Genomic DNA, 71,541 nt, shown 5'->3' on the forward strand with positions numbered 1-71,541 from the left:
TGAGCAGTGAGGCTGCCTCCAAAGTCACACCGGTGTTGAGACCTCAGTGAGGAAGCAGGGTCAGCTTGGTGAAGGGAACGCAGAACAGAGGGAGGCAGTTTTGGCCAGACTCACAGTCCGGCAGCGAGGTCCCACTGGGATGTGGATTCTCGCCCCTGCACAGGCGACCCCTGTCTCACACCCGCTCCGCCTCCAGCCTGTGCTCCGTGCTGAGGAAGTGCCCCTCTAGCCTGAAAGGGCTCCCAGCAACTTCCTTCGGGCTTCCTCAGCAGGACCACAGCCAGGGAGGGTGGGGCTAAAGGACCCCCACGCCTTCTTGACACCCCCCAACCTGTGGCCAAGGGTTGCAGTGGAATTAAGCCTGCCAGCACGCCTAAGTGCTCCTTAGCTTTTACCACGCTGGCAAAAAATGATTTTAGAGACCCAAGACTGGGTTCTTTAACACCTTTCCCAAATATCCCTCAATAAGGTGTAGTACCAGGGGTGCGGGCTTGATAGGCCAACAGACTAGGTTACTTTTTCCCTTGCTGTGTGACCTCAGGCAGGTTATTCAAGCTCTCTGAGCTTCAACTTATTCAGTCATATAAAATGCATTTATTGAGGACCTACCATACTCCAGGTGTTATGATGGCTACTAGGAATTGAGAGCTGGCATTGAGAGTTTAGTGGGGATAGGAGGCCCCCTCTTGGGCCTGTCCCTAAAGTGGGGGGGTTGCAGAGCGAGTGCTACTGAAACAGATAGGAAAGAGACAGAGATTGCTGGAAGGAGTGGCCTTTTTCCCTAGGCTTCTGGGAGATGCCCCATAGTTATCCTTGGACCGACAAGGTAGAGGAATGAGAAGGGCATCAATGGGGAGAGAAGTCGTCAGTGGAGACTTTGAGATAATGCTGGTGGTTCCTTTCAGCCTGCATGCAGTGTGCAGAGACAGTTAGCCCGAACACCTTTCCTGACCTTCACACTTTCATGTTGCATGTATGCCTCTGACTGTTCCACAGGTCGCACAGAATCCTCAACTGAAGACCTCTGTGTCCCGCCCCCCCACAGGCTCCCCCTTCAGATACCCCATCTCCGCAGTTGGCAGTTGGCACCACCATTTACCAGGTCAGGCAAATCGGGAACCCAGGGTCCATGCAAGAGACCTCTTCCCCTCCCTTGTCCCACCAACCACCATACCCCACGTCCTGACAGATTTCCCCCCGGATTTATTTTGAACGTGTCTCCTCTGTCTGCTCAGCTCCCAGGGCCCCACTCAGGCTGCCATCATCATTGTTCACTTGGATCAAACTTCATATTTCAATCCCAGGAGATTGGGAGACGAAACTGGGAGGAGAGGATGAAAGACTCTGGGGCATCAGGCTGAGGACGTGGCATAAAGTATTGGTGCCATTGCCCATTCCCTCCCATCCCACGATTGTGGTGCATGCTCATGGCCTTTTCCTGTAAGCACCTAGAGGCTTTCTCTGGATGCAGGAGTGTGTTCAAGGAGCCCCGGAGGCAGAGAGTAAGGACAGAAGATTATTCTTCCTTCCCCTGAGATCACCTTCAACCATTTTTGAGATGAGGCAGAAGGATGATCACTCTGCCTGGACTCCAAATTGTTCTTCCCCTACTCCACCCCGCTCTCCATAATCCAGGCCTCCTTCATCCGTGACTACTCTGGCTCCATACCCTGCAAGGCTGAGCTCGTTGATTCTGAACTGGCTGTAGCTTCCCGCATGCACTGTGCTGTTTCACACTTGCACACCTTCATTCATGCTGTTCCCTCTGTCTGAAATGATGCCCTTCCCTGCACTGTTCCCTGGTTCTTCCTCATGCTTCAAAGCTCAGCTCCGACAAAACCTCCTTTACAAAGATTTATTAAGGATTTGCTCTGTACCATACAGAATGCTGCAGAAGTACCTGGAAAGGGCACCAAATCTTTCTCTAGAGGACCAAAGAAAGCACACCATCTGAAGTGTCATTTAAGATTCTAAGAGACAAGCCTCAAAGGAAGAGGGATGGGTCAGATGAAGAAGGAAGTGGGGGGCTGACTGTCTCTGAGGCCCTGGAAATGGCATAAAGGACCCAGACGTGCCAGAGCAGCTTGTTAAATGAACTAAAACAAACACAACTGGCCGCGGATAGAGTGACGGCAGAGAAAAGGACAGAACAAGATGGGAGTGGAAGGGGCATGAGGGTGCGGGATGACCTAGGGCTTCATGTCATTTTCAGGACTATGGACTCGATGCTCGCGCCATGAGACGAGCATGAAGAGTCCCTGAAGCTCCAAGCTGGTCATATGCTGCTCCCCCGAGCTTCCATATCTTCCTTGGGGTAGGTCTTACTAGTGTCTGTGCCTGCTTCCCCAGTGGATAGGACACTCATACATGGCGGGAAGCATTTCTTGACCTTTATCCTTACACCTAACACAGACCCTGCCCCAGAACGAACACAGATCCAGCATTCAGCGGGACCATGGAGGGCCCAGAGAGCCACCCATGGTGAAGTAGAGCCCACCCACCCCAGGTTCCTCCCTGCCCGGGCACCACAGAACCCTCATTGTCGACACCACACCACGTGACACGGAAGTGTAACTGAGATGCTCTGTGGGCAGGATTTGGCCACGGAGGGATCCTGATCTGGGGACATCTCTGGGGTGGCCAATCAGGAACGGCCCACACCAATGTGACGGGCGGCGTGGGGAGGACCCAGATGAAGACCCTGGGGAAGTACAGGGGCTGGGGAGGCTCAGGGGGAAGCACGGAGGGCCAGCCCCTCTGACAACCGCGGAGTCTCCGAAGACAGCACCAATGAAGACCTGAGCTTGCTCTCCACACAGTGGCCGTGGGGTCACTGGAGGCCCTGTGGGGACAGAAAGCAGTCAGAAGTTGGAGGATCACAGCTGTTTGGGTCACGAGAGCAGCGCGCAGACTCCGATCCACTGGGAGGCTCACTCCGCTCGCTTTGCACTAAGGAGATGGTCCTCTGCATCATCGCTGTCTCTCTGTCTGTCTCAACCCCCCCCCACCCCCTTTCCAAACTAAGCTCGCCAAGATCACAATTTTCTCTCTATGGGCCTGGTGTATCATGTACGCCACACGAATATTTATGAGATGGATGGAGTCCTTTATTGGAATTTAAGTGCCACAGAGCTAGAGGCTGTTTTGTTCACTTGCTGAACCCCCAGCACCTAGACCAGGACTGGCACCCAGCAGGTGCTCAGAAGTGAGTTACTTGAGATATCTAGTTACATAATTACAAGACGTTAGAGGTATCATGGCTCCAAGGGGATAGACCTTTCTCCCAAAGGTCACAGGACCTTAGAGAGTAGATGGGATAGATGAGCTAAATCTTCCAGGTTCCAAGCTGCTGGCTCTCCTGGACTGCGGTGCCCCTGCTGGAGAAGAGCCGAACTTCCCCGAGCCCAGCTAGATTCTCTGACCTGCTCCTGTGATGGCGCCTTCGGGGCTCTGGCAGCTAAGCAGAGACCAAGGACTTCGGATGGGGACGCAGAGGGTGGGAGGTGGGATGGCTGTGTGGGCCTTGCCAGTGCCTGGGCAGGTGGCTTAAAACAAGAACCTAGGTAGTACTCTGCAAACAGGAATGCTCAAGACGTTAGTGACCCAAGGAGCTAGGGCGAGAGGTCAGAGCTAGGGCTGGGTGTGGAATCCTAACGTGGGGAGGACCAAGCGGGGAAGAATGTCAAGCCCCAGGTCTGAGCCATGGAAGCACGTGCATTCCAAGGACAGACGGAGAAATCAGAGAGGACAAGAGTAAGCCAGGACAGCACAGTCGCAGACGCCTAGAGAGGAAGCGTTCGGTGCAGGAAATCCTCAGGGGAGGAGAGGCAGGACTGGCAAAGTCCGCTCAGCTGGGCTGAATGAAGGAGGAGGCATGGAGTTTAACAGCGAGAGCTTGTTCACATCTCTCTGTGGCCAGGCCACTGGCTACGAGGAACTTAGGATGAGTGAGAGACTCACCTCCTAGTTTCAGCCTCCTTTTTCACAAAGGGATGGTACCTACTGATTGAGCCCAGAAGACGCCCTGCCCAGGGCCGGGAACACAGCTCGCACTCAAGAAACACTGCGATTATTATGTCGGTGGCCGTGCTGTTATTGCAACTGGTGACCTTTAAGGAGAAAACAGCAGTTTGGTACTGGGAAGGGGAGGGGAGGGGAAGAAGATGGGAACCAGATTGCAGGAAGTTAAGGGGAGCCAAAGAAACGGTGGGTGTAGATCACTCTGCTGAGGAATTTGATAGTGGAAGGAAGTTGAGAAATCCGGCGGCTGGGCGGCAGGAGGGCCAGCAGTTTCTTTGAGAGAGAAGAGGCAAGTGAATGTTCATCAGATCAGTACCCTGTAGAGACTAAGAAACTGAAGATCCCAGAGACACTAGGGGCGGGCCCTGGGAGCAGGCAGGGACATTCCCCCCTTCCCCCAAGGGAGAAGACAGAGTCCCTGACTGTTGTCCACACACTGCCCTGCCTTTGCTCTCATACCAGCCTCCCCACTAGGGCAGGGTTGGCGGGGCGGGCGGGGGGTGGGCGGGGGGCGGGGGCAGAGGTCTCTCCCTCAGTCTCTTTCAGGGAGGGTGGTAGAAAGCCAGAGCCAAGTTCTGGCCATGACCCTGGCCATTTGAACTTGGCGGAGCCCTCGTCCCTCCCGGGGCCCCTGTCTCCCCGTGTCAGGGAGGAGTCAGGGTAATCATCTCTGATCCCGTGGCCATGTCGTCTCAGGAAGCATTATAAAACGTTTTCTCCCCTGAAGTTTTTCTCCACTCTGTTTAGAAAGAAGGAAAAAAAAAACCTGACTTGGAGCTGGAGCTACCACGTCCCCCAGCAACTGGGACAATATTTCTGTTCCCCACGTATTGCGAGCAAATCCGGCAATTCCATCAGTGCTGGCAGATCGCTGCTGAGCCTACTGGTGTTTTAAATAGCATGTGCACTTTGTCCTGGCTTCTGGAACGAAGCAAGGGACGGGCAGGAGCTTTATGCTCAGCTGAGTGTCGCTGTTGATGAGGCGCTTGGTGGCTGCAGGCCCCCGAAGCCTCAGAAGTAACAATTGCCACACACGCCCCGTCTGTCCTCCGAGGCGGCAAATGCATCAGCGGCTGGTTATTTTGATACCCTAGATAAAAAGCTCTTTCGAGAAAATCTAGTACAGGAAAACATTCTTATCCTATGCTTGTCCGCACCATTCCTTCTGCCCCGCTGTCCCTTGAGCTATTTTGCATTCCTATAGTGAGTCGGGGGCCTTAAAGTCCTTGTCTCAGTGACCCAGGAGAAGGCCATTGCCTTGGCGGCCCTTCATGCAAGTGGAAGAGGCAAGGGAAGGCATACCTGGCTGTGGCTTCTGGGCCAAGGCCCCGCCTGATCAGTAATCTGATGGAAACCACTGCAGTGAGAATGGGTTGTCTGACAGTCACAGACGGCTCTAAGCATTTACTGAGCACCTGCTGTGTGCCAAGACCTGTACCAGGACCTGGGAAGACCATGATCAACACAGGTAGGGCCTAACAATCCAGCTCGCACAAGAGCACGTGCTCTCTGATTAGGGACATTGGCCATCTCACAGCACCATGCACACAGCAGGTGCTCAATGAGTACTCTTTGGAGTGTTTATTTGTTTGTCATTTACGAGTTCTGATTTACTTGAGATCCTTAAAGTTCAGGAACAGAAACTGAGCTAGTCAGGGATGGAAAGAGCTCTTATTAAACCAACATGTGCCATCAGAATATAATCAACAATTTGGGGGCTGGGGCGTCTAGGCTTATATTCTGCTTACATCATTTTAAATTTCCCCCTTACACACCACATGAAAGAGAACCACAAGTGCCCCAAATCCTTTTGTCCTTCTGGGTGATGCCACAAGTTTGCGTACAAAAGCTCTGCATTCAACAAGCAAATTCTCTGCTATTCTAAAATTTAGAACGTCATCCCTAAATTCTCAGGCAGCTGTTAGGTAAGACTTAGGGCTGGTGCTTTCAGACAAGTTTCTACATGGCACAATTGATGAATGAATTTGTCCTATTGTCTGGAAATCCCTTTGTTAACTTGACGATGTTGAAGTTCCTCATGCATCACCCAGACTCCAATGCTACCTCCACAGAAAGGCCGTTTATGGTGTCCCCAGTTGTTAGCCCCCTCCCCCGAAGTGTGTTCAGCCCCCAGGGTGTATATGAACAACTCAGCAGTGAAAGAGCCTTTGCTGGGAAATAATGAGCTCATCCCAAAGCTAAGGCTGACTTTCAATTCTGGGGCTTTCTTCCTACCTCATCCTTCTCAGCCTGCATCCATGGAGTGGACTTAGGTATCCTGGCAAAGGTGCAAACAGAAAGAAGGGAAGAACTCAGGCCGATATGTCTTAAGGGCATTGCCAGGACCTAAGCAGAGCCTGACTTTGCTCAAATGACCTGCACTGGGCATAAAGGGCCACTCTTGGGCTTAGAACAGGAAGTCCCCCCTGTGTCTCCCTAAATCCCAGTACCTGAAGGTGACCTTTGCCTGAAGAGTGCAGGCATGGTTTCATTAGAAACCTCTCTCTCTTTCCCCACATCTGTTGCTCCAGTGGCATCAGAAACCGGGTAGGTGGTTCAGCATACAATTTATGCAAGGAAGGAGTGAAGACATCTGAAGCTCTCCCCCCACCCCTGGAGGGAGTTGGGGTGCGAATTTTCAAAGACCTATGGATCCTCCGGAACATGACAGTTAATGATGCGCACTTGGTGAGCAATCTGCCTTGCTAGTTTGGGGCTGCAGTAGGAAAGGCCAGGCGGGGGATCCAGAGAAGCTCCCCTGTGAGACTTGGAATCCAGGAACCCAAGAAATCTTGGAAAGACAGCCCAGAGATCCAACTTCACTTGAAGTCCACCCTGGGAAGATAAAAAGGAATTTGTTTAGGGCCTAAGGTAGGGCACCAGGCTCTTTCTGCCTAGATCAGCTTAGAGTGACAGAACTCTTGCAAAACTGAAGAAAGCAGCAGACCCTCTAGCCAGAAAAAGGCACACACCCAACACAGACAAACAAATTCGCCTACAATTTCAGAGGGGTCAGCAGCCCCAGCAAGGAAGCTTCTGGAACCCAGACCGTTAAGTTAAAGCCCTGAGTCTAGGTCCTGCAGCATAAATCCTCTTGCCCTTGTCCCCATGCCAATTCGCTCCTGCTGGGTGGGGGTGAGGGGGCTTTTAAAATAGCTGGTTCTTGTTCTCAAAGCCCCCGCCTTCCCCTGAATTGGAGGAACCCTGGCACCTGCATCTCACCAAAGCTCCCCTGGGTGCTCTTTTCTCCCGGGGCGATGGGTGGCGTCCCTGGCCAAAAGCTCTCCGAACTCCTCTCCCGCTGCTATGAGCAGAGGCAGCCAAACCCTTGGGCACGGAGCGTGACGTCGGGCGGACCCCCGGAGCGCTGGCCTCAGGCGACGCTAGAGGCAAGGGTGGGGAAGTGCGAGGAGGTCCGGACAATTCCGCCCACAACCGCCTGCTGGCCTAAGGGCGTTCGAAGCCCGCACCCCCGCCTGGTGCTCCAGAAAATCCCCGTCCAGGCTTTGCCCGCGAGGCCCCTCCGACCCTCGTGTGTTTCTCTTTGACCTCTGGAGGTTTGAACCTTTCCCCGGTTGTGTCGAGCCAGCCCTCCTGGGAGCGATCGACCTCTAGCACCCAGGACCCCCTACAGCCCGGCACCTCCGCCCACCAGAGCAGGTGCGGGGCCGGGGCTGGGGAGAGTTGCAGTGGGGGAAGGATATGGAGTGAGTGACTCAGGAGTCCGGGAGGAGGGGCTAAAAATTCAAGAAGCTTGTGTTTGAGCAGCTCGGCGCTCATGCACAGCAGAGAGCGCTAGGAGCCGGAGGGGAGCGCAGCGGTGAGTCAGGCTGCCCCGAGCCGAGCCCCGAGAGGGACGCAGCGCGGGCAGGGGCGCGGGCTAGCGCGGCTGGGCTCCCTGGGAGAGAGTGCATGGATCCCGGTCTGGCGAGATCTCCGGGCACCCTCGAGGCTCCCGCGGGCTGAAGTGCAGCCGTAGAGGAGCGTCCCGAATGGGTGCGGGAGCGCGGGAGCCTGGGCAGGCGGGCGAGTCGCGGTGGGGGTGGTGGTGGTGGGCAGCGCTCTCTCTCGTTCGTCCCGGAGTTCCCTGTCTCCCGATGGCCCGCAGTCCGGGGAGGCAACCTCGGAGGCTGCAGTAGCCCGGCGATGCCTGGGGCTGCTATTCGAGGGCTGGAAGGGGACAGCGCGCAAGTGAGGAAGCGCGAAAGAGCTTCGAGAGAGGGATGCGCGGGCTGCGGGCGCGCCCGGGCGAGAGGAATGGTGGTCTGCACCGCGGAGGGCTAGTGCGCCCCGCGCTTCGTCTGCTGTGTGCGCCGAGTCGGAAAAGTGCCACGCCGCCCCCAGGTACCCGGACGACCCCGGCAGGGCGCGCTAGAAGTGTTGCAGGGAACCGAGTAAGGGTCTTCGGGCTCCTCCCCGCGTTGCTGGAGGGCTGGGAGACCCGAGTGAGGGGCTTGGGACTCGGCGCGTCAGGGGACCTCCAAGGAGCCGCGCTGGGCCGAGGTCGCCAAAGCTCAGCCCTGCTACCTGGGTCACACGCCTCACCTCCCGCTGTCTGCTGCCAGGTGTAGGAGAAGCTGGCGTGGGGTGGTGCGAGCAGCGCCTTGGGTCCAGGCGGCAAGAACCAAGGGGAGGCAGAGAGAGGACCCAGGGGTCAGGAAGCGGCATCTTTGAGGCAACATAAACAAGTGGCTTAGCTCTGTTTGATACGACTCTCCTTTAAAAAAAAAAAAAAAAAAAAAAATCTCCGAGATTCTCGTGGAAGGTGTTTTCTGCTTGAACTTTCTCTTCCCTTGTGACTTGAGAGATTAAAAAAGATCCTGCTTGCTAGGCTGGTTTTTCCAAGTTGTTCCAGGTTGGAAGTTGTAACAGTTTGGAGGATAATTTATGGGTGTTTCATGCATTAAAGTGTATTACAGCAAAGCCTTTGGGGTGCTGTGGATATTAAGGAAAACTTAGTGCACGTTCCCAGCTGCAAACCAAAATAGTGCCCTCCTGGGTGTCTCTGCCCCATCTGTCATCCAAGGCCAATGGAAATCCTGGAGAAAAGGCACTTGATTAATTGTCCTGGCTCCATCCTCTGGCCCCACCCACTGCCCGTGCCAGCCCCCTCTTACCCTACAGGTGCGTGGCCAGCTGCATTCTGGCCAATTCAGACTTAGTGGTGGAAGGCCCACCAGTGACATCTTTTCAGGGTCTTCAGACTCTTGAAGCTGTCAGTTCAGCCACTGGAGGGGAGCACTTCTCCCTCCCGGAGCAGAGCAGAATGGGCAGCGGCACTTGGGTCCTGCCAGTACTTGTTGAGCAGTGTTTACAGGTTTGTTGTTGTTATTGTTGTTGTTGTTGTTGTTTGTTGGTTGGTTTTTACTGAATATCTGAAACTTTCTCCCTTTGTAGAGGAAAGGCTCCATTGGATCTGGATGGGTGCCTTCTGTGGGTCTTATTCTGGAATAAGTCATATGTCAGCCTGGGCAACCCAAATGTCAGTCCACGATGGGCAGTGTTCCCAGAGGTTCAGAGGGGACTGCGGGACTGAGCAGCAATGGTGGGGAGGAGTGTTGTGGGGTTTGCCACCAGCGCTGCTGGCCTTGACTCACAGACGAGAGGCAGGCGTGTTCCTCCTTCTTGGGTCCTTGAAGGGGGCCGGGTTAAGGTCACATGCTGCCAAACTCCTCCCCTTTTTCCCAGCATCTTTAAGCAGGGGATGAAAAGGGCAGGCTTGAAGAGGAAAGTGTTAGGAGGCGCCACAAGTGGGAAACCAAGGTCTCTGGGGCATGGGGATACATGTCTTGATGGAACTGTAGGAGCACCTGGGAGGATTCATAACCCGCTGCTAAGGCCACGCCTTCCCTGGGCGGCCATCTTACCCATGAAGCAGCCCAGGCCTGCTAGCCTGTCGGGAAAACTGGGTCCCAATCGGGACAGTCATCCTAGTCGTGGTGACTCTTTCTGTACTCTTAGTCTTTCTCCAAAGAGTGAGATTCTTGCCTCGTTCTGTTGCCCACCCTACCCCTCCCCCAGCCGGGGGGCCAGAGGGAGGCTTGACGCTATTCTTCCATGGAGAGATCTGTGCCATGGCCAGGAAGGGGGCCCCAGCTGCCGACATCAGCAGGGAGGGTAGGGCATGGCAGGGCAGGGCTGGAGCCTGAGGGAAGTTTCTCATCATTACTGAGATTAAATTGATGAGAAAATCTCACCTCTTCCCTTTGAAACAAGTGCTGAGCCCTACTGCAGCACATTCACTGCCCTATTGGGAGGGCAGCCACGTTGGGGCTGCAGAGAACTTACCAGGAGACATGCTGCTGCTCTTCCCCACTGTGCCTGGAGCAGGGGTGAGGCCCAGGCCCCCAAGCAGCCATCAGCGCAAGACCCGGTCCAGAGCCCCAGCCATTTGTCTTCTTCCAGTTAAGAAACCTGGAGGGACTAAGGGGGTCCTGATCATGCCTTGGAGACCTTTGCCTGCAGCAAATACTCTGCTCTCTGGGCCCAGTGGAAGGGGCTGAAGATTCCCTTAAAATCTCTGGGTATCTCTGAGCAAACAACTTGGGTTCCCAGAGGGTTTCTCTTTCTTTGATTGGCCCCTCTGATCTTGCAAACCATCAGCCAAATCATCAGCTCTCAGGTTTAGCCAGTTTTGAGAAATCAGTTCTGCGATGGGCCAGTTTCACAGAACAGCACATGGTGGCATCAGGCAAATAAATATAGATGGAAGACCATTCCCCAACCCATTCCCAGGGACCTTTCTACCTGGCAGTAGGCAAACAGTTCATGTCCTGACTCCAAAGAATAGTAACATGGGGATGGCCCTGAGCCAGAAATGCAGCTGGAGAAGCCCAGGCACTGATCTTTTGGTTGGGTGTGCACAGGGATGGAGTTGTCCCATCCTTGGAGCCAAGGAAGCTAGACCGTCAGCCACAGCGATTGGCCAAGACCAGAATAATGACAACATGTAATAAAGAAGAGTCTCTTGTGCTTCCTGATGTTTTCATTATTCTTCAATTGGCTGCTCCACGTGTTTTTGAGGAGCCTTGATAGACTGCTGGCTTTAGACCTTGACATAGTAGGAATTGGACTAAAACATGGAGTTGATCTCTTGACATTTTTCTGCTATACTTTGGGCAAATGTTCTGTGATAGTTTCCTGAGTTGAGAGACAGAAGAGAAAAAAATGTTTGTGACTTTGAGCAACTCAGTGAACTTGTCAGGCTTTACTTTTCCAATCTATAGGATTATTGTATTGAATTAATAGTGTTTCCCAATGCTGGGGGACAATTCTTGGTTAAGTGTGACCTACTTAATGCAGGAAGTTTAATACCCTTAGCTTTCCTACTAAGTGCCAGAGGTCATGGTGACGACCAAAAAATGCACCCTCATACATGGCTAAATGCCTATTAAAAGGCATTTAGTCAAAACCTCCTTTGGAAATTACCAAAAAGGGCCTTTTTTTCTAGGCCCTTCTGTGAGGGCATCAATTATTTCATCATTGAAATGGGGCTTCAGAAGTCCAGCCCTGGGTTTCCTCTCCCAGAACCAGCGTGTCAGGCTCCAGGAAGCCATTGGCAGGAACCTCACTGCTGTGGTCCTGCCAGGCATCACTCTTTGCCTTTTGTCAGTGGAGCTTGACTACAAATGACCCACATGAAAAGAAAACCAAAGAGAGTGGGGGGAAGGGACAGGTGGTATTAGAGCATGGCTGCTTTTCTTCTCTGCCATATGCTCTTAAAAATGCAGGCAGACTGCTTGCCCCGGGTGTCCACAGCTCTGGGAGGGAATCCTTCCCTCCTTTACTAAATAGATCACGTTCTGGCACTGGGAGGTCCTTTCCCTGAACAAGAGAATGAGGAAGCAGAACTCTCTCCAGCATGGCCAGCACTTACATCAACATGGGAACATGTTGATAGCAAATTAATACAACTGTGCCCAAGCTGTGAGAATAAATGGGAATCAAAAATGGGACATTTGATTGAAAAAAGTCAGCGAGCAGGACTATGCGGGAGAGGTGGTTCTTGTGACCCTGGATTTATTCTCAAGGAGAACAGTTCACGTTGTGCCTAACCCTGCCCCAAGCTCTCACCCAGGACTAAAGATGGAAGCAGTGGTTATTCCTAGTGCCAAGGGCCAAGATGAATGCTATCTATGGAGGGGATTATGGAAACACCTGCTTGCTACGCATCCCCAAGTGGCAGGAGAGAAAACTACTGAAGCCATTGGGCTGGCAGAGTTCAGAGTTGATTCCTAATGGGTTGGGAGAGGAGACATAAGAGACTTAAGGAGATTCTCTAAGGAGGCTGAGAAGGGTCTGATGACACAGTCTGTCAGGCGGGACTAGCAACAGTGCTTTTTAAATTGCTCCAAGAGTTGGACCAACTCTTTACGTGTGGAGAGCTTCTCATTAGTGGTACTCTTAGTGGCAGACAGTCAGGGTTTCCTGGAGAATCAACCACGAAGCTGAGCAGAGGGAGCCGTGTCGACACTGCCTGTGGTGGCTTTAGCAGGTGGAGAGCCCACCAAGTGTGAGGACCCGGCTCCTGAGTCAGTGGGAGTGATAGCCCCAGCTTCCCACAGAAGCCATTCCATGTTGAGGGCAGTTACCTCTACGACCCCCAGACTCGTTTCCCAATAACCACAAAGTATTTGCTCTTGGGGACCGATGAGCTGATTTCCCCATCCCATTTCCTTTGGCTGAGCCTTCAAGTAGCCAGGGTTGGCGACCTTATCATGCATCTGCCTACTGTAGCCTGTTCCTCAGTGAGCCTGAGGAGGACCAACCATCCGGTAGAAGCCATGAGAGCTCAGCCCCAGCTGGGGGCTGAGGGAGGTCCTGTGTCGCCTCCTCATCACGGGAGATCTGAGGCACAGCTGGAGTGACTTGCATTTCAGTCTGGTGAATTGCCATCCTGTGTTTGGCCCCGCGCACATCCAGCTTGGAGGCTGACGCACTGAGCTACCCCCTCATCCTTGTCAATAACCAGAAGTGGATTCCCTGAGGTGTGTGGGAGTTGCCAAGAGAGACAAGATCCCTTTTGGATGGTGATTTTGAAGTTGGAGCCATGCTGGGCTCTCACTGCCTAACAGGTGCTGGAGGAGGTGACAGGGTGGGGGGGCAGGTAATCACACAACAGGAGGCCTCTCCCCGTGGGTCCCTCTTCCATGATACAGGAGTAACAACAGTACCTGCCCCATCAGGCTGTCAGAAAGATGGGTGGGCGGATGTGTCAGACACGGGACACACACCAGCACAGGCCTGGCACATAGGAAGCCCTCTGTGGGTGTGAGTTGCCCTTCCCCATGTTCTCGCTTAGTATGGGGCAGCCCTCCCTTCATGCTTTCCACTTCAGCTCACACGATCTCATCGTTGCACGTTTTATATCTCTGCATATATAAAACTTTGCCGCATTGGGAGAAGAAATCTCTTGGTAGCATTAAAGGCTTCTCTAGGAATTTACCCACCTATATTTGGACCTCCTGTAACTAACACTCTCATTTTGATAGAATTTTAGCCAAACGCTTCATTTCTCAATGATCTTTGCCTCCTCGTACCCGGGTTAAAAAAAAAAAAAAAAAAAAAAAAGACGCACGGAGAGTCTCGTGCGATTTTCTTCCAGCGGCAAACTTCTCAGACTTTCAGCGTTGTTATGCAGTGCTCTCTAAATAAGGCATTTCTTGAGAATGGCCATTTGTACTGGCAGCTTGAAGAGTGTTTTGGTTTCTTACCCCACATACCAACGCCTCCTCCTCCAACCACTTGTGTCTTTAGGATTTTATGTATCTTATCAAGTTTACAAGAGAAGAAAGAAGGAGAAGGTGGGTTTCCTATGACCGCAGGGCAGCCGTGCTCCCCATGCCTAGGGTCTGTGGCTGAGCAGCTAGGGCTGAACCTGCGGTTAAAGGGCGGACAGTCCCTACCCCGCTGGGGAGGTAGGTCCCCCGGTTATCAGGCCACCAGATTGATTTTCCTTCTCCCAGATTAACGTCTTCATTACTGTGCTAGTCAGGGGACTGGGCACAGGGGTGGGAGGGGGTTGTCCGAGATAAATATGAGTCATGATCCCACCCAAGGGCTTGCTCAGGAGTCAGAAATAAAATGGCTTTACAGGCTCATCAGATAATCTAAGTGGAGTGAGTCCGGAGGCCAATGGGGACCACAGTAAACTATAGAGAGTGTGCCCCCATTGAAAGGGGACAGGCCTTCTGTTGCTCTGCAGGATGATGGGTCCAGGGTGGCCAGATCTTTCAACTTTTCAAGAAAAGTCAAAACTTGGAGCCCAAATGTGTAATTTCTTCACTTTCAAAACATCCATGCAGACCAAACAGAATCTGTTCGCAGGCTTGTTTATCTTGTCGTTTAGATTAACACGCTTGGGGCAGTGGAGAGCAGCATCAGAAGGGGGACAAGCGGAAGAACCGCTGATGTGGCTGTTAAGAGCCACAGGAAGGGAGAGGTTTGAATGGTGTGGTGCACTCTGGGGAGGCTTCCTGGAGGTGGCGTGTCCTGCAGGTGGGTAGGGTTGGTTGGAAGAAGCCCTGACACAAAATCAGACAGCATTCGCTTCAGATCCATGCTCCACCTCTTCTTGGTTCTGTGCCGCATTCCTTAATGCCTGTATGCCTCAGTTTCCTCATCTGTAAAAAGGAATCCTAATGTCGATCTCAGAGGGCAGTCATGAGGTGAGAGAGGAGAATGCCGGAAAGCGCAAACTTAGCCCAGAACCTGCAATGCAGTGATGTCCCAGAAGCCTAATGCTGGGGCTTGGGAATGGAGGTGGGGTTGTGGGGTAGGCCAGCCCAGAGGGCTTTCAGAATGCAGGGCCACAAGCATGAAGGAGAAGGGTCCCTTGCTGAGCTCTGTGGATGATTGCTTTTCAAGGTCTTGGATCTCAGTCGCTTTTTCTGCCCCAGGAAAGGGACAGAAGGTGTTGGTTATCTTTCTCCTCTCCTGCCCTCCTCCTCCTTCTCCCCAAGGCCTGTGGCCACGTGCCCTCTTGTTCTCTGTCAGGATCCCACCCTTTTAAAAACCTGACCCAGGCCACAGCAGAAAAACACAATGCTCCTCAGGAAGAAGGAAAAGTACTCTGGGAAGCTGTATAGACACGCACGGCAAATATTCAAGGAATTCTTAGGAATAAAAAAAAAAATTCGTAAATCTGGATTTTTGCATGAGCCCATCACAGGAACATGTTTTCTCAATTAGCGTGCACATTGCTTGAAGTGAAGTCACCGAGTCCGCGTCTCGTTGGGGCTGACTCGCGCTGAGCCATCTGATCTGCACTTCTCTTTCCATGACCTAAATCTCATTCAACCAACCCTGTCACTGTCCCTAGCCATCGAAACAGAATTGTCCCCGAAATCCTAAACCGGGGTGGAGACACGCACACTCCCCTACAAAGCAGTCTGCTTGAAGATCCTAGGTGTACTCATGAAAAACCGAGAAAGGCAGCACCACTCTTGATGGTGGATGGACGGATTGCCACAACCCCTTGCATGTTGCTTTTCCTTTGGCATTATGGCGAGATGGTGAGCATGCATTGCCCCATGAGAGCAGAGGAGTCCTTTAGGTTCTAAAAGCAGAAAAAAGAGTTTCTTTTGCAAGCATGCATCAGCTGCTTTTAAAATATTGTATTAGTTGGTGCCTGAGATCAGCGGTTATGTTTCTGGATGGTTTCCTGGACTGACTCTTTTCCAAGCAAAGGGCTTTGTCAGATATTTGTAATTTCTGAAATATTTGATTAATGATGACCCCTCCACCAGAGGGATGGTCCAGAGTACATAATTAGCAGCATGCCTCAGAAGCAGAGATACTGCCCAGCATCCAGCAAGATCAAGCAGGAAGTTGAAAAACATTTCAAGCCAACTGCCATAGAGTAGAGAAAAGGAGAATGTTTTTCAAAGATGAAGACCCATTAGGGGGCTGTGAAACCAGTCCAGTGGTACAGCTCTCTCTCTTTTAATGCAAGAGACTAGAATAAAATTTTTAAAAGCCAGAATGCATTGCATGTAGCAAAGGGAAAGTATTCACGAGACTTCTGTTTTAGTTGTACATATGCTTAGGCATACATGTGTGCAAACTGGATCGTGATGGAAAATGAATTTTTTCACTGTGAGTCACTGAAAAAGGTTAAAAGCTACTGGTAGGGACGATAGCATTATTTAGGAAAGGGCGTAGCTCCAAAGCCAGACAGACTTAGAGTTCAGTCTCAGCTCTGCGAGTCCCACTTGTTTGATCGCGGGTGACCTAAGTTTGCACAGCCTCACTGTCCTTCTCCGTGAGGTCACAAGGATTCCATTCTCATAGGGCCATTGTGTAGATTAAACAATGAAGATGTGTGAGGTGCCTGCCACCAAATGGACCCTCTGGAAGTGAGAGCTGCTATCAGCATCTGTCTTCTCCTTCCTCCTCTAACTCCTCCTCCTCCTTCTTTATTACTCCTCAACCTCATCAGAACTATGACTTCCCTAAATGTGATTATTCCTGAGTTTTGCTGTTTCTCTGGCAAACCGAGCAAAGGGACAGCAACAGTCGTCTCCTGTCTTCGTTCCCACCTCCTGTATCACCTTTCTCCATCTCCGGCTTACAAAGCCATCTTCCTGTGATTCTGTTCCCCACTCGGGACCATGACATCATTGTCCGAGGGGCACAAGGCGTCCTACTCTGTCACCAGGAACCGTCAGAGGGGTATCTCTGCCTTTTCTGGCCATGTGACCAGGATAAATGCTTTGGTCCTAGTGTGGGTGCAGTAATTCTGGAAGGAGCTTCTGTTCCCACAAATCACATCCTTCCCGTTTAGTATATTTTTATAAGGGCAGCAGAGCTAAGATGCCATTAAAATGTTGACATTGTCAAAATTCTAAAGAAGTTCCTGCCCAGAGCAGAGAGCCTAACATTTTCTCATGAGCTAGGCTCCAGGCTGCCCCAACGCGTGGGGTTTAACTTTCTCTCCTGGGATAAATAACTTAAAGGCTCCTCCTGTGGACACCAGAGCGGCCACCTTCAGGCAAACCAAACCCTAATCCTAACTCCAGCCCTCACCCCAGCCCACGATGTGTCACTGACCCTAGACCTTCCCTTCCCAGCGGACGGGACATGAGTGACCCCAGCCAAGATTCTACTTTGGGGCCACAAAGGTGACATGTCCCAATTTTCTTGAGAGCCTAGCTAATGCAGCCCCTGAGGACAGGTCAGTGGTGACAAACTGCCTGCCTCTTTGTTCCTGTGGAATTGTCGCCTTCCCCCCTCATCTGTGCTTCTTCACGCTCCCCTGGGGCTCATTCCAACTCTCTCCTCATAAAATGCCCTCCCGCTGGGCCCCATTTTCACCACTAAGATTCAAAGAGGATTATTAGTGATTTCTCCTCAAATGCTGAGTTCCTGTCCAGACCAAAGATTTAACGCTCCTTTCTGGGGCACTTAAGACATCTCTATTTGAGGTTTCAGGGGAGTGGGGCAGAAGGGGAGGACCTGGTTCTCAGGGATAATTTTCATCTCTGTTAGAGTATTATTCCCTCCTCTGCACCACCCATTCCTCTACTCCCTATAAAATTAATGTCACCAGGTCAGTTGCACATTATAACTAACGTTTATAACAGAGGAACGTTCGTGTGTCAAACCCAGCTCCCTTCCAGCAGGCAGGTGGGTTGTACTGAGCCAAGCATGGGAGTTGAGGGGGGCTATAAGGAAAGCAGCCAAGAGGCTGTTTAAATACATCACCATTGCACCTGATTTTGTTGTTTTTATTTTTAAGGAAAAAACACACACGCTGACTGACTTCTGTACCCACAGCCGGGGGGAGAGGGGAAGAGCTTATTTCTACCCTTTCTGAAACTTGCAATGACAGATGGACTCAATTGTCCCAGAACATGACACACCATCAGGAATGTTTCTTAGGCATGAAATGAATTACCTTTCTTTTCATCCGGGTTCAAAGAGTGTTGTGTCTGTCCTTTCCTGGGGAAAGTGTGAACACACAGAAATGTTTTCATTTTCTTTTTTGAGGAGGTCAGACACCAAAGCCTGACTCCATACTTCACACCCACGTGTCAGCATCTCTGTATCTTGGAAATGAAAGAAAATATTTGGGGGGAGGGAAGGGCTTTTAAGTGTTGTTGTTTTGAATTTTTCTGAAACAGAGCGGGACATGTCAGGAAGTGGAGGGTTTAATAAAGCAAGACTACATTTCAAAGATTCTTTTAAAGGATCTTTATAGTTAAGCAAAATAAGAATTCAAATTGACAGGGTACACAGAATGTCCATCTCCTAATCATTTCACCTTCTGAAATGATTATGGACCTATTACAGAATTCTGACTGGCAAACTCATGCTTGGGAAAATTCCACAAACCTGTCTGTAGTTTCTTTCTTTCAGGGTTTGGGACAGATGTTATATAAGGAAGAAGAAATGGTTAAGTCAGACAGGGAGTTCTTATTTCATCTCAGTAATACTGAGATTTGGGAGACCAGGGGTTTACCCTTGGCTCGGGCTTCTCCCAAGTTCTGTAACTTGGGCAGATCCCAGAGCTTCTCTGAGCCTCCGAGTCTTAATCTGATAAAATGAGAGTAATGATATTGCCCCTGTGAATGGGTAGGGCTGGCTGAATAAGGTTGCCAGCTGGGGGAAGCACCTTGGCCGTGGGTATAAAAGTAAGATGTGAGACTTATAAAAGGAGTGCGAGACTCCCGGTACCAGGGCTGGCTCTGCCCTTGGTTGACTGGGGGTGGGGGGGTAGGGTAGACCCCTAACAGTCACTTGCCCTGCACGAGTGATCCTAGCTCCCCCCTGCCCGTACTGAATGCAGCAGCAGATGGGAAAGCATTTCCTATAAGCCTGGGCAAAAATGAGCCACTCCTGCCACAATGGGAACAGAGCCGGTGCCAGGCATGGAGTGGGCCCCTAATGTAAGAGGCCAAGAGCACTGTGGAAAAAGTGTGAAAGTGGAATCAGATTCTCCAGGGTTCCAGGTCCAGGACTGGGGCTAAAAACACATGTGATCGATAGTGACTTACCATACCTCTCCAATTTTCAGTTTCGTCTGCTGAAAATGGGACTAATAGCACTTCTTAGGAAGGATTAAACACGGTGACTTTTGCTTAGTTGTTTGCTTGGCCCCAGCCTGGTTTTGTAGGGTTGTTGGCACTGAACCCAAGTGGATATGCCTAAGGAGCGGCCCAACTGTTTGGTGACCCAGCCGTGGACAGGAGGAGGCGTTGGAGTTACCAGGCCAGATGTAACTCATGTCCCTTCTCCCTTCTCTTTTGCCTTGGCTGGCTTTGCCTTCTCCTGATTCCAGATGTTGGAGTGCCCTGGAGCCCAGTCCAGGCTCCTTCCCTTTCCGTATCACTCTCTTCCTAGATACCTTATCTTCCCTAGGTGTTAAATACCACTTCTGTATGTCTGTTTCCAATGCGGACCTCTCCCCTGGGCTCCTGGCTCTTGGGCGTTACTGTCATGTCCTCCTGGATATTGTAAATTTAGGTCTTACTTTAGTCTTCTCCCTTTTAGATAATGACATCATTATCCCCATAGTTGTCCAGACCCCGAATCTAGAAATCATCCTTGATTCTATCTTACTTGTCACCTTTCACTTCCCATCCACCAGCAAGTCTGGATTTAACATAAATTCTGGATCCAGTCACTGCTCACCATCCCGCCACTGCCTGTCCAGACCATTATCCCCTGTCCCCCATACTACTACGGGCCCCCTCATGCAGCCCCCTACCTCCACTCATCTCCCTCCCCAGCCTTTTCACCCAGCTAAGGTCAGAGCACCCTTTTAAAGATGCCAGTCATGGGGTGCCTGGGTGGCTCAGTTTATTAAGTATCCCACTCTTGGTTTCAGCTCAGGTCATTGTCCCTGGGTCGTAGGATGGAGTCCCATTTGGGCTCTGCACTCAGTGGGGAGTCTGCTCGAGATTCTCTCCCTCTGCCCCTCCCCTTGCTCATGCTCACTCACTCTCTCTATAAAACAAATAAATAAAATATTTAAAAAATTAAGATGTCAATATTTTATTTATTTCCCAGGCCTCAACCTTCCAGTGGGTTCCCATTACGGACTCAAATCTATAGTCTTGCCATGACCTTATTTCAGTGGTTCTTAACTGGGAGTGATTTCCCCTTAGGGGATATTTGGCAACATCTGGAGACAAATTTTAATGTCACAAGTGAGGGTGGGGTTGGTGACACTGGCATCTAGTGGGTAGAGTCCTGGGATGCAGCTGAACAGCCCACCATGCACAAGGTGGTCCCCCACAACAAACAATTATCTGGTTCAAAATGTCAGTAGGTTTGAAAACCTGCTAGGAGAATCCCTGCCTTCTTATGAACTGGATCCCTTCCCTCTCTCCAACATCCTGTCTTATTCCTTTCCTTGCCTGCTATGTGGCAGCCACACTGACTTTTTGCAATGTCTTCAGCATGCTAATGTGGTTACTGCCTCAAGGCCTATGCACTGGCTATTTCCTCTATTTGGATAACTTCTGCCCTCTGATCTTCTTTGCATGGTTCCCTTTTCATCATTTGGTCTGCTCAGATGTCCCCTCTTGATTGCCCTAATTTATTATTTTTTAAAAGAATTTATTTATTTATTTATTTATTTATTTATTTATTTATTTGACAAAGACAGAGAGTGCAGAAACAGGAGGAACAGCAGGCAGAGAGGGAAGCAGACTCCCCGCTGAGCAGGGAGCCCGACGCAGGGCTGCATCCCAAGATCCTGGGATCATGACCTGAGCCGAAGGCAGATACTTAACAGACTGAGCCACCCAGGTGCCCCTTGATTGCCCCGATTTAAGATATCTATTTTACCCTCCCACCAAACCCTGCCACCAATAGGCTATAGTCCTTTACCATGCTTTATTTATATCACAGTACTTAATTCTAGTATTTGTTTGTTTCAGTATTAATCTGCTTCCTCCACGGGAATGTAAGAATGAGGGCAGGAACTTTGTTGTGTTCGTGAAGTGTGCATCACGTAATAGAAGCTCAGTAGGTATTGGTTGAATGAATGAAGTCGATAAGTATGGCACAGACATGGATTATGACAGAAGGTTAGGAAAGGACATCAGTGGGATCCCGCATTTCAGGGAAGGCTTCCTGGAGGAGGCATGACATGGGTTGCACTGCAAGTCTGTGGCGTCCCCTTCAGCTAAGGGGCCCCAGAGAGAGCAGGGCTCAGGAGGCTCGGCCTACCCTGGTAGATGTACAGAGGAGCTGTTGTAGACCAGAGCTGGATGTGAACTTTAATATTCAATGCGACAGAGAGCAAGACTGGAGGGCTCTGAGATGTGTGACTGAAGAGAGGAGTCAGGGAAGGGAGGTGAGTGGGAGAAAAACAGGAGCAAGGGGGCAAAATCTAAGCTCAAGTTGGTTCTGGTCGGGAGCAGACCCCAGAACAGAGGGAGGGTAGAGGAGCCAGCTCCAGGGGAGAATCTCTGGATGAGCTCATCCTGAAGGGCCACTGGTCATTCCTGGCGAAGAAGGGTAGAGGGGGCCTTCTGCCATCATTTTCCAGGAGCCCGGTGAGGGGCTGAGTAGGACCTAGAGCACTGGGAAGGCCAGCGAGGGGCAAAGTCAGCCATCCCGCACAGCCTGGCAGAGACTGGGTCCTGAACAGACACGCTGACCTGTGTTAAGTTGGTACCACATGAAGTAATGATGCAAATCGTGGTTCAAAGATAGTCTTTGATGTCAGACATTGGTCCTGTTCTTCAGTTAAGGAAAGTAATTCCTGTAATGTCACAAGTGCTGATGTTTAGCCCAGGGCAGGTGAGAAGGAGATACTCCCCACGTCCCCAGATCAGCCCCCTGTGCCACCTCACAAAGGATGTGGATGTCCAGTCCTTGAGGCAGGGGTGGGGAGTTGGTTCAGACCAGGGATCATTTTCTAAGGTCCCAGGATTCCAAGGTGGTAGATAATGGAGTCTCCTGTGGGAGGGGAATGCCTGGTCCCAAATACACAGCTCTGGTCGTCCCACCATCTCCTCCAAGTGACACAGTGTGGTCAGGGTCTGTGCCCTTACGGCCACCTCAGGACACTTACTCATAACTCTGGTCCCTTTCACTGCGTGGCTACTTCTGAGGATATGATACAGGGGATTAGCTGGCTAACACCTCATTTTATTAGTCTGTTAAATGTAACTTGAAAGTAATACACCTCGGATGGAGACAGCTCATTCCAGCCTACCAAAAATACCGTTATGAACGTTTACAAGGTCTAAAAGATGATGTCATGGTGATGAAATTCAGATGTGTTGCATTACCCTAATGTCTAATTTAGCCCTGACTCAGTCCATAGAAATATGTATTTCCCCACAGACATGGTCTCATGGCTGCCTTGGAGGGTGAAGGTGATGAGGTTTTCTGTCACATTGCCTCGGAAGTCATGAAACAGCCGAGGGACCATCCCTTCCCTGTTCCCTCAGAGAACCTGTCTGCCAACTTGTCACTGGGCACCCCCCTTCCCTCATTAGGTCCCCTTCCTGGTGTACAGAGGTTTGATGCTTTCAGACTTCTCCATCAAAAGTGACCTCTGACCCTTCATCAACCTAAGAAATATGGGACTGATAAGCGCTCAGACCGATGCTTATCCTAGGCGCAGATGTTTTTAGCAGCCATCATATTCTTTCCATCAGAAGGCGGACAACCACTCACAGACAAAAGGGCAAGCAGAAGGTTGGCCTTGGTCCTTCCTTCCTACTGATTGTGTGACTTTATTTATTTTGCTTGTGTGGTTTTAAATACATGATATTAACTCCCTTTGATTCTCAGTTTCCTCAACTATAAAATTGGAATAATAATAATAATGATAATACATCCTTTATAAAGTAGTGGTTAAATGAGAGAATGTGTTTAACCACACAGTATTTGGCACATAAAAGCTATTCAGACAGAAGATATATTTTTTTTTAATTTTATTTATTTATTTGAGAGAGAGGGAGACAGAGTACAAGCAGGGGTGGGGGTGGAGGGAGGAGGGGCAGAGGGAGAGGGAGAAGCAACTGCCCACTGAGCAGGGAGCCTGATGCAGGACTCAATCCCAGGACCCTGGGATCATGACCTGAGCCGAAGGCAAACTCTTAACCGCTGAGCCACCCAGGCGCCCCTCAAACAGTAGATATTCTCAATAAAGTATTAAAATTTTGGAAAGTTAGATTTCAGTTATCAGTGACTCATGGAAATATTTTAGAGTTTAAGGACTTCATACTGTGAGAGAGAAAGGGATTGGAGTTTAAATCCCTAGACAAGGAAGACAGAAGTTCAATGTCATGGTGTCACTGTGATTTACTACTCATTTGTAGCATGAGCCTCAGTAAAGCCATCTGTAAGATGGGGCTAGAAATCCTTACAAAATGACTAACAGAGCACCTGGCACATAAGCCTCGAAGAGTTTAGCACTGTTGTTATTGTAATCACAACCCGTTTTCCCCATACTAGTCCTCCACCCACTCTTTTCTTAGGTCCAGCTTCTACATACATAGGACCAACCTTGGTTCCTAAGCCCTGCTCCAGAATTGAGGCCCGGACAGCTCTCCCCCACCTCCCTGTGTCTGTTCCTGCCATGGGGCATTTGCAGTCAGCTAAAAATCACTCCCACAGATTTCTGGGATCCACTACTCACTGCCTCCACGTGGCTTTGTCATGCTGGGCACAGATGGGGAGTGGCCTCTTTCCATTCCTACCAGGAACCTGGAGGTGGTCCTCCCTGGCTCTCACCTCTCATTCCTAGGATGGCCACAAAAGCAAGGGAACCATGGCCCCTGAAATGAATGTGTTCAGCAACCAGCAAAGGGAAAAGTGGCCTTGAACTTAGCTTTGGCCGTTGGCTCTGCCAGAATGTGCTGGACGCAGACAGGAAAGAAATCCCAGAGACAAGTGTCTTCTATGTTTCTTAGACTCTGGGGAGAAGTAAATTGTAAGTTGTCTCATTTATGATCAAAACTAGTAAAATGTTCTGAAGATGTTTCTCTCCATGTGTCCCAAGATAGGTCAACATGGAGGGACTTTTTGTTCCCACCAAAATTGGTAATGGAGACTAATTCTTACTACCAAGGGGAGATCTGTCTTGAAGCGAAGTATTCAGCAGGCATCCTTGAGCTCTCAGCTGCGCTGTTCTGGGCTTTTGTGGGCAGCAGGGATGCTTACGATTGCGTCCTGCCCACAGACACTTCTTAGTTCCCTTTTAATTCTAAGGAAGCCTGTAGCCTTTTGGGAAAAGAATGACAGCGAGGAATCTAATGCCACGGGGCTGGCTGTCAGATGGATTCTCCTATGACCCAGTGGCCTTGGACAGGAAGAGGAAACAGAAACATTTCATTATAAGATTTTCTTCTTCCCTTCCTCTCTCTTTCTCTCTCTCTCTCACAGACACACACAGGCATGCACACACGTGAACACATATAGACACATAGACACATACATCACACACACAGACACACACACAAAGGTGCACCCATTGCTGAGGTGGCTGCAAACATTTGAAAATTACACTATCCTTCTGAAGTCTTGCCATCTTTGTTTTATATATATATATACATATGCATATGTATATATATATATAATATATGTCATATCAATCAATATATCAATCATATAGATCAATATAAAATATCATATATGACCCATATCACATATGTTATATATCATACATGGCATATAGGACATATGTGTTATGCACGTCATACATGGCATGTTTGTAATATGTCACATATAGTGTGTTCCATATAGCATGCATGGTATATGTGACATATATGTTACAGATCATATGTGGCATGTATAATATATGATGTGTATATGAATGGGGGAAAAAGAAGGAAAGAAAACCAAAAGGCGGGGTGCCTGGGTGGCTCAGTCGTTAAGCATCTGCCTTCAGCTCAGGTCATGTTCCCAGGGTCCTGGGATTGAACCCCGCATCGGGCTGCCTGCTCGGCGGGAAACCTACTTCTCCCTCTCCCACTCCCCCTGCCTGTGTTCTCTCTCTCGCTGTGTCTCTCTGTCAAATAAATAAATAAAATCTTTAAAAAAAGAAAACCAAAAGGCTGGAGGATCAGACCTCTAGAGGATGATCGCAGTGCCTAGAGCAAAGCCAGGTCAGGCCTCCGCTCACTTCTTTCTTTCACTCGCGCCTGGCTGTTTACTAAGCACTAACTTTGTGCCATGCACTGTGCTGAGCACCAGTGATCCAAGGGGGCACAACAGCTTCACGCAGTTGCCTCCCTCACGGGGCTCGTAGACTAGCCAGGAAGACAACGGCCAACAGACACCCGAGGGAGTGCGAGTTTCTACGGCGGTAAGAGACTGCCATTAGAGAGGGTGTCTTAGTAGGGCAGGGCAGATTCCTGCAGGAAGGCATTGGTGAGGTTCGTTTGAGATCAGCCAGGCAGGCAGGGGGAGAAGGGCAGATGCTCCCAAGGTAAAGGACAGCCCTGTTTCCCCGTTCGATCAGGGTGTGGCTAGGGCTGACCCACGACAGGCTCACACCTACTCCCCAGTAAGCTTCTCTTCCTGGCTCACACGCAGTGAAGTGGCGCTGGCAGTTTCCAGTGGGAGCATTCACACCATGGAAAGCAGCAGGTGCTACAGACCGGGACTCCCCTCCCCTGGGACAGCCGATTTCCCAACACACCCTGGGCTCCATGGATTCCACCTGCTTCCTACCGTGGGTAGCACAGACCCTGCCCTTTGAGCCAAATGCCTGATCCCCTTCCTGAGAAACTCCACGAAGGACCAATTCCCGAAAAGGAACTGTCAACCAGCTACTTGGGCCTTAGGGCTATTTACTTCAGCCCCCGGGCCATCTGGCTTCTCCTGGGATCCAGGATGTCCCAGCAAGTTAATAGCAAGCAAGTAGCAAGCAAGAAAGAGCCCATTCTTGTGGTCTTCGTCGCCCCCCTGCCATCTAATGATATTTTATCAACCACCCACACTGGCCCAGCACTGTATGAGACTCTTGGCTGGGCAGACCTCAAGTCAGGCTTTGACCCCTCAGGAATTTGGAGCCTGGCTGAGGCTGCCGGGCTGACATTGTTCTTCCTTAACATAACTTGGGCTGCTCAGGGCACGAGAACCAGCGGCTGACGGGGATTAGGGGTTGGCACCGCCACTCCTTCCCCCAGTCTGTTTCTGGGCACAGGAAACGCCGAGGGAGTGGGGGGTCAGAGTTCACCATATATATGACTTAGGTTTCTGAAACAACCGATGCTGCTTTCCTTGCAGCCCACCGTCAGTTCTCTGAGGAGAACTTGCCAGAAGAAAAAGTGAGTTCTGAGTCCTTGTGAAGACCAGCAGAAAGCAAGGCTGGATGGGCATCCAGGATTTGCAGGGGAAGCACCTTTGTTTCCTGGGCACGTGTGTGCTCTTGTGTGCGTGTGTGCACGCGTGTGTGATGTCTGCTGTGTGTACAGAACATGGGGAACAAACGGTGGCTGTGGACGGCAGTGAAGGTGCACGTGAGGAAGGCAGGCAGGGCTCTGAGATGGAGAATCCCACAGGAAGAGACCAGCTATGGGTCTGGTTGGGAGGAGAAGCCAGGCACCAGAGATGGAGAGAATCCCTTTCAGGCTGCTCACTTCCGGTTCCGGGGCAGGAGCCAGTGGCTCCCACAGTTGGCCCCTGCTGGGAAAGTACCCCCTGTGCTATGAAGTTCAGCGTTTATTTACTACCTGGACCTCCAATCTGACTTCAAAGCTGGGTCACACCAGGAAGCCTCCCAGCCAGGATTTGCTGTGAAAGCCAGACGTGAACATGCATGATTCAGGGTGTCCCATGAAGCCACCCCCCTTTATCTGTCCCTAGTCCCACTCCAGCACCACCGCTTGGGTTGATAGTGAGTCTCCAGGAGGCTTCCGTTGATAGCAAAACCAAAAGTGATCAGGGCCACATTCCCAGCTACTAACACCTAGTGTCGGATTCACTTCTGGGTCCTCAGGCTGAGCGCCGAGGGTGACAGGGGACGCACCGAGGGAGAGAGGCATCCCAGAGCCAGTGTGGGTGGGAGGCCGGCAGGGGTTCTGCCGGGGTGTGGGGGAGGTGCTGCTGCCCAAGCCGTTGCGTTGGTCAGTGCCGTGTGTATGGAGTAGGAAGGAGACCATGAAGGAGACAGTGGCCGGAGATCGCAGAAGCAGTGGGGAAGGAGGCTGGTGCCAGGTGAGCCGCCCTCGGGAATGCAGGAAAGGGGGTGTGGACCTGAAGCCCCTGCCTGTCCTGTGGAGAAACTACGTCCTCTCCTCGTGCCTTTCCTGACACTGCCTTGGGTCCTCAGGGTGTCTCCCAGCCCTTCTGGCAATGCGCAGTCAGTCATCTGAGGGTCCAGGCCTGGGTGCTGGGAGTCAGTGAGAGAGTCTGCAGCGGACCCCTGACGAGCCATCGGGGGAGGGGCAGTGGGTATCGCTGGTGTGGTTGTGCAGGTTGTGTCCTGGGAGGGTGGCTAGCCGCAGGGATGAGTGGAGCCTCTGCTTACGCTGCCGTCTCCCTGGCATGAGGCTGCATCTGCTGGAGCAAAGGGCATCCTCTGCTAATTCACACAGAGGCGCTCCCTACAGCCCAGCTGCACCATGATCCGGGCCTCCAGAGAGGATGGAAAGCCCAGAGAAGAGGGAAGGCAGCTGCCGTGGGGGACAGGGGAGAGGCCCCGTCAGTGGGAGGGAAGGGTGAGAACCAAGTGTTGCCCACTTCATGAAAGCTGGGCAGGCACAGGTTTATCTGTTTACTCCACCACAAGGCACGCAGCCTGGAGATAAAGGGAGGCTCTCCTCATTAACATGGAAGTAATTAGCCTGTTGATGTTACTATGCTCAGTGTCTAAATATTGTTAAATAAAACATCTTATTGCTGATAATTATCCAGAGATCACAGAGAACACGGGGCTCCTGCCAGCAGCAGGGACGTACTTGCAGTCACACAGTGAGCTCCAAGTGTTGACTCTGCTGCCACAGTCCCCTGTCTGGGGCCTCCTGCTGGCCTCTGCTGGGCGGCAGCTCCCCGACAGTCCCAGGTGAAGAGTGCCCAGATAAAGCGTAAATTATTCTCCATGGTCAGACCCCAGAGTATGTGGGTGACAAACACAGTGACATTGTTTCCTTGAGTGAGTCTTGTTTTCCATACGTGGGCGGAATTCCAGACTTGAGAATTCTGCATCCAGACTTCATAGATTTTTTTTTGTCTGATTGAGACAACACAACTAATGATAAAGAACAATACAATACTAGCCTGGCTTCTCAGCTCCAAAGGCTCTGGGTCAAACCCTGACCTCGAAGGGATTGGAGCAGATCCAACAGCAACTACCATCTTCTCTCGTCAAGCCGGACCACAGGCTCCACGAGACCAGCTTTCTTTTGGCTTCTGGAGTGTGGAAATAGAGCAGATGTGCCTGCCTACTAATGTGCTGTAGGATGGAACCACTCTCCAGGCTTATTGAAATCAGATGTCCAGCCCTCAGAGCTGCCCTGCAAACAGATGGTGCCTCCAGCAAGCGCCATCACGTTGGAAAATTACAAGAGCCATGACTGCCTCTCCTCACTGCCATGTGAAACCCCGTTTTTACCAACTGGGCAAGAGAGAAAGGCCTTCTCTTCTCTGTCACACTCTGAGGGCACAAGCCTGAGTCGAAAGAAAGTATCTCTAGATAGCTAAAGTAGGTATAAAAAATTTAGATACCACAGACAGTTCTAGAAGGATGTGCTCTACATGTTGATATTAGTTATCTCTGAGTAGGTGGGATTAGAACAGAAAACAGGATGGCAAACCTGGAATTGTGCATACTTGTTTGAGAAAATTCCACTCGATCCCCAAAGACTTTTCCAAGGTTTCCTGAGGTTATGAGGAAATTTTTTTAATGCAGTATCCTTCAAGATAAATTTATCTTAAAATTCTAGCTAGTTATTAAACCATTTCTGTTGCATTAAGATTTAGAAGTTTAATCTAAGTGGCATTGACATTCTTTGAGATTTTTTTGAGGTTAAAATTATGTGATCTGGGAAGAACATGAAGTTAGCTGGTTGATTTTTGAGGTTTGCTTTTGCAAATACACAGCACATATGTAGCCTCGGTTTCCTCCTCTGTGCACAAAGCAGACCTGGAACTACTATGAGTATTAAGTGAGGTCATCTATTTCAAGTATTTACAATCCATAGCATAGACCAGATAGTTGATAAATTTAGCTATTGTTAGCCATATATATATATATATATATATATAGCCATATATATTCGTTTGAATGAAATGAATACACATAAAGATGACACCAGGGGCGCCTGGGTGGCTCAGTCATTAAGCGTCTGCCTTCAGCTCAGGTCATGATCCCAGGGTCCTGGGATGGAGCCCCACCTCGGACTCCCCACTCAACGGGAAGCCTGCTTCTCCTTCTCCCAACCCCCATCCCCTCTTGCATTCCCTCTCTCGCTGTCAAATAAATAAATAAAATCTCTCTCTCTCTTTTTTTTTTTTAAAGCCGACACTAAACGCTACAGAAAATAAGTGGGCAAAAGAGCAGATATCGAGTGTCTTCTTTCTGAATTGGACTCACTTGAAAGAGATGTGAGTGTGAAACAAATACCCAGGGCCAGCTCAAGCCCTCCAGCCTCCATGTAATGCTTAATTTGGTGAGGCTGGAATTTAGCCCCACAAGGAATCTTAGAGATAATTCAGACCAGATCATTTTACAGGTGAGGAAGCTGAGCCCAGAAGTGGGATGACTTACCTGATATCACTGAGTAACAGAGACAAGACTGGACCCTGGGGCACTGACTGTTATTGGTGCATCCTTCACACTGGCAGATGATTTCTCAGATTCTCTACTGTCTGATCGTAGATGACACTGACTCTCCGCACCAGTGGGCCTTATACCACTAGTAATAGCACACGGCAGGCAGCCCAGCCTTGGCGTATAGTAGGTACTTGGTAAATGGTTTGCTGATCCAATTCAACAGTGGTTTTGACCTCTGATGTGTCAGAGGTACGTGCTCCGCACTGGAAGGGACAGGAAGCTAAATAAGATGGTCTCTTGCTGTCAGGAAGCTTCCAGAGACTTACCAGGGAAGGCCCAGCAGGGAACGAGGGGGTAATCTCAGAGAGGGGAGACTTATTTAATTTCTTCTAAAGAACACTGAAGGTCAGAAGTCAAGTCACATAGTAAGCCTCCCTGTACTTCTTCTCCAGGCTCCTTATCCCAGACAAGTTCCAAAGCTAGATATTTCCAAAATGTATACTTACAGCACTTGACCTCTTCCTTTAACTCCAGATTTCTATGTCAGCTGCCTACTCAGACTTTCCACTTGTGTGTCCCATAAGGATCTCATATTTAACATGTCCAAACCTAAACTTGATTCTGCCCCCGAAACCTGCCCCTTCCACAGTGTTCTCCCTGCAGCTGGAAGCCGAGCCATCCTTGATTCTCCTCTACCTCATAGTCCATTAGGGAATTTATTTGCCTCTCTCCTTCCATATATGTTGCTCACCATGTCCTCTCATCTCCCCTACATTGCTGTCCTAGCCCTGACCACCAGCACCTCTCGCCCAGATTATGACAGCCCGCCACCTGGGCAGTCTTCTTGCTTCTGTTCTTGCTCTCCGCAGTGCAGGCTCAGTCAGAGTGCTCCTTTAAAAATGTATTAGCTCATGTCACCTTCCTATTCAAACCCTTCTAATGGCTTCCTTTTCCTTTAGAATAAAGTCCAAAGCCCTACCAGTACCCGTAAAGTTCTAGGAAAGCTGGCCATGTTTGTGTCTCAGAGCCCATCCTCTGTACTCTCCTGGGCAAACACTCTGCCCCAGCACGTTCACGGTTTTCCACCAAGCACACTCCTGCCTCAGGACCTTTACACTGGCCATCCTCTCTACTTAGAATGTTCTTCCCTCCTTTCTTCATAGCTCTCTCCCATACTTCATGCAGATCTCTTTGTAAGAGAGAGACCTCATCAGAAAGACCTTACCCCACCCGAACTAGCACTTCCCTGACTTAAAATTCCCAAGCCTTGCCATGCCTTGTTTTTTTCCAGCACTTATCACTGACTGACATTTTCTTGGATATTTTTTTCTTAGTTCTCTGTCTAACCTACTAGAATTTAAGCTCCCTGAGAGCAGAGCACTTTTCCACTCTGTTCACTACCGTATCGGCATATCCAGAGCAGTGTCTTGCCACATCGTAGGTGTTCATTATATGTTTGCTGCGTAAGTGAACCAACAATATACCTCCATTCTGTGTCTCTGTGTAGTTGTTCGCATACTTCTCTTACTACCCGGACTACACCAGCCTCATTCCCCTCTTTGATTCCAGTAGTTCCAACCGTGGTGCACCTGCACGGAACAGGTGCTTGCTCTACATTTGTTGATTTAAGTCAAACAATTGCCAACCACTAGCCACAAATTATGTGACTTCTCTTCAGTTCGTGTCATCTACAAGAGGCATTTTGCCCAAAGGCTTTGTTCGTTTTCCTGAGAGATGGTCCCAGCGTTTCATTAGATCTTGGGCAGCAACTCTGGGGGGAAGGCACAGCACAAATGGGGCTTTGTGTGATGGAGAAAACAGGGAGGTGCAGACACAGCACAGCTCTCTGCAGCAACCTTTGGCCAGGCCTGTGCATTGAGAGCCAAGCTCTGGGGAAAGCAGCTGAAGCAAATGGGACCAAAGGAGCTGATTAGACCTGAGCCACGAGGGTACAGTGTTGGTGTTGGAGGGGAAGGGTAAACCACATAGCCACCGCGGCACTGCGCAGACAAACCTCGGTGAGTCAGACGCACCAGGATCTGTGCTCCTGTCTTCTTCTGCTACCCTTCCACAGAAACTGACACCTCGGTTCCTGGGCTTTGAAGTTGCATCTGTCCGTTCCTTTGGGGGTAAGGACCTGAGCCTTTTGGCAATGTCACCTTCAGGCTACCGTGTCGGTGAGGCTGGGCTGAGGCCCCTTCCCAATGACCAGCGCCTTTGGGAGGCATCCAGAAACAAAATTCAGGATTATAAGTTGGGATAGAACATGACACAATATACTAGGAATGATTTTACAAACTTATCTTAAAATCAAAGCTACTTGCGAAAATGGATTTAGCTCTGCCTCAACTGTATCCTCAGGCTCAAATGTTTAAATAGAAATAATTCACAAAATGTGTCACTGTCTGCTTGTGTTTTCTCCTGGTGGGAGCAGAATGTTACTGAGCCCTCCGGTTCACCGTCAATTATTTTTAAACTGCTTTGTCTTTTAATAAAAACCCTTTGGGATCTGGAAGGCTTGTTTCGAAAGTTGATGAGAAAAGGAAAAAACAACTATACATTTGAAAGGTATATGAAAGGGACAAAAGGGAAAGCTTTTAATAAGGTAAAGAAACTTAATATGCTACGTACTTTTGCTTTTACCTTTTTAGTGGATTGGTGCCCGTAAGTGATCCTTATAATTGGAAGCTGTGCAAGGAAACCCACTGAAATCAAAGCAAGGGCAGATTTACAGAAAAACAAGCAGCAGCTGGTCCAGATCATCTAGGGCTCTGGGGCCAGCAATCTGCTGAGAATTTATCAAGCCCAATTGAGCAGTTCAGGACAGAAGACATTTAAAAAATAAAAGTACAAGCCCACTGGGAATATTAAGAATAGATTCATCCAAATTTTTGAAAAATGTGCATCTAGAGCTCGAACTGTTACAACAAACCAAAGCAGGATTCGAGAAACCAGGACGGCAGAGGCCACTCGGAGACGCCACTTAAGGGTGACGTAAAAAATATCCTGGTCTGCCCTTCGTACAGGCCTGGCTTGGAGGGACAGGACTTCGTTTCTCCTCTCTCTAGAAAACCTCCCAGTGCTCATTTTTGAGGCTCTGTCATACTGGTTATCAAAGCATTGGTCAGTTCGAGAAGCCATTCTCTTTAGATGGTGTAGCTTATTCTCAAAGTGAATTTTTTGGTATATGGATCCAAATTTATGTTACTGAATCTTCAGCAAAAAGAATGTTTCCATGATCAAGTAAGATTGAGCTCACGTAAGTGAATCGTTTCAGAGATTTTCAGAGCATATTGGCACGTGGAACGATTTGATAAAGATAGCTGTTTCCAACCCAGCAATTCTGACATGCATTTGACCATGGAACCCTTGTTTGACCAAATCTCTTTGTACATTCTGGGGTGGGAAACACTGGTTTAGACATCCCTGTGACTTTAAGGCCGAGATCAAGGTCCACTTCTTATTCAGATCATTCATTTGCTTCTTAAGTGGATGTTAATTTAATGGATTCTACAGTCAGGCTCTGTCTGGACACTGAGCTAGATACAAAGAAGAAAGTGTCTAGGTTCCTGCATTCTGTTAGCTATCAATGTAATGGGAAAGATAGATGTGAAACATCAACAATTTCTTGTGATACAGTCTTCTCTGAACCCCAGTGCTGCTGACAGTCTATACCACACAATTTAGGAGCGAAGTTACTCCCTGAACATTTCCTGTGCACTGGTCTTATCTTCTCCTCTATGTTGTTTATATTTGAAGGCAAAGCTCATACTTTATAATTGTCTAGTATTTATGGTACCGAGCATGGAATTGGACACAGTAGACCTACGACTCAATGAATGCTAGTTGGTTGATTAAAGACTAAACCAAATGAAAACAAACAACAAAGACTAACCCAGATGATTCCTCAGTCCTTTTAAGTTTTGCAGAGTGCCTAAAAGTCTTTGTCAAATATTTGTACAACCCTATGTGTATAAAATTATGGGGAACCATAAGAATATTGAATAATTCATGCCTCTAATTTTCCAGAAGCCGTCTTAATGCCGGTAAGAAAATTAGTCTGTGCTACTCCTCCAAAGAGGCAAGCCACAGCAAACTAAAGCAATTTACTCCCTGCTTATAGACATATCTTAAGTGTTAAAATTTAGTGATTTGACCTTGTAATCGGAAAACAGCCAAGTTTCTGACTTTACATATGGGAATCCTGAGACTCAAGTGAACATTTAGCTATTCATCGTAGAATTTAACACAGATTAGGGTTAGCCACAATTGGTAACACTTGGGGAGTTGTTAATTTCTTGTTGGCAATTTCACTGTAAACTCCCTTCATAAATTTTAGATTTAAACTTGGCGTTGTCATCTAGATTTTATGCACATTTATTTGATTTACATATGCTGAGTGGTTCCTAATTTTATGATCAGTCCACAGACAGCACCTCGGATGCTTTATGTATTTCAGAATTGTTCATAACCACAGAAAGTTAATTTCCTAAGTGAGCTGGGAAGTGAATTTAATGGGGAGACGTTGCATTGACTTCTATTATGATATGGCACAGCTTCTCAACCCATTTTGGCCCAGATGAGTGTTTGTTGTGGTAGGTGGTCTTGGGTGCTATAGGATGTGTAGCATCATTCATGTCCTCTGCCTGCAAAATTCCAGTAGCAACCTCCCCCCACCCTGTTATGACACCAGAAATATCTCCATGTGTTGCCAGATGCCGCCTGGTGTGGGGTTGTGGGGTCAAAACCATCCCAGCTTGAGGACCACGGATGATAGAAGGATCCCTGGTGGTTAAAGTCAGTTCCAGATTTTTTTTTTTTTAATTCTGTGGATTATACGTTAGTATGTACCCAGAGAACGGAAGCTAACGCTCCCTGTGCTTTGGAATGAGATAATTCCTTTTTCTAGCCTGTGTGACTTAGGACAAGTTACCTAACCTCTCAGAGTCTCCGTTCCCTTGTCTGTCCGATGAGTGTAAGTGAGCAGTCACCGAAAAGCCTCCAGTATAATACCTAGCAAGGGGTAGGTGTATGTTAAATGTTAGTAGCTCCCTTCCTTTTCTGGCCACTCCCCCTGACTCCTCTTCCCCAAAGCCAGGGGTGAACACAACCCAGTGATGTGCACAACAGATAGCTTGGTGGTTTGTTTCCAATTTTTTCCTTCCATAGAACAGATAATCAGGAGCTGACACTTTATCCAAACCTTATGTGAGCCTCAGAGGATGGAACCGCCTGAGTCAACAATAACTGAAGGAGAATCTGAGTCCTCAGCTCTATGCCTTCATGCCCAGGAACTGCCAAATAGAGGGAGTGCGTCCACACACATCGGAACCATTCGTGTGTTTCTCATTCTCTGTTCAACGTGATAAAACTATAACTTGAGTAAAGAAAGAGGCTGCTCACGGATTGAGTGTGTCCCGGACGCCCACCTCCACAAAGGCATGGAATGAGCCTGGGGTGCTGACTGGGCTGCTGCGGAGTGGAGAAGCCCAGACTAGGCACCGCGGGGGTAATACTGACATGGGAGCGTGTCTGGTTATCGCCCGGCACCCGAGGGGTTTACAGAAAGAATAGATTTATTTTCACTATAAAGGCATTATAACAACACTACAAACATTTGCAGTATCGGGGAGAAGAGAAGGAAATCACCCAAAGTTTTCACACTCAGTACAACTGTTTTCATTTTGTGTATTTACTTCCAGGCCTGGTCTGTCCACACGTGATTTCCCTTGGCTGCCGTGATTTCACATACTGTCTTCTCTAACCTGTCCCCCACCCGCCCCCGCCACCCAGTTCACACTAGATACCCAAGCGTCCCCCCGCTCTGTACTTATTGTCTTCACGGTTTTCCTGTTTAATGACTACAGAGAAATTCTTGAAAAAAGTTTTCCATGATGTCACTAATTAACCAGTCCATTATTGAAGAGCACTTGGCCTCTGATTTTGCGGTTATAAATCACTGAGGAAAAAAAAAGTCACTAATATAGCTTTTTCCCTTTTAGGATCCCTTTCTTAGGATCAAGTCTCCAAAGTGGGGTTTCATAGGTAAAAATCCATGAATACTTTTGCAGTTTTAAATATAATATTGTCACAGTTTTGCGATAACATCGTTCTGATGATAAAAGCGATCAGTGACTCACTGCAAAATATTTAGAAAATATTGGAAAGTATCAAAAATAAAAATCACGCGTAATCCCTTTAACCTAACGTCTGCTCACATGTGTTGGATTTCCTTCTAGTGGTTTTTCCCGTGTCTGTCTTTAATATGTGCATCTATTTAAAATTAGTTTTATTATGACAACAAGAGTGGGCTTTCTAAAGGAGCAGTTACACATGTTACTAGCCTCAACTAAGACAGATAAGTAATTCAAGTATATATCAGAGGGGTCTTGTTTGAGTGTGAAGGAGGCTCTGGGGCTACCCTCATTGTTTCGGTACACCTGAAGCCTCCTCCCCATCGCCCACCTTCTGTTAAAAGCCATCTCTCTGCCCTCCCTGCCAAAAGGACCCTTCTCTAGCGTTTGGCATTCTTACTAGAGCCTGGCTGTACTCATGCAGGGGTGTATTCTAAAATCAGTGTGTGAGAGGTATGTGAAGTGTTGCCAGATAGACCTTCAAACACCCCTAAGGAAGGTGCCTGGGTGGCTCAGTTGGTTGGGTGACTGCCTTTAGCTCAGGTCATGATCTCAGAGTCCTGGGATCAAGCCCCATGTTGGACTCCCCGCTCGGGGGGAAGTCTACCCCCCCCTCCCCCCCCCCCCCCCCCGCTCATGATCTCTCTCTCTCTCTCTCAGATAAATAAATGAAATCTTTTTAAAAAAAAAAACCCTAAGGAAGACCCCACATTGGAGAATAACATAATGCCCCCAATAAGTCCAACCAGCTAGTTTTCCTCCAGTGTGAGAACAGATCTCTTTCTCTGGTTGGATCTCAAAGGGGCCATCCATTTGAACATGCAAATCCCTGACAGTAAATTCACACACAGGCTCCCAGAATGAGAGGTCAGTGGGAGCTAATGCTGATGGAAGGATGGTCTCCATCACGTGTGCTCATCTGGTGGCGTGCTGTCAAGAATCGGCCTCACTCTTAAATCGTTATCCATTCTCTCTCCTTTCCTTCCTCCTCGTCTTCATTCGCATTGTTTATAGCTGAACCCACACAGGTTTGTTGTAAGGAGAGGCCATTACAGTTATTCAGCCCGACTTGAATATGGCTTGTGATGGGATTCTAGCTCAGTGGGCCACGCATCCCTTTCTCTGGATGTCTGGAGCCACCTCGTGTGGCGGTGGGACCAGCTTCTCCTCCGGTTCTGCTCATTCATCCCAACTGCGTCTCTGGGAGCGATGGAGAGCAGTTCTTCTCCCCCTCCCCTTGACAGCCTTCCTGAGTTTGTAATTTCTCCAAGTCATCCAGTCATCTTTGTTCTGGAGTGGTTTCCAGACGCCTCACCTTTCTGGTCTGCCTTTAATGCTTGCCCTGTGGAGGAGAGGAGCATCATGGGTCCCCTCTGTTTGCAGACTGCCTGAGCCCAGTAACGGAAATGGCAGGGCACCAGCGGAATGGCGGAAGCCAGTCTCTCTGCAGCCCGAGCTCCCGCAGCCTGCATTCCAGATTTATGCGTGGCACCTGGGGAAAGCAATGATGCAAGCCAATCTGAAGTCCAAGTACATCATCATTTATCTGTGTTTGGATTTGGTTTGGGGTTTTATTAATGACAGAGGATTTGATTAAACAGAGTTTACACTATAACCAACTCCAGCTGGATCCAAGCATCAATGGGAAGCCCCAATTCCCCTGATATTGTCCTTCTGTCCTTTTCCCTCACAATTTCTCTTCCAAGTCATTTTCTCTGAATCTGATAATGGTGAGGTCATTTAATCTCATTTATTTTAAGGGCCAGTCTGGCACTCCCAGCACGGCGGCTCTGTGTTGAAGGATTTTGTGTTGAAGATGTTGTGTACCCTGGGATGTGGCCTTATCCTAACCTATGGAATGAAATCACTGTGTCATCCTGCCAAGGCAATGTTATCATTGGGTTTGGGCTCAAATTTGGAATCTTTCCAGCAAAATTCATATTCTAATGGACTGTTGATTGAAACGTTGTCAAGATTATCTTGTAAGGTTACCAGAAGCCAGTTCAGTGAAGTCTGGGTTCTTTTGGGTGGGGGGAGGGGGGTTGCTAATTATAAATGGCTCTGATTACCTGTTGCTTGGGCTTTTCCTCTAGGCTGAGGAGTGTGAGTGTGATTTGGGCGGGGATTCCTTTCACCTCCCTACAGCTGAGTCTGAGGCCATCTTCAGAGTGTTCCATCAGTCTCTCTCTTTCTTCCATCCCCTGCTCTCTCTGGTTCCTCTCCAGGGTTCTCTCCCTCTCCTTGCTATTGTTCCTTTACCCCGTGGGGTTCCTTCTTCATCCACCTTCTGCTTTGCCGGCTCCCTCCCTCTCTCGATTGCTTCCTGTGATGCCGTTGACTTTGGAACTGCACATGTCCACTTACATGTGGACTTTTCTTGATGAACACAGTACAGCACTGAAAACATATTTTCTCTTCCCTCTGATTTTCTTAAGTACCTTCTCTTTTCTCTAACTCACTTTATGGTTAAGAACACAGTATGTGATAACAGGTTAACATATGGGATATATGTTAATCTACTGTTCATGCTCTTGGCAAGAGTTCTAGTCAACAGGAGGCTATCAGTGGTTAAGTCCCGCGGGAGTCAAAATTTCGTGTGGATCTTCAACGGCATGAGGGGTCGGCGCACTTAACCCCCACCTTGTTCAAAGGTGGGCTGTGGCTCTATCTTTCTCAGGCCGCTTCTTCAGTTTCCCTCGATAAAGACATCAGGTTTCCTAAGGGTAGGGCAAATCCCGTCTCACTTCGTTTGTCCTCAGGTGTTTGGCTGGTCCAATCCCATCTGTTCAGGACTCATCTATTCATGCCACAAACACCCCTCAGACTCCCGCTGATGGGAAATGAGAAAGGCGTTTTCTCTCTCTGCCCCTGACCTGGGCTCGGCCCCAGGCTGGCCTCTAATTGGAAACAGCAGGTCCAGCACCAGAGCCAGACCCATCCTGGTGCCAGCATTATTCAGAGCTCCCATGGTGCCCTGTGGGGATTGGGCCAAGCCACTTAATTCATGGCCAGCGTGTGCCATTCTGATGTGTCTGCCACAATGTTGCTGTCGGCCCATAGGTGACAGCCGTTGCTCACTGGTGAAGAGCCTTCCTGTGCTTTGCACTTTCCTGCTCATGCTATTCTCGAGAAGTTAAAAGACGACAGAGACCCTGTGTCCTTTAAAGAGGGCTTCTGGAGGCAGCAGGCCTGTGGGCTAAAGAGACTGTCCGATTTTCACCCCAGAGCGTCAGATGGAAACCCCCGATCTCATGCACACATAGCAGCAGCATAATTCCTCCTAGGTATTCTATTTTTCATAGTGGGAGTTTCTCGTTCGTCTCAGAAAAAACCATTTCACCTTTTAACAGTGAAAACAACCATGTCTGCCTAAAACAAACAAACAAACAAACCAAAAGAAACGAACAACAACAACAAAAAAAAAAACAGGAAAAAAAATCAAAAAACAAAAATCACTGTTGGTAACTCAACTCCTTTTTTTTTTTTTTTTTTTTTTGCCTTTTGATTGACTTCTGTTGTATAAATAGTCACTGCTGAGAGCTTGAAGCCTGGACAGTTGGACCCTGATTGAGTAATTCACACAGTTCTGGGAAATAAAGTCAACAATTCACAGGCTGAATCCACTTTGGAACGCTCATGCACCAAGGACCCTTGATATTTGATCTCTTTGTATTTCTGTTCAGTGTTTATTGCTTTCTACCCATCCCTCAAACCAAAGTCATAGCTTGGTAATTTCTTGTTTTAGAAAGTGACAAACAGAGCAGGCAGAGAAAACACTGTATATTTTGGACTAAAAATGAAATCATTAGGGTAAGTTTCTATTCTTAGTGACTGGAATTTTACTCTGGTTCTGATTAAGTTCAACAATGATATTATATTCGATGTTTTCCTGTAAATGTATGAGATGGTTTTCTATTGCATGTCCATGAATGGAAATATTAACAGACTCCACTTGGCCCCATCAGCCTCTGGCTTGGTCTTCACACCCAAAAAGCCAACCAGCAGAGAATCATATCCCAGCCCAGAGAGAGGAGTTCCTGTCTTGCCTGTGGCTTTTGTTCATGATCTCACAATTAAGAGTAAAATCATATCCAGAAAATGTATGAAAGTAAGTGGAATAGCTACATTCCAATGTCTATAAATTACTCAGGAAGAAACAACTGTACGTTCTAAGCATCCATCTCCTGTGCCTCCATTTTTTTTTTAAAGATTTATCTTATTTTGGTGGGGGTGGGGTAGGGGTAGAGGAAGAGAGGGAGAGAGAATCTGGAGCAGACACCCCGCTCAGCAAAGAGCCCGATGGGGGACGCAATCTCACAACCCTGAGATCGTGACCTGAGCCAAAACCAAGAGTTGGAGCCACTGTGCCGACATTTCCATCAGAAGAGTTAGTTAGTCTCCCCAGAGTCCATTTCTTGGTGCTTAGAGTATGTCAACAAGGGAAGAATGGTTTATGAGTTCCCTCGAGGTTGTGAACAATGAGAGTCTTCTGACAAGTGGAGAAGTCTGGGTTTTTTATAAATAGAAAATTATAGATGTCAGCATTAGATTTTTAAAAGCAGGTAGATAAATTCGGGAATAAAAAGTACGTGAGAAGTAATGGAATGGCTACCTTCCACCTATCCATCACCCATAGCACAGAAGCAGAAATCAACACTCAGTGCAAAACCCAGAGGACGAAGCTCTTGCTCCTTTGAATGGTCAGGTTTGTGAGCAATCTAGAGCAGGTGTGGAGGAGGGTACCACAGAGCCAGAGGCCCGGATTCTTGGGCATCACATCACCCACTGAGCCGTGTCACCTTGCACTTGTCCACCTCATGCTGAGCTGAAGTTACCTTATATGTAAAATGGGGATAATACTGAGCTCAGAGATTTCTAACAAGTATTTTAAAAGGTAATATATGGAAAGCCCTCAGTAGCGTGTCTGGCGCATAAGACACCATAAATATCCCATACTATTAGTGATGGTAGGTGTATTCATTTCCAACCCATAGTTTATGGGAGGTTCTTAACATATTTTAATACATCATATTACATTACGTTTAATTTTACACCTAGCATAGAGGTAATTCTATCTTTATGAATGCCTCTCACACAGCCTAAGGGAGAGGCCTAAGGGAATCTTGGGGTACTTCTATGCCACTCCTGCCTTTTTATCTCCCCACCCCAAGGCCAGACTCAAATTTCCAATGTTGGTGTACTCACCCTTGGCTGAGGAAGAAGCATGCCAAGGAGTTGGCCAAGCCTCCTCCTAGGACAACTGGCAGGTCCCTTCTCCTGCTGGCACAGAAGGTGGGGAGAGAGCCATCCTTGGACTCTGAGGGAACTCCTCTCTTACTAGTGGGAGCCAATCGCTACTATGGAATGGGACTAGTCAGAGGAGTACCTCCTTCCGGAGATTGACGGGAGGGGTCAGGGAGAGCTTTCTGTCCCTGCAGGGGCCTAAATACAAAGTCCACTTGTCTTCGGATGTGAGGAAACAGAAACCCTCAAAGATGTTGGCAAAAACTGTACACTTATCCTTACTACAATGCATTAGGGAAATGGAAGAACCTGCCTCATTTTGGAGAACCACGATACATAATTCCTTATTTACCTTTGTGTGCATGTCTAGAATGTCCTTGGGACCATCATGGATATTCCTCTTTTGAGGTGATTTTATCAAGGTCAAAACTGAATAATATTGTCATCTACATTTTTGGCTGTACGAAGATAAAAGCAACAACAAGACAACAAAATCTCAGGAGAAAGAAGGGGCGGGCGGGGGGGAAGCAGCTTCCAAAATAGGTACTGGGAAACATATAATGGAACGGACAGGAAAGCAGGAATACAAATTTCTAGACCCAGTTCTATTTACCACTCCATCGGAAGTTCTATGGACCTGAACAATTCATTTAACTACTCTGGAGAGAATAGATGACCCCCAGGTGTGCCTCTCTTCTGGTTCTGCAGATGTTATTGACAGCCTACGAGGAGGTCTTGGGAACATTGGCCAGACTTCCCTGACACCAGAAAGTTCTTTAAGCCTTTCATGGTGGGTGGTGGTGGTCATGGTGATGGAGGAGGCAGTAGTCATGGTGGTGGAGTGGGTTGGAGAGAACGCTGCCGTGCTCCATGGGTCTGAATGAGAGACATGACTGGGACAGATGCTGTGATGGGATTGAGAAGTGGGCAGAGTGGTGGGCAGTGAGGCACTAGGACTTAATGGGCCCAAGTGCACAGGTCCAAGCCTGTAACTCCCTGTGCCTTTCAAGATGATTCCTCTACCTGGGATGGCACAAGCAAAACAGACATGCTGAGGCAGATAGATACACACTATTCTCCTGGTTGTGACTTTGCGGGGGTGGGGGAGGTTGTTTGTTGAAATTTTAAAATTTGTTTTAGTTTTACATTTTTATTTATTTATTTTTTATGCTACAAAATAGTTCAAATCTGTATTTTGGGAATATGGAGAGAAGGAAAAGTTGAAGCAGTTAAATCGAGAGCCGGGACTGCACGTGGACAGAGTGTAGGCACAGAGGAGAGCCCTTCTTGCACAGAGCAGACTACAGTCTGGCTCAGGCAGAGCTTAAAAACAGCCGAGGTTAATGCATAATTCCACAGGCTAGGGAGGCGCCCTGGGACAGAGGTGAGAGCTGGAGCCAGGCCTGGTGGCTGGGGCCCAGAAGGAGCCGGGACAGTCAAGTGTCCTCTTTCCTAAGGACAAAAGGCGACACACTCTAGACTAGACTAGACTAGACTAGACGTCCGCCATGATGGTGGATGAGTCCCTGGAAGGCCTGAGAGGTGCAGCTCCCTGCGCAGACAGAGGCCTGGCGCCAGGAACCCAGTGGATTCACAGAGAAAGGAGTGAAGTACTAACAAATGGTTTTCATTATCATCACACGGCCTCCACCCTCGGTCTGTATGTGTGTGCTTTGGTTTTTTTTCTCTTTTTTTCATCTTTTCCTGGGTTGTAACTAAACAATGAGGTGATTGCCATCCCACTGAATTGCACAATAGAACCAGTGGCTGGGTTGGAGCATAGCTTTCCCCAAATAAATTCTGGACAAGAGACATGAGCAAGCTGGAAAGAAGGAGTTGATTCAATACCTGTATATACTTTTTAGCGCTGGTGGTGGAGGCGGGATGAGGGTCCTGGGAGAGCTAAGACTCTTAGTTCCTCAGCAGTGCACCTGTCAGCCCACCAATGGGACATTCTTCTTCTTCAGTGAAGCTTCACCGAAATGAAAGGGGGGCTGACCCAGTGATCCAGGAATGTAAATTGGGACCACTTGCTCTTTCCCAATAGAATAGGAAATAACGATTTACTTTGAGTAAGCTGGTGCAGCTGTGGGAAGAGTTTTCAGTTCTGTTCAATAAACATTCCCTAAGTGCCTACTCTGAGACAGCCTGTGGTCCGAAAAACACCGAAGACCTCAAGAAGTCAACACTCAAGCAGATGCCACGATTTGTCCCCAGCCCCTTGGAAAACCTGAGCATCAACTGAACCGCAAGGATACCTCCGTTTTGTAGTCTCCTTGTGATTCACCCTCCCAGTGAGGCAGCGATGACCCTAAGCAAAGATGCTATCAGGTCTATGGGGCCTGGCTGGTTTTCGTGATGGCCCAAGAGCACTGTGCTCCCCAAACTGTACTCAGGGCCAGAACGGCTTCCTCCCTCTGACTGCCACGTGGCTGGAGAAAATGGATCATTCCAAAAACAAATGTTTCAGTTCGTTACTCAGCAGTTTTGTTGAGAAATGATTGCAGATAATCATCTTGTAGCTGCAGACAGAGCGTTTTACGCTTGCTCAGACGGGGCCACTGAGCATGCGCGTGGCCGGCCCTTCCAACCAAGACAGGGGCAAACAGCAGGATCCATCCTGCAGGAGATGGCCCGACGGGTACGTGAGATGGACGTAAGGCATTGCTTTCACTTCTGCGCCCAGGCTGCTGATAACTCACTGCCTAGTTCTGGCTGGATGTCTTTAATGATAGTCATTAAAATGCCTGATCTTTCTGTAGGACGAACTAGGTGCCGGGCTCCCGGCAAAATGCTCCTTCTGTTTAATCCTCTCAATAACCCCATGTGGAAGATAGGATTATTATTATGGAGAGGCAACACCAAGTCACAGAGAAGTTAAAGCACTTGCTAAAGGTCACACAGCCGATGAGGGGTAGGACTGAAATGCACCCAACCCCCAGCCAAGGTAAGGATCTGGACTGTAGAATCACTGATGGCCCTTTCTTTATAGCTCTTGCAGTCTGTCATTATGTAAAATCACAACTGAGATTCTAAAATAAATTAGTTTATAGTTCTTTGGATCTTAAACATCCAAATTTACTTTTAGAAATAGCAGGATGCATGGCTGGTGTGTGTTTGTGTGTACGCACGCAGGCATATGTGTGTGTGCGCGTGTGTGGTAGTCGAGCGGGTGAAACTGTCTGCCCTCATCTGTGGAATTTCTAATTACCCACAGTGTTCTGGGTCCCCAGAGATGGATGCGTGCTGTGAGTCTCTTATTAGCTCTGGACTAAATTGCAGCAGGGCAAATTTTTTCCTTTTGTTCATGATGTCATGGGCAAATAACACCTAAAAGAAGAAACACTGGATTGGGGATGTTCTGAAATATTATTACATGAGAATCAAGGGACTTTTGAAGTGACAGCAGGTTTTCATCTCTTGTGACCTTTTTCCTAAGGTAATGAAAGAGCTAGATGAAACTCCTTCCAATAAGCTGAAAAAATGCACATGAAACAGCCTCATTATAGCTAACCACCCCAGTGATGTTCCAGCATCCCCCATCAAGGATATACGTTACCGTGCGATAGGAACCCACTCGGGACTGGGATAGTTAAAGCTGTACACAGGAAGTAGCTAGAACAGCATAAAGACCCCTGACAAACACACACATGGAAGTAAATTCTTTGTTTCCAGCTCTTATCTTAGCCTCAGGTTCCCTAGGATTTGCTTGTGCTGCATGCCTGGGCAAAACAGGGCTGAGTTATCTCTTTCATGCCTTGAGTCAGATTTTCTGGGTGTGAAGTCAGCAGACAAGCCAGGAAATGTCCGTGCGGAAGAGTGAGGGAGCTGGAGACACGGTGGCAGCTGTCACTCCAGAGTGGTGCGGTATGGGAAAGTGTCCGACTCATCTTTGGGACTCAGTTTCCCCTTGTGATGTGTTTCGTGCTGGCTGGTATGGTCCAGGTGTTCAGGGATGCAGGGTGGTCAAGGTGTGGCAGTGTTTGCAGAGACGGGAGTCCAGCTGCTCAAGCAGAAATGGCCCTGACTCGTGGACAAGTGTGGGTTTCCCAAGGACAAGGGAGTATGTCTCAGAGATGAGTGAGTATCTCCTGGGCAAGCATGGGCATCTCATGGATGGGTGAGTGTATCTCACAGGCACATGTGTCTCACGGACGAGTGTGTCTCATGGACAAGCGTGCCTCACAAACAAGTATGGATGTCTCACGATAGTTGTGGGTGTCTCATGGACCAGTGAGGATGACATTTTACTGGGATTCTTACATTCAAGTCCTACAGCTCATACCTTATCCCTCACCAGTTGAACAATGGCCTGCCTGCCTTTAAAAGCCCTAGAACACTGTGCAAGACCAGGATTTTTCTTGGTCTGTCTCAGAACTGTAGATCATTAGCTTGTCTTTATTTCTGAAGTTACATCTGAATTGCATTATAGACTTATGTGCTGTAACGTTGCTTGACCTAGTGCTTGGAAAACATACCACACACTGAGAGGAAAAGGCTAGCTCAAGAGGAGCTGAGGACATTTAATCCTGTAAAGCAAGTAGAAGGAAGAACTTGGATCCGGGTTAGCATTCACCCACGAGGTTTTGTTTGCATTCATGCGTTCCTTCCCAGGTGGTCACCTGAGGTCTACTTTGGTTTGGAAACCTCGCTAGGTGCTGGTGTTACCGAAAACTACTTTAACTCCAACCAACCCGAGAGCCCTTTTCCCCCAATACTTCTGTCTGCTCTTAGTCCCAAGTATGGGAACGGCAGGCAGGGAAAGGCCAAAAGGAGGTCTGAAAGAAATGGATCTTTTTCTTGTGGTTTAAGGATCAGCCAGTTGGAACCAAGGAGATGTTTTCTTAGGGTTGCAGAGAAGTTTGAAAAGCGATTGGATTGGTTTTGGCACGGAAATGTAGATTATAGAAATAGCGTTAGTATTACTAAGCCGACGGGCTATAGTATGAGGACTGTCATTTAGCTGTACGTTCTTGCAATAGTGTGCTGCCCTCAGCTCTGTAGTGGAAGGCTGCTGTATGTTTGCATGTCTTATCTCCCACCACCACATCAATGTTCTAATTGCCCATGCTTTGAAAACTTCCCTGCGGTGTTGGCCTTGCACAGCTAATGACTCCAGTCAGGTAAATACCATGCAGATTGTGGCCAGCCACACACACCAACAGGCCATGGACACCCGTAGCAACTGCTCCTTGATTCTGAAGCTCGAGGTCAGCCAGTCTCGGTGGTTTCCCCCTTAAGCTGCCCGACTCTCTGGAGAAATGCCAGGGTTTTGTAATTTACCTCAGAGTCTCCCAAAGAGCCAGAGGACCATTTATCTTTTAGAGAAACGTGGCAGGGCACTCTGGAATTGTTAGCATTGAACCTTTCAGTCAAAAAGAATAGCAGTTTTGCTGAACCATAATGTCTTCCTAAGTCCTTGGTGCCAGATGTACTATTTTCCTATTGGACTTGCCAAACCACTAAATAGTTAAAATACATCAAATCATCTCCAAGTGGCCAAAATTGAATGCCCTCCCCACCCCACCCCCCAAAAAAGAGCTCCTAGTCAGCAAACCTCACGGTCATGTTCCATACTAGAAAATTTCTGATTAGGCTAAAAATTAGGAAAACAGACTTAACATGAAAGACTTCAAATTTCTTTTTTGCCTACAGGCTCAGAGTAAGAACTACCAGAGAAAGGAGAGAATCAAGGGGGGGAATGGTCACAGCGAGAGCACCAACTATGATTACTGTTATACCCTCAACTACATGCTCTTAATGCCCGACGTCCCCAGTGAGTTTTCCCAGCACAGAGCTCTGGCAGGTGGAAGCGAAGAGAAAGGAGGCTGCAGTTCGAGCCAGATGTTCTGGCATCTTTGATGTGGCTTAAGCTGATCTTGGAACTAAGCATCGCATCTGAGCATGTGCAAGGAATGGTCCAAGAGGTCTTTTTGGTCAAGCATCCCCAAATCTTTGCCAGCAAATAATCCTTGGGCTTAATATAAGCTACCATAGCTCCAGCCACCAAACAACATTTTAAGTGGCATGCAAGGAGTAAAAAGAAAACCTTCCAATTCACGAGCGTCAATTATATCTAGATGGTTGGCCAGGCAGAGGGTAGAGAGTCTGGAAGCTGGATTCTTGTTGCCTAAATGTGACCACGTCTGCACTTTACATTTTCTGAGATATATTAATTTCTTGATAATTTCTCTTAATTGCTAGCTCATCAAAGCCGATGTCAATCGTCCTGTTCATCCTGTAAAGCAGTGGTTCTCAGCCTCGGCTTTTTCCCTGGGAACTCCTCAGGAATTTTTACAAAATACTGATCCCCAGGCAGCGCTCTGGAACAGTTAAGCTGGAACCTCTGGAGATGGGATGGGTGTCAGGGGTGTGGAAAGCTCCTTGACTGATTTCAGTGGTCAGCCAGGATGGCGAGCCACCGGGGGAGGAGGGCAGTGGAAAGGGGGAAGCGAGGAGGTTAGATGAGATCTTCCACAAAGTTCAAGCTTGGAGGACTTTGCAGGATGCTGACCGACAGTCAGCCGGTTGTTAGCTGATGCCCGTTACTCCTTGATAACTCTCCAGAGGCTTAGTTTCCTCCAACTGTATATTAAGTTGAATTTTCAACTATTGGCCATTGTCTAAGCTTCTTAGCTGAAATTGACCAAAAGGTCTCATTGAGAACTTAAGAAAGTGAAGGGGACACTGAGGCAGGAAACAACAGAGAGATATTCAAGTAGGCTTTATCTCAGGGGGCCCCAGAAGAACCTCTAATTCTAGCTGACTTGAGGCTGGTTGTTCTGGGGTTCTGGGGTCATGGTCTAGACATAAAATGGACTATAATATGGGAAGTTCCAATCAAGCAAGCCATCTATGGTAGTAGACTGACTCTGGGTTGACCCTCTCACTTGGTCCCGGATCCCTCACCCCATGGGGAGGCTGCAGACAGAGGAGAGCCAGAGTAGACCCGCAAAAGCAGTGATTCTCGAGCTTAGGTGTGCACAGAATCACCCAAGGGGCTGTTAAAACACACATGACAGGGTCTCACTCAGTATTGCTAGGTCTGTGGTGGAGCCTGAGCATTTGCATTTCTAGTAAGTCCTAAGATACTGCTGATACTACTATGGCCCACACTTTGAGAATCACTGCCTTAAACATGAGACCCTGGACAGACTAGGGTTGTCCTGGTCTGCAAGAGGTACACCAGACTTTAAAGAGTATTCCGTCACGCCCTGCAAGAAGGAATGGAATGTGGGTCTGCAATGAACTTGGCTTTATTTAAATGCACGTGTGAAAGGGTGAGAACCATCTGATTAAGTGATTGCCTCATGAGAACAGAGTTTTAAAATAGATAAGCCTTAGGGTTGCTTGTCCCTCATATCTTTGCATTAGAAATTGGTGATATTTAAATCAGATTTAATTTTAGAGTTCTAACCTTCACTAGCATAAACTAAACACAATAACAGCAGCATCTGTGAAAATCATTTAGTGTTCAGTATTCTGGACAGGGTATTGTTCTCTCCAACAGCAAACTGTACCTACACTGGACAGGAGAAGGCCAAAGGCATAGGGGATGCTAGACAGGGTCTCAAATATTAGCCCTCAGCCATCGAGCTTGGCAGGTGACCCTGGTGCACCAAGGTGGTTTGGCCTAGATGGCATCAATAGGGTGAGGGATGTTTTTGTGATGGGTCTATAGCAAACCCCCGGGAAGACAGATCTGCCTGGATGTTGTGGGATTTTTAAATTGAGATCAACCTTCGCTCTCCTCCTTATCATCTAAACTGGAGGCCATCCTGGCTTGTAATGGAATATCTAGAATATTTCCAGAGAAAGTCACTCTTACTTGCCTGGCTATTCCATAGAGGGAAAGTGGTCGCCTTTTATGTCACACAAGAAGTAATAGTCCGTGGGCAGGCCACTGCAGTGAGCTCTCCAAGCTCATAAGCACCTGCTACTATAAGTAGTATGGGTACAAGACCCATCACTGTTCCTTTCCCCAAGCCGTGTTGAACCTCTAGCCAGTTCTTGAACTCTGGGGGATCTGTAATGCCTTTCCTTCCTTTCTTCCCTGATGAACTTCTATTCATCCTTAAGAACCCTGCTCAGATGTTACACCCGCCATGAACCTATGTCTCTGGTTCATCTGGCCAGATGAAACTAGTTCCTCCTTCGATTAAGTTTCCATATCATGTCGAATATACATCATACTTATCACACTGTTCTTTGAAGGTGTGTTCATGTGTTTGTCTTTCTTCACCTCTAGGTTATTTGCTCTTGGAAGTTAAATATTATGTTATATTCTTCTTTGTGTCCTTAGCACCTAACATAGTGGCTGGCATAGGGCCAAGTTTTACGGTTTAATTAATGAAAAAAAAAAAGAGAGACTCTTAATCTCACAAAACAAACTGAGGGTTGTGGGGGGGTGGGGGGGAGGGAGAGGGTGGTTGGGTTATGGACATTGGGGAGAGTATGTGCTATGGTGAGTGCTATGAAGTGAGTAAACCTGGCGATTCACAGACCTGTACCCCTGGGGCTAATAATACATTATGTGTATTATGTATGTGTATTATGTGTATGTGTAATACATTAGTAAAACAAAAACAAAACCAAAATTAATGAAAAAAAAATAATTCGAGTGTTTGGGTAGGAGAAAGCATTACTTAAGAATCCGTTAGGGATACAGGCCAGAAAAGATAAATTGATATCATAGAATCACAGATGATCAGGGCAGGAGAATTTAGCTATCATCATAGTAGTTCCTTGTCTTCTGGAAGAAGAAGCTGGGAGATGCTTAACTGTGGGTTCCAGTCAAATGGTCAGTCAGTCTTGGCCAAATACCCGGATGAAGAATTCGTGGACTGGATTCAGACTCTCTTTCCCAGGAGCCCATCTATTACCCCGGGGAAATGCCATCCTCCTCCAGTGCTAAACCCAACCCCAAGAAAGCATGACGGTGTACTTTGCCACAGAGTCTAACATTTTTAAAGGGTGTTTAGGTAAATTTCCATCTCTAGACTTGAATGCCAATTGCCTATGGGAAGGTTTTTCTGATGCTTCTGAGGCAAACAGGATATTTTGAGTAGAGTGGGTAAGGAAGAGGAATGGAAATATCCCAGTCCTTAATACCATGATTTCTAACAGGAGGAAAACCACTCCAGATGCTCTTTCTACCTCCCTGTCCTCTACCTCATGTATGTGATTAGGAACTTGGTGGCTTCATTGACATATGCTTCTGTAGTACAAGATGAAAGGGAGTTGAAGGGAGAAAAGTGGTGGGGGTCCATACTGGAAAAAATGTGATGTGGAAAGGGGTTTTTGGAATTGGAGAGATATTATAAACAGGAAGGATACAGATGTCATTCTAGACTTTTTTTGGGGGGTGGGGACTCAATCCTTCATAAGTGCTACAATAGACATAATAATTCATTCACTCATTCACTAAAAATGTTGTCATTCTCCAGCTCAAAGCCCTCCACTCCCTTCCCCTTCCCCTTAGGATAAAACCATCGTTCCAGCTATGTCTTTGCAGACCTAGTTCCTTTTTTTTTTTTTTTAATTTTATTCATTTATTTGACAGACAGAAATCACAAGTAGGCAGAGAGGCAGGCAGAGAGAGAGGGGGAAGCAGGATCCCTGCCGAACAGAGAGCCCGATGCGGGGCTCGATCCCAGGACCCTGGGATCATGACCTGAGCCAAGGCAGAGGCTTAACCCACTGAGCCACCCAGGTGCCCCTGACCTAGTTCCTTTTACCTCCCCATTCATTTCTCCACATGTTCAGCAATTTTGATTTGTTTCTACCTCAGGGCCTTTGCACTTACTGTTCCTTCTGCCTGGAAAGCTCTCTCCCTCATTCCTTTTCATTCTTCAGATCTCAACCTGAAGACCACTTCCTCCAAGAACTCTTCACTGAGCAACCTGTCTACAGGATCTCCTCACATCATACCTTGTGTATTTCCTTCATGACATGTAAAGAATCAGAAGATATGTTTTTTATTTACGTCAGACTTTAAGCTCCATAAGAGATGAGACCCTGTCTGTCTTATTCACTGCTGGGTCCCCAGCACCCAGATCAGTGCATAACAAATAGCAGGTGCTCAGGAAATATTGCTGAATGAATGAAGGAAACACTTACATATGTACAAGGTTTATAGAAGTGAGAGGAGAACAGAAAACTTCCATTGCTTCTAGGAACTACAGCCTAAACTCGAATAGTATTTTTTTTTCCTCATTGTATCATCTATATATCTTCTGATTGATAAAATTTGACTTTTGGCATGATTCTTAGAGAGGCATAACCCAATTCCGTAAGAGTTTTCTGTTCTCTATCCAGTGGTCAGGTTATAGTATTTGCCACCATTACTCATTTGGATCTTTATCAGATCCAAACTTGGTCTCAGTTGTCAGGTCTTTTTCTTCCATGTAATTTATCTTAAGTTGGGCCGTCCTAAGTTGGGTCTACTACATCTGCATGTGTCTAATGTAAAGAATAATTTCTGGTTTGGTGCTGAGTCAGGGTCTGCTGAAGCAGGGCGCTGGGGCAGGATAGGAAGCTCCTCATTGGGACCCAGGGGCTGCATCCAGGCAGAAACCAAGCACTTTGGCACAAGAATCGGAGGCAGGGGCCACCGTAGGTCGGTGCAAGGTCACCCCTGGCAATTTTGGTAGCTAGACTCTAGGTCCTTCCCGGGTGCTGATGCCAGTAAAGACCCAAAACTCAGGGAATGGGGTTTGTCCTATTGGCATGTCCCTGCCTAGGACGTATACCCTATTGTACCCTCCTGCCTAGGGTACAGCTATCCACCTGCTAGAGAATATGGTAAAGTGCCCATCTAATGCCAGCTCTCTCATCCCACAGAGTCCTGGCCCGTGGTTGTGCAGTCCAGGGGGCTGGATGGCATGCTGGACCCAAGCTCAGCTCAGTGTCCGGGCCCAATAACGGCTTTTCCAAGGGAGCAGCTTTCTGTCCTGGCCCCACCGAGGTAAGCACTTGAGGGGTTCCTGCCTCACCGAGGCTGCTGGCTCTGGAGCATCTGAGACAGCTGGACATGAGCCCCGGGCTGAAGAAGAGGAGTCACATCTAACTGTTAATCAGCTGGGCTCTGGGATGGGCCTAGTGATCCAGCACATGTGGCCTTCATGCTCTCAGCTGGTCCCGTACCTCCAGGGACAGGTTAAGAGTCTGAGCTGTCCACCTCTGTAGTAACAGAACCCAGGGCCTCCAACAGACAGAGAGCAGCGGTCAGACTCTCCACACAGCGCCTGGTCTGTCTGAGTAGGCAGCCTTGTGAGATGAAGTATCCTTGATCACTTTCACGCCCTTGGCCATGGAGTAGAAGGTAGGGGAAGCTCCAGATCAGGGGACAGAGGCCAGCGCTGAGTTCTACTGCGGCTGGGTGTGTGCCCACTTCCAGGTACTTACTCTTACTACCTGTTTCCTCCTCTGTGCAACAGGAATCGTAAGGCCTCCTCCCAGGTTTGTTGCAAAGGTTAATGAGGTACTTATGCCCAATAAAGGATAATGATGATAATTATGATCTCCCCTCATTCATTTTAAATGTGTGCCTAAGACTTCAGGCCAGTAGATCCTGTTCCCAGGAAAGCCGCAGGTGCCTGTACCTGCTAGTGCCTTCTGGCTGCATATTTCTATCATGGGCACTCCAAGTGCTTTTGGACAAAATCGACCTGATGCCTAGAAACCTGATCAACCAAATAGGAAAATAATCGAATATCCAGGTGTTCCCCAGTGTCCGGATTTGTGGCACAAGGGAGGTAAAACTTACAGCCTGTTGAATGGAATTCTCATTTTGATGTTGGTGACCAACTCAGTGTAGCCCTGGGTTCCAGTGCGCGCGTGGCCTCAGGGCTCTCTCCTCGGGAAGGTGCTGAGGCTGAACGATGGGAAGCTCCCATACTTGGAGCCCGCCACTCACGAGCTGCAGAACCCCAAGGTCACTCAGACTCCCCAACACCCATGTGTCCCCTCTGTCAAGCTCAAGGATTGGACTAGATTGCTGATTCTCAAAACACAGTCCTCGGTCCAGTGGCGTCAGTATCACCTGGGAGCCTGTGAGAAGCGTCGAGTCTCGGGCCCCACCCTAGGCCTCCTCGGTCAGAAACAGTGGGGTCCAGCAATCTGCAGTTTGGCAGACCTTCCAGGTTATTCTGACACCCTGAACCTCTGGACTTGATCATCTCTGATGTCCCTTCCGGTCCAAGCTTCCTCCCCGGGGAGAGGCCAGCAGAGGCGCTCACTGGGTTCCGTCCTGGCAATGCTGTTCTCTGCTGAGGCCTCAGGGGGACCTCCCTGGGGAGCTGAGGAGCGGCAGAAGGCCTCTCACGTTCCACGCAGGTGCTGACAACTGGGGGTGTCCCCATCTTTACACTGAAGACAGCAGCATGTTTACATGAGAGCAAGGCCACGTGTACGTGGAAAAGGACCCTTGACCCACTCTCATAACATGGCGAGTAGGATGGAAGGGGAGGCTGGCTTTCCTCAGCCACAGGCACTTGGCCTCACTAGCACTAATGATCTCGGTTCACTGACCCAGTCTCTGGCCCAGAATCACTACTAGCTCTAGGCACCACCCCTCTGAGGCAGGAATCCTCATACTCCCTGGACAGAGAACCACCACGGGTTCGGTCCCCAGGTGCTGTCAGCCCTCCGAGCTGCAAGGATGTGGGCCACCTGCTCAGCTGCGTCCAGCAGCTTCATCACCTCCCCACGTGCAGCCTGAGTCAGTGTGAAGATCACTCACCAGGTGCAGGAAATTTCTGTCCTCACTGGAGCATAGGAACCATGGAAACCCCCAGAATGTATCCCTGGTCCGAGAGGGCACAGAAGTTGGGGAGCCCTGAATAAAAGGCACCCCCGCAACACACATACACATACACACTCTCTTAATCATATGTCCTCCTTTCAGGCTAGGAGCAGGACAAATACAGAACATTCAGCCGTGACACAAAACACATTCCCCCATGTGAGCCCCTAAGGGCATCATCCCCAGCTGATCGTTCAGCTGATAGGGCTCTGCTTCGCGAAGCCTCAATGAGGACCGCCTGTCGTGTCATCAGGAGAAAGGATTCGAGGGTTGTTCTTTTTTTTTTTTTTTTTTAAGATTTTATTTATTTATTTGACAGACAGAGATTACAAGTAGGCAGAGAGGCAGAGAGAGAGAGGAGGAAGCAGGTTCCCTGCTGAGCAGAGAGCCCGAAGTGGGGCTCGATCCCAGAATCCTGAGATCATGACCTGAGCCAAAGGCAGGGGCTTAACCCACTGAGCCACCCAGGTGCCCCTCGAGGGTTGTTCTTAAAAAGAAAGAAAGAAAAGTCACTCCGTGGTTTTACGTCAACCAAGGAGAGAATGTTCTTTTGTAAACTGCGCTTTGTTCATCGTATCACTGGACTAGAAATCACACTCGTTTTTTTTCTTTTCTTTAGTTCTCCGCTGATGATTTTTAAAAAGAAACACTTAATTTAAAAAGAAATAGCTGAAGGGGATTAAAGAGGACACTTACCATGATGAGCCCTCAGTAATGGTTAGAGTTGTTGAATCACCGTGTTATACACCTGAAACTCCTATAACACTGTTAACTTTACTGGAACTAAAATAAAAAGCTTAATGAAAATGAATAAGTAAAAATATTTGATATTGTCCCTGCCTTATGAGAAAATGTCAGACATGGCAATATTCTCACTTGAAAAAAAAAACCACGCCAAGGAGTATATTTTAAATATAAAAACTAAAGTTTTAAAAAAGACTATGGGGCATGCTATTAGGGGTGAGTCAATTAAAAACTTTTATGAGAGAACATTTCCAACATTTTCAAAAATCTTAACAAAGCAGTCTGTGCCTGATGCAACCCTCCCCCGTGATGAAATGCCGTCCACTACCATGTGTTATCGTGACGGTGAACTGGAAGTTACCGTCGACATTAAGAATTCAGTAGCACCTGCAGTGCTGGGCAGAGCAGTAACCTGTATGGCTGCTGAAACTCAAGCATGTCCAAGCTGGAAGATTCCTCAAGAGTCTGCGGTCGCATGGAGAAGTGAAGGAGCACAGAAGCAAGGGGCGCGTCCACACCCTCCCTGACTCTTAGAGCTGGAGTCACCTGTGAACACTAGGTCACCTGGATACAACGAAGAGGGGCAGGGTGCTTTTCTGCCTCCAGGGAGTTTGCCTGGGGATGGGAGGAGATGAGAACATAATGGCCCTAAGGCAGGTCTAAGGAAATGCTCTACAGAGGTGGAGAAGGGAGAGAGTTTGTCTCTGTGGAAATAGAAAAAGGCGCCCCTCCCGCCCAGTGGAGGTGGTATTTGAGTTGGGTGCTAAAAGGTGATGCGAACAACTCCAACCAACAGAGAGGGGGGAGCAGAAAAGGCACAGGGAGGGCGAGGGGGAGCATTCCTGGTCAAGAAGATGCTGAACTGAGAGGACAGCGGCTCACCACTGGACCCTCTGGGCAGGGCCAGGTGATCAGAGCGGGGCTTCAAGAGGTTAAATGGGGTGGCTAGGAACAGTAGGTACTGAAAGAAGAGAGATGAGGGTCCAGGACATCAGTTGGGAGATGGCTCTGTGACCTGAACCAGGAACAGGAGGTGAGAATGGAAACTACAATTTCAAGAGGTGCTCCCGGAACAGAACGCAAAGGGCTGGGGGGAGGGCCAGGAGGAAGGAATAGAGGCCGGCGTTGAGCTGAGGTTTGGAGCTGGTGGACAAAGGGAGGGTGGTTCCAGGGCCAGAATAAAGGAAAATGTTGGAGAAACTCATTTAGGAGGGAAGTGTGGGGAGATGTTCACAAGAGACAGCCGCTGGGGAACTACACCATAACACACCATAAACCATCAAGTGGTCCAAAACAGGGCTGCTGCTGTTGAGAGGGAAGGCGGGACTGATCATCCTGATGAGTAGCAGTGTGAAGATTTTTGATTGGGATGCCTTGCATTCAAAATGTCAGTATCCGGGAAGAGTCCCCTAGAGGTTCAGAACTGGCTTTTGAAAGAGCAGTGGGGCTAGAGATCCCAGTCCGGGCATCAATCCCACAGAAGTCTCAGCCGCCTCCTTAGAAGAGGATGAGCTTACCAAGGGGGAGACTGGAGGAGGAGGTGGGAACCCCTGGTCATGGGAAATAGGGAGCAGTACTTCCCTTATTACCATCAAAACCCTAAAGTTTCGTGGTTTTCTTTTTCCATTTTCCCATCCAAATTCTAAGTGTTACTAATTTGGATATAAATGGATGAATTTTCAGTTTCATTTCTTCTCCCTTCTTCTATCTGATGAGAGATACCATGTATTGAGAAGAAAGAAAAGGAGCAAACCAAGGGGCTTGACTTAGCTGCCAGCCAACTGAATGCTCGGTTCTGTGGCAGTTGGCTGGACAGTTTATGTGCCACACCATTAGCCAGCAGAACCAGCAGTGGGCAAAAGCCCAGATGTGCATAGCCGGCTGGAGGACTGGAGTAAACACCAGTGTTTTTTCAAAGTAACCCAAGAGAAAAGAATTTGGTGGTTTTATTCTTGGTATTTCACCAAACAGTGGCCTATTTCCAGTGGGGATGGAAGGGGGAAACACAATATTGAAGAGAAGAATGCATCACTTTGAAACAGATTAGAAATGCACCCTGCAGCCATAGCCACAAAATCCAAGAGAAGGCACCTACCACAGTGAAAAGAAGGCAGGCAGTGAGCTTCTCGGGCCGTCCCCATTCACTCCTTCATTCGTTTGCCTTACATTTTTTGAGGACCTACTATGTGCCAGCACTGCACATGGCTCCAGAAATATTTAACTTTAAATGGCACAGCTTCTAAAGTGCTCTCAGGAGACAGACAATGTACGTGATTATCCATGGCACTAGGAAACACCAGTGCTCTCAGGAGACAGACAATGTACGTGATTATCCATGGCACTAGGAAACACCAGTGATAGGGTTATGGCAAACCACCATGGTAGACAGGAGAGGGGCTCACCGAGGAAGGACTGACTAGGGCAGGTGGATGAGACACGGCTCTGCGTTCCATGACCTTGCAGCCAGTGGGGAGACAGGCTGAAATCTTATAGGAGTAAGTTCAGAGAGCAAACAAGCAGCAGTGTGACTGAAGAAGACGAAGTCCTTGGCCTAGGACACTGGAATGACTCAGAAGTAAGGAGATGTGTGCGCACCTTTCAATCCCAGCAGCATCCCTGTGAAATAGTTGTTATTGCCTGCTTTTTACCAATGAGGAAACTAAGTCTCAGAAAGATTAAGTGACTTCCCTCTGCTTGCAAGTAGCCAAGATGGGAATATGAACAAGGTTTTCTAACTCCAAATCCAATGCAGAATGGCCTGTGGGGGTGGGGATGGGAAAGAGGAAGGGATGGAATAGGAAGTTTGGGCCCCCTCTCTAGGGGATGCCACTAACCCTCCCAAGATTTAGAGATGCTTCACAGAGGAGGTGACATTTGATATCCATCCACAGGTGTGACTGGGACCTCCACAGTCAGCTGCCCTGGGGGGGTGGTCACAGGTGGGCAACTCTGGTACAGTGTGGAGCCCTGTCTGGGCTTGCTTGTGCTGCCTCTTGGGGACAGATGGATTTCTGCCATTTGCTGTATACTCACATAGGAGTAAATAATAAAAGGAAAAGGCGTGTTTAAGAATGAAAGACAAGGGTTCCTGGCTCAGTCAGTTGGGCGTCTGCCCTCTGCTCAGGCCATGATCTTGAAGTCATGAGATCGAGTCCCAAGTCAGGCTCTCTGTCCCTCCCCCTACTTGTGTGCTCGCTCTTGCTCTCTCTTTCTCTCTCCCTCAAATGAATAAATAAAACATTTTTGAAAGAAAAAGGATGAAAGACAAAGTAGGGGCGAAGGAAGGGTAGAAGGATTTCAGAAGGGGTCAGCTTTGGATTCTGTTCCTAGTTGTGCTGATGACTTTAGGCCTGTTGGTTAATTTTCTGTGGATCACTTGCCTTGTATATGAAAGAAAGACGATAAATCCTAAGTCAAGACTAATGAGAAATTAGAAATGAATGCACTTGAAAAGTTTTAAAATGTCACACGACAAGGAGCTATATCAGCGTTGGTATTTCTATGTGCTGGCTGGTGGCTGACTAGCCGGGCAATGCTGGTCCCAGAGCTCTGTACTTTTTTGCCAGACATGACGTTTCATGGATTTGCAACAAGGGTTCCCCATCACCAGATCTCAGAGCTGACCAGTGCTGCTGTCTGAAGAGGGTGGATTCAGGGCTGGGGCTTCAAGACAAGTCCTGGGAAACCCTTCCCACTGCCTTCCCAGGGGAGTCAAGTCGTTGGGCTCAACACAGTGCTAAGGACAGGTGTCAGACACACACGGACACCTCCAGCTGGCAGACGCAGCACTCAGGGACCATGTGCATGGTGCTGCCAAGTTCACACGGTGCCACAGGGTGGAATTTGGGGGCTCTGTCCCTTCCTGAAAAAGCCCAGCCCCTCGATGGCGTGACCCTATCTCCAGGTCACCTGAGCCAGCCCTGTTTATACCTGTCGTCCTCTGTCATTGTGGTCAGCAGCCCCTCTCACCCTCCAAAGTCTCTCGGTTTGAACGGTAAATTCCAGAGTCACCTTGCCCTTGGACTCCCAGGTGAGACAGCTCTTTGGGATCCTCTCGGGAGGTCAAGACCCAGAAACTGCCTTTGTACAGAACTCCGTGCCCCGTGGACTAATCCCCGTTTCTGTCTCCTTCCAGGTGCACAGCGTAATGTCCATGTTGTTCTACACTCTGATCACAGCTCTTTTGATCGGCACCCAGGCAGAAGCCCACCCCGAGAGCCATGTCCCAGCAGGACACGCCATCCCCCAAGCCCACTGGACTAAGCTTCAGCATTCCCTTGACACAGCCCTCCGCCGAGCCCGCAGCACCCCGGCGGGGGCAATAGCTGCGAGGGTGGCCGGGCAGACCCGCAACATCACTGTGGACCCCAAACTCTTTAAAAAGCGGCGACTGCGCTCACCCCGCGTGCTATTCAGCACGCACCCCCCACCTGTGGCCGCAGATACTCAGGATCTGGACTTGGAGGCCGGCGGAGCCGCCTTGGGCAACAGGACTCGCAGGAGCAAGCGGTCGTCGTCCCACCCTGTCTTCCACCGGGGCGAGTTCTCGGTGTGCGACAGCGTCAGCGTGTGGGTGGGGGACAAGACCACCGCCACGGACATCAAAGGCAAGGAGGTGATGGTTTTGGGGGAGGTGAACATTAACAACAGCGTGTTCAAACAGTACTTTTTTGAGACCAAGTGCCGGGACCCCACGCCCGTGGACAGCGGGTGCAGGGGCATCGACGCCAAGCACTGGAACTCGTATTGTACCACGACCCACACCTTTGTCAAGGCGCTGACCATGGACGGCAAGCAGGCTGCCTGGCGGTTTATCCGGATTGACACAGCCTGCGTGTGCGTGCTCAGCAGGAAGGCTGGGAGAAGAGCCTGACCTGCAGGACAGCCCCCCCCCCCCAGCTCCCCCTCCACCCCCTCCTGGGCCCCTCCCTACCTCAACCTGTAAATTATTTTAAATTATAAGGACTGCATGGTAATTTATAGTTTATACAGTTTTAAAAAATCATTATTTATTAAATTTTTGGAAGCATCCCATGTGCCGGCACTCCAGTCATTTTCCCCAAGTGTGACCCTCTGCAAGTCTGGGGACATTGTGGGGCGAATTACCCCTGGCACCCCCGGCTGTCATCCTCCCCCCCCCCACCCACCCCAGCCAGCTCTGCAAACTTCAGGGCAAAGCTGACTGGGTTCACAGATTCCCCTAAGCCGGACATAATTAGAAAGGGACGTCTGCCGGATTGCAACTCTGCTCAGCATTCCAGAGCCAAAGCTACCTAATCCTTGGATTACCTGGCCCACTGCCCCAGTGCGTGAGCCTCGGGGAGGTTTGGGGAGCCTCGGCAGAAGCAGGCCCACCGCTTCAGAGTCCTGGAGGGACTCGCCTTACAGTAGGAACAGTCTTGCATCAAAGACCTGTGAGGCTGGCTTGTTTTGGGGTGGGGGGAGAGAGATCTGCTTTTGGCTGAAATGCTGTCTGGAAGAACGGTAATGAAATAATCTCATGAGAGCTGTCATGGTAGATCTGATTTCATGTTAAGATTGCCTTAGGACTAATGGCGGGCCCTGCACTTATCCTCCAGAGGCTTCCTGCAGAAAGAGATCATTACCGGAGAACACATGAGGGCCTCCAGCACTCTTGCCACCCACTGACGGCCCCACAGCAGCTTCCAATGGCCCCAGTGTTGGCCCATGATCGCGGGGCCAAGAACTTCCCAGAAAGAACTAATTGGGTGACTTCTGTAAGTGACGGAAGGTGGGGAGGGGTCAGGAAACTGGGAGAGTAGATGGTGGTAGAGGGGAAAAGAGGTAAACACAGTGAGAACCCACACAAAACTCCGGGAGGTGCAGCGGAAAGGTGGGCCAAGCCAGAAGGGAACAAAGACTTCCTGCTGCTCCCTGACAGGGGACAGTGAACCAGAGAGGGGAGAGGAGAGGCTGGTGAGGAGGGGGCCGCAGGGCAGAAAGAAGAGAAAAGTGTATCGTGTTGACCAGCAGCAGTATCCTGGGCCTCCAAAAACTCCAACACCCTGAGCAATTGTGTTTTGGGGGGGTTATGCTCATCGACACTGACTACTTCAAGAGGTCTTGGCCAGGGGTAGGGGTGACAGAGTGACTCCAGGCGACAGCCTGGAGTAGGGCTCCACCCATCCTCCAGCTGCCACCTTCCCCTGTAACTTCCTTATTTTTTCCCTGAAGGCGCATTTCTTCCCCCAGAGGAACACTTACACTGAAATGGAATTTCTGCTTTCCTAGCCATCCCTTCCTGGCCAGGGTGAAAGGCCTACTCTAGTTTTTAGATACAAATGGTCCCTCTGATTTTAAGAAAAAAGAAAAAAAGGTCATATCCATTCCTCTGTAACACCGCCTGTCCCTCCCGCCCCCAACCCAATCCAAATAGGGCCAAATTAGAAATGTAGAGAGCTCTGGCAAGAGAGGCATTTGATTAGGGTGAAAACATGATGAAAATGCACCCTATTTTTCCTGTCAAAGCTACTGCAATTGGAATAAAGATTTATGCTCAAGAAACACCAACCAGAACATTGCGTGCCGAGATACTTGGTGAGATAAAGGCTGGGGAGAGGGAGCCCTCCCACTGACCTGTGCCTGTGGCTTTTTCCCTGGGCTCCAGGGCCCGAGGCTTCAGCCCTCCGGCTCCACCTGCAGACCGTTCCTGGGTGGCCTTCCTCCTCGGGCTGGCAGGCCTGCGGGGTCCTGGCCGTGGAGAGGGCAGGCAGTGAGGGAGACATTTCGCCAGCTCCCAGCCCCAAAACTCCATTTATGAGCGGCTAGACCAGCATGAAGAGTCTGGGGAGCTTGTCCCAGCGCTGTAGGCCGCTGGGACGCCGACAATGTATATTCCGGACTCTCCTGGCCTGCCTGAGGGAAGGCAGCCTCCAAGCCTCTGAGGAAGGACGGAGGCCGAGCCTCAGGTAAGAGGAGGTCCCCTTCACCCCACCCATGCCAAGGCCTTCCCCAAAGGCAGCAAAGCTCGAGGCCCAGCTCCCGAGTTGCCATGTGGGAGGCAGTGTTTTCACACCCCGCACCGGGATATCAGTTTGGCCCAGGAGAGTCGGGGAGGTCCAAAAACAACCCCAAACCCGGTGGTTGTGCAGCTTGGACTCTGCGCCCACACTCAGAGGAGCTCTGGCTTCCAGACCCACCCCAGCTGCCTCTAAGAGGTGGGCCCAGGTCATTGGGGTGCCAGACACTTGAACCCGTTGAAACAACAGCTCGCAACCACCCATTATGTCCCACAGAGGGGCGGCTGCTGAGGATCCCACTAGCCCTTCCTTTGCTCGCCACGCGAGATTTCCTGCCTAGTTCCCCCAAAGCCTGGAGAGTCGAGCTGATACCCTCCCCTCTGCAGCTTCCTCGGCCGGAAGGCCTCCCTCTAGCATGCCAAAGAAAACTAGAGTGAGCCCCGGGCTCGTCCTCAGCCGGACACAGCCCAGCCCTCCTAGCAAAGCAAAACTCCTGGTTCTGGGAGATGAGAGCAGTACGGTGCCTGACTCTGGTTTATATTCCCAGTCTGTCCCTCTGACCTCCTGTCCCCCAGCCAGGGCACTAGTGGCCCCTAGATCTGCTTCCACCACTAGCAAAACACCTACCACAGAGAGAAGGGTTTTCAGCAGCCAACGAAACAGCTAGTTGCATCCCCATGAGGTACAGGAATGTTCTCCTTCGAAGTCTCACCACTTTCTCTTCTGTCTAATCTGCATTCTGGGAGAAGAGTCCACCCCAGACCTGGAGGACAGAGGACACAGGCGCAGCCCCTCATGGACCACGTGTTCTCTGCTCCTTAGACAAAAGGGGACATTAGGAATGGGGGTGCAGAAATGAGTGCAAGTGTGGGCTATGAAGATCACAGGGGCCCAACTCAGGCTTTCTTCCACGGGCCTGAATTGAAGAGTGAGTGCCCCCAGGCCCCTGGTGATGAGGAAACAGCTGGGTGTGATGCCACAGACAAGGACTCGGTGTCAGCAGAGCTACATTCTAGGCCCTGCTCCCCCATTCCTATCTGTGATCCTTGGCAAGCCACAGCCCCTCTTTGGCCTCAGATCCTGCAGCCGTGAGATGAAAATAATCATTCCTAACTCCCAGAGTTGTGACCGTGAAGGCAAACCACATATCTGAAAGTAAACAGCCACATCCTATGCAAGTGTAAGGCAGAGTAACTTATCCTCAACAGAACAATTCCTGTGCTGATTGTAGGGCAGTAACCACTGTGCTGGTAATTGGGAACCATTGGTTTATGGGCTGAGATATCAATCCAGTAAAGGAAACCTTCTGATCAGTAGGCGTCATGGAATATGAATGTGGGTATGGCATAGTCAGGCCCAGAAGGTGAAGAGCAAGGGTGTGGGCTCTGGGGTCAGACAAGCCAGGTACTTCTACTTAGGCTGTGGGACCTCAGGTAAGTTGCTTCACTTCTCTGGGTTTCCAATTCTTCATCCATGAAATGGAGAAAATAGCAGCAGTCTTCTCAGAGGGCCTAGAGATGATTCTAGGAGACAACGTGTAAATATACATAAGCACCTGGCACTTCGAAGCACATAATAAATGTTAGTTTTGAAAAGCCGAGTTGGCCGCGAAACCCTAAAAGGATGTTAGGACGGGGTGGAACGGCTTTCAGCAAGGCAAGGAGGCTCACAGCTTCATGGATGCCTCAGAGATTCATTCTGTGACAGGCAGTAATGATAGGGACTGTTAGCAGTCACCAAGAGCTTGCCATGCGCAGGCTCGTGCATGTGGCTAAGCTCTGAGCAAGCCCCGGGCTTCTAAAACCAAGGCCACCTTAAGGCGAGCGCCGGAAGTCCAGGCTCTCTGTTTGCATACATCACTGCCAGACGATGCCTCCACGGACATGTTTACTCCTCCAGCATTTGGCAAGTTTATAAACCATTGGCTCTGAGCATTTCCACGTGTCAAGCACGTGGGATCTTTCGTTCCAGTTCACTTGGGTCTGCAACAACAACAACAAAAAGCCGTGACCTCGCCAGCATTCACCTGGGTTTGTGGAGGTGGTTCGGGAGGGCCAGGGCCAAGATTAGATTCCTGCAGCAGAAGCCAGAAGAGAATCCCTCCAACCCGGGGCTGCTCCTTAATATCCAGGATGCATTCCATCTGTGTTCCCCTTGGCATCCGGCCTGATGTGCGGGACAGGCGCTCAATCAGTGCCTTAGGGCAGGTAAGTCGGAATTCAACTCCCATCTTCTCCAACCCCCAGCCACCGCCCCCCCCCCCGTATGTGCCTACTCTGTGTCAGCAATAAACGGGTTAACGGGTTAAAGACAAAGTCCTTCCTGAGGCTACTGTAGGAGAGTCATCTGAGATGCTTTCTGAGGATGGTGTCATGGTGACAAGCATACATATTCAGACTGCCACGGTCGAATCCTGGCCTCACTGCCAGCTTGGCTGAGTGATATTAGACAAATTACTTTATTTCTCTGCACTTCAGTTTTATTACATGGAAAATGTGGATGATAATAATAGAACCTATCTTGTTGAGTAGTAAGGCACTCAGTCCAGTGCTTGGCACATTGTAGATTATTGTATATAAATCATGTGTAAATATGCACATGCCTATATATATATATATATATATACACACACACACACATATATATGTATATAAGTCCACATAGAGACACAACACACACACACACACAGAGCCCCCACGAGCTAAGAAGCAGCCAGGAAATGTACCTCCTACACCTACATGCACCCACACACTGACTTAAAAACACAGTCGATTGAGCGTCTGCCTCTGGTTCGGGTCATGAGCCCAAAATCCTGGGATTGGGTCCCATGCTGGGCTCCCTGCTAGGTGGGGAGTCTGCTTCACCCTCTACTCTTCCCCCCTGCTCTTGATCTCTCTCTCGTAAATAAATAAAAACCTTTAAAAAAAGAACACAGAGGGACATACAAATCAGTGCAGATAACATTCCAAAAAACAGCTACAGTGATAGGTAGTCAGTGCAAAGAATAAATCAGGGAAGACTTCCTGAAGGAGACAATTTCAAAAATTATGTTTGGAAAAAGAAGTTGAATGAAATGCAAAAAGTCCCATTTGCACTGGGACTTCTCCCAGATTAACAAGCCATGTAAAGCCCACCTAAGAGGTTGCCCACCCTGGACAGGAGAGAGAGGAGAGCTTCCTCATTCTAAGCTACAGCCTGGCAAAGGAACTAGCTTCTCCTGCAAAGACAGACCCTGGGAAAACCCAAGAAGAACAGTGTGAAATCCTGCAGACAAACACAAGGTGCCTGTATGTCAGCCATAAAATCTTCGTACTCAGCCCAAATGCTAACAAACTGGTCAAATAGTTTCTTGAAGATGCAACTTCCTCCATCCTTATCGACCAGCGTTCCTTAATGCCCAAAATAAGTCAGAAAAAGATTGGCCCTCCGAATGGGCACCACCAGTCCCTGGCTTCCGGGACGGACTCGGGCTAGAGGCCCGCTAGCCACCAGGGTTGACATTCACGGCCACAGTTCAGGGCTGTCTCGGGCCCGGCGGCCTCTCCCCCTTTATCTCGCCCTCGCTATTCCTTTCGCTTTGACATAATGAAAGTGCAACTTGCACACTGTCTCGAGATTGCATACGATAATTGGAACCATGTGTCCACGCTGGCATCCCTTCAAAGGACTTGGGAGCGCTGACTCTGGCTGTCTTCTGATTGCAATAGCAATCCCCTGAGCTGGCTCCCCGGCCCTCACATTCCTTCAGCTGCACCTTAGTGCTGACTCTTGCCAGGAGGAGGCTGTTGCAAGCGGAGCTCATTCCTGAGGTTCTGCAGAGGTTGGCACGAATGAGCCCCCTCTGCCCCGACCCCCCATCCCAGCCATGTGCAACAGGGCTCTGGATCTGGCGGCTTGGCACCAGCTCTCTCAGCAGTAAAAGCAAGAACCAGCAGGTCCATTTTCCGTAGCACAGAGATGGCACGTGGCTGGGTCGACACCCCGGATGGGAGCCTGGGTCTTCTGGCCACTGTCTGGGCTTTCAAGGACTCTGATGCTGAATCCTCTCTGATCCAGCTGGGTGGTTTCTGCTAAAGAAGATCCCAAAATGTCTCTATCTTACTAGGAGACCCCGGAGGGAAAGGCAAACTCGCCGGCCCCTCTCCACTCTGATTCCCCACCAAGCTGCATGACTGACAGGAGAGGCTAAGGGGACCCATTTAGTGGGGCAGACACCTCAGCTGCACTTCTCTGCTGTGTAAGTGCCATGCTAGGCCCCAAGGAGACAGAAGGTAAGCTAGGTCCCTATCCTCTAGACCCCTCCATCCGAGGAGGAATCTGAATAGAGCTTTGAGTCTGGATATATCCCCATACCCCACACCACAGTTCCCAGGGGCAGGCTCAAACCAACCCCCCCCCTTAATGTTGGCAGCAACCACCCTGCCCCTCACCTTGGCACCCCTGCCTGCTTGTCCTCATCTGCTCTCACTCCCACCTCACCCCTACTGGGTTTCAAACTCCTGGCCCATGGCTCTGAACTTGACCCTGTCTTAGGAAGTACTTCTCAAGCTTAATGTTGACCTGAATCACCTGGGGATCTGACTCAGCACAGTTGCCCTCCCTAGATGGGGAGAAGTCAGTCAGCAAGGAGCAGACTTGGTTGATACATATACTCCTGGGAAGAAAACAATGGGGGCTCTAACCAAGGCTTGAAGAGGTAGGAACTCATCCCAAAGGGAAGCCAGAGGCCAAAGCAGGGTCACATGGTCAGGCCTCAAAAGGGCATTAGTGGCGAGGCAGAAAAGGGGGCATCTGGCACACAACACCAGACTCAATCTTACTTGCAGAAAGAGTCAGTGACAGTCAAAGGCCACAACAGAGTCTCTCCCTCTCAAGATAAATCTGAGCGAGCTCCCGTTCTTCCCTGACCCTCGGTCTCTTCATCTTGATAACAGAGGAATGAAAGTCATCCTCCATAGTGTGAGACATTCTGGTCTGTCCTACAATTTCCCTGAGAGGCTGTTTTTACTGTTTTACCCGGGACAGTTTACATAACACTCGATATAGCTATCGGCAATGGTTGTAAAAATGAAAAATGTCGCAGTTAAGTGTGTACAACAAGTAGCTCCCATCGGTCTCAGAATTTGTCTCCCTTCAGCTTTAAATAGATTAATTCCATAACCCAACCATGTCAGGAGGCACGTGAAGCATTTGAAAACCCCAAACCAGATCTCTTGATGGCCATATGTGAAGTTTCCACCTCTGGCTTTCACCCTTAAAGGGCAATATACAGTTTATTTATGGCCCATCCTAGTTGAAGACTATCATTTAAAAATGACAACCAGTTCTATTCTTCTCCCTTTAGGTGGCTCCTTTCTGGATCTATGACAGTTGCTGCTGTAATTACAATTTCTCTCTTACCCGTTAAGTGAAAATATGACTATTCTGAGAAAAATGAAGCTTTCAATTGCTCTAAGAGAAGCTTTGCTAGAAAAAATTACAAAGAATTCAAGCCACCTCAAGTTTATCAGAACAGATGGCCAGTTAGTTCTCTCTGAATTAATAGTTGCTGGAAGCAATAAAATCAAAGCAAATGTTGTATGTGTGTACCAGAAGTCATCTTCCTATAACTCAGTGGACCTCTTGGTATTGGTACTTACAGCCTCAGGTGGTAAATATAAATTTATCTCTGGAAAGAATTTTGTTTCAGACACTGTTTGAGGGGGTGTTTTTTTTCCCCCACAACATAATTCTACACAGAACAAGAGCCAAAAGACAAAAATGTGGGCAAAACTCCCTCTAAATCAGTCTGGCTCACTTATTCCAGCAGCCCCTGGATTCAGCATAGGCAAGGATTCCAGCTGGGAAAGCTATCCATTTGCTGCTGATTTTCTTCTTCTAGTCTTACCTCTCATTTGGGTCACTTTCCTGGTTTTTCTCCACATGTTCCAGGAAGCCTTCCCTCTGTACCTCCCATTAGACAAGACTTCTTCTCCACTGAGAAATCACACGAGCACAAAATTCATGCCTGGGGAAAGTGATGATAGGACAGAGGTCTATGAAGAAGAGGGTCCAACATACATCAAAGGGTTTGGATGACTTGTGGTAACAGCATGCAAAACTCTGCTCATTGAGAGATTTATTCGACATAGACTTTAATCATGGCTTTATTGAGTTGTGGTTTGAGTGTATTTGGTGAGTCACAGAGGTTTTTAAGAGGAAAGAGTTTTTCAATTGTCTTACTCATTATAAAAGACTTTGTCCCACGTAAGGCAATAAAGACACAATTAAAACAGAATGCCCAGATCCCTGTGGCACCAGGGGAGGGTGTCAGAGAAAGAAGGCAATATTTAAATCAGAATCCTGACTATACCCCTAAATAAAGTAGGCTCAGCCTGGTGACACATGCAGGCCATCTGGAGTGGCCATCGGAGTGGATCTGAGCACAGTTTTCTTTTAACAAAGACACTATGCACTGTTCAGGCAGCAAGAAGTGACAAGCCCAGGAGAACACACCAAGCAACACTGCCCTCAACATATTCACACAAGTTACATATTTATTTCTGCCATGTATTTCTCCTCCTGTTCACTGGGGAAAAAAAAAAAAATCCTATTCCACTAGTCCACTTAGATCTTAACTCCTCATCTACGTAGTTTGTTTTTTGTTTTTTCATGAATTTCTAATTTTGTAGCAGAAAGACCAGGATAGCAGGGTGGCTAGAATAGGCTATTAAAGTAGCATTTCTGGGTTCAAATCCTGACTCTCCCATTTACTGACTGTATGGGTCAACTTGGGCTGCCTTAACAAAATGCCATTGACTGGGTGGCTCAAACAACACAAATTAATTTTTCTCAGTTTTGGAGGCTGGGAAGTCCAAGATGAGTGTGCTGGCTGATTTGGTTTTTGGTACAGACTTTCTTCCTGGCTTATAGATGTTGCCTTGTCACTGTGTCCTCCCATGGAGGGAAGAGGAAGAGAGAGAGAGGAGGGGCATAATGGGGAGGAAAAGGAAGAGGTCTTATAAGGACACTAACCCTATTGGATCAGAGCCCTACCCTTAACGCTTCACTTAATTTTATTTTTTTTCCCTGGAGGCCCCATTTCCAAATACAGTTACATTGAGAGTTAGAGCTTCAAGATGTGAATTTTAGGGGCACGTTGTTCAGTCCACAGCATAGGTATGTGACTTTGAGCAAGTTAGTTAAGCTCTGTTTCTTCCTCTATAAAATAGAATGATAACTATATTTGTTCCATACTTTGCTTTAAGCAATCAGTATCACCACTCTAAAGTGCTCAGCAGTGTCAGTGGTCTATATTACCATTTCTCTCACACAGAAGTAAATTCTAAATCTTCATTCCATTGTAACCAGGAAGAACCAAGGATTCAAGATCATTAGGGAGGAAAAGAGAACCTGCAATCCAGTTTTCGGAAAGAGAGACAGAAAAGAAGACAAGAAGGGGAAGTGCTAAGAAAAGAGAACACCCAGTCCACCATTGGACAGCCCAGATACTGGAAAGTTTCTGCTTGTGTCAAACTAAAAATCTTTCCCCAACATCTCCACCAGTTTACCCAAGTGCTATCCCTGAGAAGTGTTCTCTGTAGCAACACATGGAGTTGGCCCATGCTCTTTCTGTATGACAAATCTTTGAGAATAGCTATTATGTCTCCCACCTAAGTCTTTTATTTCCTAGCCTAAACATTCCCAGGTCCTTCAATTATCTGTGTATGATAGGGTTTCCAGCCCCCTTACCATCCTGGGCAGCCCTCACTAGACACATTCTAATTTGTCCATGTTTCTCTTCAGATGTGGTGTCCAGAAGGAAACACAATACTGCAGATGTGGACGGGCCAGCACTAATTACAATGGGACTATTAACTCCTTTGATCCACATAGCATATTTCTATTAATGGAGCCTAAAATTACAAAAACCTTTTCAGCTGCCACGTCACTCTAGATTTTCATTTTGAGTTTATGGTAAATTATAATTCATTGGGTTTTTTGCTTTGTTTTGTTTCTTACTATTATTAAACTAGGACTCCTCATCTTGCATTTCTGCTAGTGATTATTTAGATTAAACATAGGAATGTGACTGACTAAACAGTGAGATTGAAAGCCTCTGTGGGCAGGAATTGTGTCTAACCAGTTATGATGTTGCAGAGCCTAGCACAGTGCCTGGCTCACTGACATGTTAGCTATGTCTTGTGACAGCTGCCTCCCATCATGATGACAGCTTAAGGCATAAAGGTACCAAGACTGCACCAGGCAAAAGCTTGATCTTTACCCCTAATTATAGCATTGCCCTCCACCCACACCCCCCTCCCCCAATCCCTATAATGTCCCCCACCCCCACCCCAACCTGGACTGGACCACCTCTGACTGTTGTAGAACTTGTGTGAACTCATTCAAACAAGCCCATCTGATGACAAACACAGCAGGGAAGAAAAAGAAAATAAACCAAGAACAAAAGAAAACCATGAAAGAGGGGAAGAATAAAAGAGCATTTGCCCAGTCCAGCTCCACTTACAATTGCATTATTCCTCCCACTAGGAGCCCCACCCCTGCTATTTTGGTCACCTGGTGAGGGGAGGAGAAGCCTAGAGCTCCCCCTAGAGGTAAGAGTGTAGGACTGATAAGAGAGATGCTCAATGATTTGAACCTTCATAGATCTTGTGTTCTTTCTGAATCCTGATCTGGTGATCCAACATGCTGCTCAGTCCTCTCAACCTCCAGAGAACTGTGACTTGAGGAAGAATCAGGCCTACCTGGAGCTTTTGAAAGAAACACCAACATACGTGACCTTGGTCCAAGGAATTCACTGCAAACTCACTTTGTCTGAACATATTTGTTTGCTTGTTCCTGTCAGCTTTGGACCCCAGGAAGCCCCTCACATACTTACAGATCTTGAATTTGCTTAACTTGGACTGTAGCTTTCCTATTCATTCATTTTTCATCCAAGCCAAGAGCTGTACAGGAACTGAGAATGCACCAGTAAGAAAAATCAGACATGAGAAAAGAAACATCTTCTCAGGGTCTAGTGAAGAAGAAAGATAACCCACAAATAAATAAAATTGCGCCCATGAGGAGTGCTACAAATAGAAATATGAGCGGCCTCTGAGTATCACAATAAAGGGGTTTGGTCTAGTTGGGGAGGAGGAAGTCATGTGTGAGGTGAAGGAAGCATGTGACCAACCAAGTGAGGATAAAAGTAAGGCAGAGGCAAAGGCCTTCTGCAAAAGGTCTGGTGGTGAAGAGAGTCTGGAAAGTACTGGAAGCTGAAAAGAGGCCAGCATGGCTGGAACGGAATGCAGAACAGAGAGCCTAAAGGAAGATGAGGCCATGGGAGAGAACCACTTGGCTTGTCACCAAGACCTGCCTCCAGATTAGCTTCGATCTATGACCGTGTTCCTTCAACTCAATTGTCGTAAACCTTTAATCCGCTTTCCCCATCCTGTCTGCAAGGATTTCGTGAACTACATTGCCAAATGCCTTGAGGAAGTCAAAATACTGTCTGTGTATCAACACCCTGAGAATATCCATCACAGATCTTAGGGGTAGAACTTCAGGCATAATTAGGGGTTACTCGTTTGCTTCTCTTGTTTAGCATGGGATGTAAGAAACTACTTAAAAGCATAGGGAAGGAGTCAAAGAGGGAGAAGCTATGGATGCTAGAGAAGCTTTGATAATGGTGAAAAACAAAGTCCTTCCTGAGGGAACACTAGGTACTTGCCTGATAGTTTTCCCTGAAGTGTTTCACTACTCCTTAAAGATCACATCATTCAGCAGTGCTTTCCATTTGCTCACTGTTTTTCCTTGTTGATAAGAAATCAGCTGGTGACCAAGCAATCTGAAGCTCATTTGCCTTCATTCCTGGACTATCGAACACCGGTTACAAATCTATAACCAGGCAGCAACAACCTCTACTTTTATTGTTCTTTCATTTAATCT

The 71,541-nt window shown here is 48.6% G+C and overlaps 1 protein-coding gene across 2 annotated transcripts; it reads left to right on the forward strand.

Annotated features, from left to right (window-relative positions):
- The first annotated feature begins 7,766 nt into the window (after positions 1 to 7,766).
- NGF (nerve growth factor) lies at positions 7,767 to 59,651 on the forward strand. Of its 2 annotated transcripts, none has more exons than XM_032881362.1 (3): positions 7,767 to 7,840; positions 51,928 to 52,051; positions 58,770 to 59,651. In XM_032881362.1, the coding sequence occupies exon 3, from the start codon at positions 58,782 to 58,784 to the stop codon at positions 59,505 to 59,507; it is 726 nt and encodes a 241-aa protein (XP_032737253.1). In that variant the 5' UTR covers positions 7,767 to 7,840; positions 51,928 to 52,051; positions 58,770 to 58,781; the 3' UTR covers positions 59,508 to 59,651. The 2 variants fall into 2 exon arrangements, with proteins under 2 accessions (XP_032737253.1, XP_032737254.1); XM_032881363.1 differs by lacking the exon at positions 7,767 to 7,840 and adding an exon at positions 7,861 to 7,995.
- The last annotated feature ends 11,890 nt before the right edge of the window (positions 59,652 to 71,541 follow it).

This window comes from Lontra canadensis, unplaced genomic scaffold, assembly GCF_010015895.1.
Source record: "Lontra canadensis isolate GAN:19392208 unplaced genomic scaffold, GSC_riverotter_1.0 scaffold75, whole genome shotgun sequence".
NCBI lineage: Eukaryota > Metazoa > Chordata > Mammalia > Carnivora > Mustelidae > Lontra > Lontra canadensis.

Coding starts and splice junctions, on each gene's coding strand:
- NGF (XM_032881362.1), top strand. CDS start 58,782: ATGTCCATGTTGTTCTACACTCTGATCACAGCTCTTTTGATCGGCACC.